General features: G+C 40.3%; 3 protein-coding genes, 1 non-coding gene and 1 pseudogene across 5 annotated transcripts in view; 2 read left to right on the top strand and 3 right to left on the bottom strand.

The window, feature by feature from the left end:
- Positions 1-1,174, bottom strand: part of LOC143876645 (NAC domain-containing protein 90-like) — a 2,952-nt gene extending 1,778 nt beyond the window's left edge. The window contains exon 1 of the mRNA XM_077378333.1: positions 979-1,174. Coding sequence (XP_077234448.1) covers positions 979-1,135 — 157 coding nt within the window. The 5' untranslated portion in view covers positions 1,136-1,174. The remainder of the gene's footprint in view (positions 1-978) is intronic.
- Positions 1,175-15,774: 14,600 nt separating this feature from the next.
- On the bottom strand, positions 15,775-22,020 carry LOC143877507 (uncharacterized). Of its 2 annotated transcripts, none has more exons than XM_077379590.1 (3): positions 21,840-22,020; positions 20,728-21,063; positions 15,775-16,404 (listed from the first exon to the last, which is right to left on the bottom strand). In XM_077379590.1, exons 1-3 carry the CDS (start codon positions 22,003-22,005, stop codon positions 16,013-16,015), a joined length of 894 nt encoding a protein of 297 aa, XP_077235705.1. In that variant the 5' UTR covers positions 22,006-22,020; the 3' UTR covers positions 15,775-16,012. The 2 variants fall into 2 exon arrangements, 1 of the variants encoding a protein (XP_077235705.1); XR_013250655.1 differs by lacking the exon at positions 15,775-16,404 and adding an exon at positions 18,868-18,882 and having other exon boundaries at positions 19,105-21,063; positions 21,840-22,005.
- Positions 22,021-43,461: 21,441 nt separating this feature from the next.
- On the top strand, positions 43,462-44,298 carry LOC143876646 (germin-like protein 9-3; annotated as a pseudogene).
- A 973-nt stretch (positions 44,299-45,271) lies between these two features.
- On the top strand, positions 45,272-45,368 carry LOC143878034 (small nucleolar RNA Z266). The gene has a single exon (XR_013250863.1). It is a non-coding gene; the product is annotated as a small nucleolar RNA Z266 (small nucleolar RNA).
- Positions 45,369-59,564: 14,196 nt separating this feature from the next.
- On the bottom strand, positions 59,565-60,515 carry LOC143876647 (protein S40-7-like). The gene has a single exon (XM_077378334.1). It carries the CDS (start codon positions 60,424-60,426, stop codon positions 59,734-59,736), a length of 693 nt encoding a protein of 230 aa, XP_077234449.1. The 5' UTR covers positions 60,427-60,515; the 3' UTR covers positions 59,565-59,733.
- Positions 60,516-60,948: the final 433 nt, after the last annotated feature.

The raw sequence follows: 60,948 nt of genomic DNA on the forward strand, positions 1-60,948 counted from the left end.
AGATTTGGAGACTATGGATTATTTGGAATTCGATGTTTTCCCCATCGTGTTATTATTGTTTATAGGGAGAGTTAGAAGAATTTGAAGTATATGTTGTACTCTCCCTATCTTTTAGATATAGTACCAAGGGATAGGGCTGGTGCTTTGTTCTTTTCTATTGTAATATCTTTTTTTTTGGTCTTAATACACCAGTAGGGGTATGGCCTAACCCCAACGTACCAACCAAAATAAAGAAGAAGGTGAAAAACTGATGTTGAAGTGGAGATGTTTGGTCTTAATAGACTTCGGGCACGTTTGGCTACCATGAATTTCTTTTAATGATAACTGGGGGTCTCCAAGTGGAGAAGCCAGTCGATCGGATTTTGAGTAGAGTTTTTTTGTTTTTTGATTTTTTGCCACTCGTCATCACTGGAGACACTAGTATCCTAAATTTTGTTTCCTTACTATTAGCCACTGCACCCGCCCAACCCCTCTCTCACCACTTGGGGGGTGCCAGTTTATCATGAAAAAAAATTCCTGGTAAGCGTGCCCTTAAAATGAAACCTGGTAATGTTTTCCTTTTGTAACATTTTAATAAACCTATTCAAGAAAAATGAAGAGAAAGGAGGAAGAGATTCTAAAATGGGTACTGCCATGGGTCGAGGGTAGGCCCTTTAAACCCGTCCCATACCAAGCTGGTCCCGCCTAGTCCCATACTAAGGCAGGCCTCCACGAAGGACCATAACATTCATATATAACCTTCTTTATTTTTTCTTTCTAGCCTTTTTTCTTTGGAGCTAAAACAAGAAATTTTAGGAGGAAGAAGAAGGATAGAAGACCCCAAAATCTCAATGATAAGAAGGAAATAGAAAAAAGAAGGTGTGAAAACTAATGTTGAAGTGTTTGAGACTTCAAATCGAACCTTAAAACGTTTTCAGCCCATAACATTTTCGAAACCCAATAAAGAAAAATGAAGAGAAAGGAGGAAGAGATTCTAACTTGGGAGTTGCCAAGGGTCGAGGTTATTATAAATGTCTACTTCAGGAATAACACGATCCAAGTCCTCTCTCGTTCTATCCAGCTTGTTGCGCAGATAGAATTCCACCAGTTCTTGTTCTGTTGGATAGAAACGAAAACCTGGTAGCAAATGGCTCATGATTTCCTCCTCCTCTTCTTCTTTGATTCTTTTGCTTGTTGGATTTTGTGGGTTTTCTCCTTTCTGTTGGGCTTCAATTTATAGGTAATGAAGGACCGAGGTGATGTGGTCATGAAGTTGCATAGAAAATTCCACGCGGATGGAAGGAAATGAAGATGTGGAAACTAATAGAGCCACAAAGAAATTAAAAGCTCACCCCTCTCTCCACGTGAAAGCAGAAAGGTCTTGGCATTTTGAGAATGACTACGTTGAAAAGTCATTGTTATGGTGCAAGGCAATTTTTAGTTTGAGGGATCATTGTGTGTGAAGGAACATTGCCATGGGTTAGAAAATTGGGGACAAAAATCAGCTGTTTACATGTGATTTTCTTTGTAAAGGAAAATCTTTTTCAAAATTTCTTGCTTTTCCATTATTTAATTACACGTGAAGAAAGTATCCTGAACCACAATTATTCAAGTTTCATCGAGAGAGACCTTCAATTTAAAATGACATCCCTTTAAATAAGCCATAACCATTTCATTTCCCTTTAATTAATTGTGGAAATAAAAAAAAATCTTAAGAAAAGAATTTCCATGAGAAATGTTATTCCTTGCAATCCAAACAGCGCCTAAACCTTAAGGTCGTAAGTTATGTTGGGGTTCCCTTCGAAAGTAAAGATCCCACATCGAAAAAACACAGCTGATGTGGATGGGCTTATATGGACTTGGGCACCTTACCTTTAACGGCTGGCTTTTGGGGGTGAGTGAATGGTACAAGAGCCGGGATGTGGTAAAGAATCGGGGCTACCGTCGAGAATCGGAAAAATCCCCAAAAATCTCTCATATCTCGTATTAGAGATTTTCACAATAAAAGTTTTGGAAAATAGTTTTCTAAAATGTGTTTGGAAATTTAAAAAGAAAACTTTTATTTTGTAAAGAAGGTGTTTTGAAGTGAAAGTGTAGAGGTAACCAAACTTTTAGTCCAACATGGGAAATTATAAAAGGTAGAGAGAGGTTAATATACTCCCTTCCACTATTGTCTCTTGCTTTCGTAGCACATGTGGGTTTTTGCAATTGGTGTACCTGCCGGACGCGCAAGTACGGCGTGGGTTGTAAGGCTCTAGTGACGCTTTTTGGTGCACTTTGCACTTCGCACGACCATAGATTAGTGATCGGTTGCAATCTGACTGTTAAGAGGGAAGACGTACTGAACCATTGAAATGCCATCTGACGAGATCTAATGGTCAGGTAAGCCCCCCCTGTAGTGATCATATGCCGTGGCACCAAGGGGTCTATAAAAGGACAAGAAACCCACCATTTGTGCACATATACGAATTTACAGTGTGGATACTCAATTTTGAGAATTCCAAACACTTCCTACTTCAATTAAAAGTCTCCCAAAAATCGTTTTCTACTTCTGTTTTGTCTAATTACCCTCTAGTTATTGTTGTTTTGCAGAAACAGTAACTAGCTGTTTCTCATAGGCTTGTTACTCGCCTTTCGGGTAGTGTCATCAAACTTTAATAAAGCAACTCCACTAGGCTTCATTGTATTTTGGAGACAAGTTCACAGATCCTCTGTGCACATCAAACATCAACTGGTAGGGTGAAGATACATCCATTTCCCACCAACAAAGTATTTTACACCAGCAAGTTCTAACCCAGAGTCCCAGCAGGTTCAATTTCTACACACCTATAAAAAGAGGACTAACATATCAGGGGCTTAAGATCTCCGATCAAGGACGGCATTTGGCCAGTCTTATGGTTGCATTTCGGGTCTAACAGATCGGATCATGTAAGCTAGGCAGAAGTGGGGCCCAACACGTGTCCTTTAGGAAGGTGTATAAAAGTGAGTTTCTTTTTAGCATTTCCTTGTTTTTCTCTCATTCTCCATGCGCGTGAAGAAAGTTTCCAACCGAATTCACGGTCTCTAGGCTTCCCACATTCTTAGATACATAGCACCAATTAGTTAGAGAAAAGTGTACCTTTGTTTTTTGGATACAAGGGTACCATGTTAGTTCACTTTTTGGGTTTTGATATTTGCAATACCATGTTTTTGTAATCGCACTAAATAATCTTGTCTTTTCTTTTTAAATTGGTGTTTGAGAGCTTTTGAGAATTGTAACTAGTGAGCAAGGTTTAAAATTTCAGTTTCGTACCGGTTTCGGACCTTGAAATTTTGGTCGAAATCTGGTACAAAAATCGAAACAAGTATTTTATTCATTATTGAATTTCGGCCGAAATTACCGAAATTTTGGTGAAATATTAAATTAATTTTAAAAAAAGATTTTTTAGGTAAAATTTTGGAAAAACCGAAATCTCGACCGAAATTCCAAAATTTCGGCTGAAATAAATGACCATTTCGGTTTTGGGTGGTTTCGGTGTCGGTCTCCACCGAAATCCAAAATTTCAGTCGAATTTAAAACTATGCTATTGAGACCAACCGTGCGATGCACAGTTTGGAAACTATTTAAGATCATGAAAAAATTAAAAATAATTAAAGAACAAAAAAGACGGGTGTAGCGATGCTATGAGTCTTACACTCATCATCTTGTAAGAACTATTGGGAAGATTTTCAAAGATTTTAGAAAGCCGGGAAAGAACAATAAATGTGGCAACTTTAATGTAAATGTTGGATTTTAGTAAGAATTATCTAGACAGCAAAAAAAAAAAAACTCCCGAAATCTAATAAAAGAAACCACATAAACACATTCTATATCTTGGGAGACCCTAAAAAGTATATTTATAGGCCCACCTTTTTCTCTAGTGAAATATGGATTGAGGCATCCATGAGTCGACTAAGTTTCACACAAAAAGGTTCAGCATTATGAGGGTGACGTTTTATTGTGATGGTACATTTCCCTGATTATAATTATGCATTAAAACTATGCACCACTGTTCATGGACCATAGAGATACTTTCTCAAACACCCGTTGTTTCGAATGCATCAGCCTTTTAATCTATCATTTTGTGAGGAACCGACAGGTCAACCCAAGTTGTGTACGCGTAATCCACCTAGGGGTGCAACATGGGTCGAGTTGACCCAACCTGAAAATTAATATCTAAAAAATTTCAAGTTTTGGTGATATCTTTCCCCTTTAGTTTTTTATATTCTAAAAAACAAAACCAAAAAATTGTAATTTTTTTTTTTAAATGTCGAGTTTTGATGCAGATCCAGTCAACCTGACAACTCAGCCCGACCCGACTCAAACACAATCTGACCTGTGATTTTTTCGGGTTGAACCCGACCTGAGTTGCACCCCTAAGTCCACCCCTGCCGAACTTCATGGAAAAAGTACTTCTCAAGAAAAATATTTTCTTAAAAAAAAATTTCCCCAAATTTTATGAAAAAGTTTGCGAAGGAAAAATATTTCTAAAAGTTTGTAGTTTGTTTACACATGAAAAAAATAACTTGAACAAACCTTTTCGATTTTTTCCTAGAAAGGCCTTCAGTTTAATATAATATCCCTTTAAATGAGAATTTAATTGGAGGGTCAAGATCATCCTATGGAGAAGATTTTCTGGGCACACCTTATCTACATCAGGGCCCAATAAAGGAATGATCTGGATCACCCAAACAATGGGGGCCAATGTATTTTTGTGCTCTACCGTATAATTTCTCCTATTAAATTTAACTATAATCATATCATTTTCCTCTAAATCCTCAAAAGAAAAAAAAATCTTCCCTCTCAAAAAAATTCAATCAGAAATGGTTTCTTTTAATCCAAATAGGCCCTTAAGGGGAAAATGGCTTATTTACATGGATAACCTTTTGACAGCTGTTTAGATAATGTAAAACACTTCTAAAACGGGTTTGTGTTTAAAAAATAAAGAGAAAGTGGAAATGAAGGACGATTTGGTCACTTCCTTGTCTTCTCGCATGCGCGTGTCACAACGGACGATTTCATCTTTTTTCTTCTGCATGGAATCTTGCTTTTCTAGCAGCCCTCTTTAATAATTAAAGACAAGCTGAGTTTGTGTAGTTATTAAGACATGGTAATGCAAATATTAGTAGCCTTTCTTTAGTATAAGGCGTTAAAGATTTCAAGCCCTGTATATTAGTACCTAGTGTAATGAAAGTTAATTTTTTACAAATATGTTATAAGGGATTTGCTAGGGACAAATGACAATCACAGAAAGGATATAAATTATAAGGGATTTGCTAGAGTCCATTGCAGGAAGGCATTCTGCGGCTGGCTCTTGCATGTGAGAGCAGCTACCTCAAATGACTAAATTAATTAGACAAAATCTGTTGAAAAGTGAGCCTATGTGGCTGCTTTCACACGCAACAGTCATCCGTGAAATGCCTTTATGGGATGATCCCTAGCAAATCCCTTACAATTTATGTTAAAAGATATAATTAATAGGGAGATGATTTTTTCACCCCAGTAGTGTAAAATTAGGAGAAGATTTCACTAATTCTTAGATGATTTACATTAAGCACAAGGAGTGTTTTTATAGAACACTCAAATGATAAACATTGCAAGAGGATAAGATAATTATGGAAAGACATTATCCTAATCTAATTCACTTGCCTAATCTAACCCAATCAACCAATATAGCCTAATCAAATCAAATCTTCTAATCTCAGAATATTTGGTCTTGATTTGATTTAATTCTCTAATATGCCCCCTCAAATGTATATAGATTGAAAATCGATATACGTTTGATTACAATAGATATCTCCAAAAGAAATAGAAAAATTTGTAAATTTTGATGCACGCTGCCACGATTTATGTCCATTTGATGTATGTCACAGATATTGCCGAAGATGATTGTCGCATGTTGTTGAAAAATGTGCCGCATAAAGATGAGCCGCGAAGAACTTCAATGAACTGGATTTGACTCAAGCCTGAATGAGTGAGTCATATTTAGGCCGACTTTGAATACCGAACCTTCTCGAAACCGGTCACTATGGACCGATGCTGGAATAGGCAAGAAAAGGGTCACTATGGACCAATGCCGGAATGGGCAAGAAATGGGTCCTTATGGACTAATGCCAGAATGGCCAAGAAATGGGTCCCAATGGACCAATGCCGGAATAGGCAACAAAGAAGAAAAAAAAAGAAGCAAAGAGATGGGCGACAAGGATAGGCCGAGCAAAATAATTATTGGCGAACATCAAGATCATAAGAAACACTGGATAGTGTAAACAGGAGAGGTGCAAATATTAATAGTTGGAGCAAAAAAACTTGTTTCGAGGAGAATGATAAGATCTGAATATAAGAGGAAACACATGAAAATCATAATGTGTGGCTGCCTTTATCAAATCTTGGGGTGGGGCTAGACTTATGGTTTAACAAGTAGAGCTATGGTTTAACAAGTAGAGCTATTAAGAGAGAGCGGAAGAAGAGGAAGACAATACTCTTTGTTGTGCTTAGGGCAGATGATCGTTATGCTCTGATACCATGTAAAATTAGGAGAAGATTTCACTAATTCTTGGATGATTTACATTAAGCACAAGGAGTGTTTTTATAGAACACTCAAATGATAAACATAGCAAGAGGATAAGATAATTGAGTTTTTATATAATGGCCGACCGGGTAAATTACAAGGGCTAGGTGGCAAACCACCTAGCCCTTGCTATTTTGACGGTCGGGCATCATATAAATTTCCTAAGATAATTATGGAAAGACATTATCCTAATCTAATTCACTTGCCTAATCTAACCCAACCAACCAATATAGCCTAATCAAATCAAATCTTCTAATCTTAGAATATTTGATCTTGATTTGATTTCATTCTCTATTATGTAGGATTATGCGCCCCCCTTTAACGTCCGACGCCAAATCATGTTTTGTGTGTGTGTGTGTGTGTGTGTGGGGGGGGGGGGGGGGGGGGGGCGAAAAAAAATGTATACTAAATCATACAAAACATGTTTGGGTATATTTGTAATTCATTGGATCGTATGCGATCCTGGAGATCTACCGGATCCTCTCGTTCCATTGGCACCCCTAGAAGGCACTTTCTACATACGGTATTTGTACTGATGGAAAAGTCTTATTGATCGGACAATTCTAACCATGCGATCGATGGACTTATACTCATTGACCATAGACCGTTGCTCTACTTAATTTTCATTCTATTGGCAACTGAAATCCTCGAAATTGTGATTACATTGGAGGGCCCCAACTATTTGCCTATATTACGTCTTGATGGGGTATCAAAACTCAAGCCTATCACAGGCCGACACCTGTCCTGAAGTAGGTGAACTCCGGCCTATCACAGGCCGACACCTGTCCTGGAGTGGGTGAACTCTAGCCTACAGCAGGCCGACACCTGTCCTGGAGTAAGTGAACTCCAACCTACAGCAGGCCGACACCTGTCCTGGAGTGGGTGAACTCCAGCCTACAGCAGGCCGACACCTGTCCTGGAGTAGGTGAACTCCAGCCTACAGCAGGCCGACACCTGTCCTGGAGTAGGTGAACTCCAGCCTATAGCAGGCCACCACCTGTCCTGGAGTAGGTGAACTCAAGCCTATCACAGGCCCACACCTGTCCTGGCATAGGTCATCCCACGTCATCAAGTTTCCCTCTATAAAAGGGGGTTCAAAGCTCAAACCAATGGGTAATGAAAAACTTCATCTCCTCCAAAAACTCTTAAACTAGCTCTGCACTCCTGCTCATATACTGACTTGAGTGTCGAAGGGCCTGTCTGGAGTAACACCCGGGTTGGTCTTCTGACCTCGTTTGCTTCTGTGCAGAACACAGTTCCTCCATTCCAAACTCGCTGAACTCGACTCCTTCACTTCGGTTCCTCTGGTCATCCAGCTCAGCTCTTACGTCACTGCCGTACCTGTTACCGATTTTCGGTCTAACACGTCCAATCTTGAAATGTAGTACAAGAATGTTGGGAGACTGAAAAACTAGCAGAAATTAATGTAGACAAAGGTTTTGCATGCATGTTATTCCTTTTAAGAAGATCAACAATGTATTTATTTTATACACAAACCATCGTGATAAAAAGATATCTCTATACCTAAGAATAAGTGCATGTGGATAGCATTAATGGCGTACGCATTGCTTAAGGACTCGAGTAGTGTTGATTTAGCCACAGTGCCACACTACTTGTATGTCATCGACATAAGGACAATGATCTGAATTCCATTCTTATTTTAAATGAAGAGTGGCGTGTTTGTCTTCGATTGAAGCAAGCTAATATTTTTCAAGCCAACTAAAAGCCATTTGAACCTTACTGGGTGCTTGTTTGAGGCCATATACGTCCTTTCTTAAAACACAAACATAGGAGAGGTGATTTGAGTTAGAAAGGACTGGAGCATTCTTAAAGAAGAAAAGACAAGGTGAGTTCATCCCATTATCAAAAGATGGTTGTGTGAATATCGGTACAGTTCCTACGCTCAAGCTTAGATAGCTTATCTGTGCTCGAGTGCAGGAAACAAGGGTTGGCCCACATTTTTTGGGTGATCCTAAACATTCATTTAAAAGGCCACATCATGGATGGGGTGTGTATCAAAACTCAGCTCCATTGGATCATCTTAGGTGTCCATTTGTGGGTAGAAAATCTACAGATATTGTTTGTCCACAAATCTGTCCATTTTTTCACCCCACAAACAGAAGTGTTAGGTTGATCCAATGGAGCTGATTTTTTGTACACATCCTATACATGATGGGGCCTTTCAATTGAATGCTTAGGATTGCCCAAAAAATGTGGACCCACCATGTTTCCTACATTGGGAAAATTGTTTGTGAGCTTGAGCATTTCTCTCTAAACTGAAGGGCACCCTTTCAAAACAAACTGTAAGGGTGCTCTCGTTGGATCCACATCACCAAAGAGCATTTATAATAGCACCGAAAATGTCAAAGCAAAAGAATAATAAATGCACTTTAATGATGTGGAACTAGGGGTGCAAGTTTGGCCCTGTCAGCCCCGACCCGCCCTGAGCCCGAACAGGGTCAGGGCTGGATTTTCTAACCCTGAGGGCGGGTCAGGGTTCATTTTTTTTAGACCCTGACTCAGGTAGGGCGGGTTTTGGGTTAATGCCTTGGGTACCATGACCCGGCCCGACCCTGAGTTTTCTATTATAGAATTGAACCATCTGTGCATGTTTCTTTTGCTAATGTTTTCTATTATCTTGGATTGATGTTTCATTAGATTATTATTATTAATTGTCTCTGTTGCCCGTCATGTTGTTGAATTCATATTGTCTTATTTTGTTCCCTTTCTCTGTTTATTGATCATTTTGTTCCATATGATAAGTGGTTGCCTTATTTTTGGCACTCTTAACAGGTAATTGCACTAGGGTCAATTAGGGCCGGGCCGGCCCAGCCCTGCCCAATCAGGGCGGGCCATGGCCAGCACAATACCCTGTAGGACGGGTATGGGTTGAGGTTTTCCGGCCCTGACTCGGGGTCAGGGCGGGTCAGGGCCGAGATAATGGAATCCAGGGTTGGGCTAGGGTTTTGAAAAACCCGACCCAACCCGACCCTGTTGCAGCCCTATGTGGAACTAATGGAGCCGCCCTGCGGCTGAATTTTGCAAGATCACCTTTCAGTTTAGCATTCCTATTATATATAGGCAACTGATATTAGCACAACCATGTTTTGATAATAGGGGTGAAGTCACCTTGTCGGTTATGCTTAAATAGCGGCGCTGTTAAAATTCCCAAAGAGATTTCGGGAGCCTTTTGACAGCTGGTTAAAGCCCATGCCACAAGTGAGTTTGTAACTAATAACAAAAAATGGTCGTGCTGATATCATTTGCTTATGTATGAATGTAGATATATGTATGTAGGGATTTGCTAGGGACCATCGCAGAGAGCATTTTGCGGATTCTGTTGCATGGGAGAGCAGCCACCTAAGAAATGCCTTCTGCGATGGACCCTAGCAAATCCCATGTTTGTATGATTACAAAAATGCACTTGTGATACCCAAAATGAATAAATTAAGGAAATTAATAGATAGCGTATACTCGAAGTATTACGTGTTCATGCTACATGATTATCGTCATCATGACATCATCTTATGGTAACAAAATTACTTTACTAATAAGGAAATGATATTCTTATTCTCTCGCTCTTAATAGTAATAGCACTCGTCTTTATTTACACTTTCCTAGTTAAATGTCAAAGGCTGTTTAATTTCTCCAAAAGCTATCAACAGTCAATTAAACAAGTGTTTAGCCCTGTTCATTTGAGATTGTGACAACCGACTGTGAGCCCAAAACCGACTATTGGACTCAAAATTAACGGAATTCAAGTATAATCTAATAATCGGTTTGGGGTTCACAATTAAGCCCAAAAATGACCTTAAATCTTTGTGTACTGACTCCTAAATCGAATGATTTGGGATTCAGAGTCATCCAAGTGTTCTCGAATTGGTCCATTCAATGGTTCTAAATCTCAAAATGTGACAAAAGAATCAATTCAAATTAAAGAAGATCCCATGATTCCCATTCAGATTGTGACAACCGATGGTGAGAGAGCCGGAACCGATTATTGGGTATGGGCTAATAATGGGTTAGTAATTTTGGGTCTAATAATCGGTTTGGGGCTCAGAATCGGCCTCAAACGAACTAGCATGGCCTTAATAAAGTGATGAGTGCCATTATGAAACCAATATTTCACTTTCCCTCTAACCTCGACGCTCACTAGTCACTCCTGCCTCTTTCGACCCATTTTGTCTTCTCTCTCTTCCTCTAAGAGTCTCTCTCACATGTCTCCCTCCTCGAAACTCTTCAGATATTTCTGCTCTTCTCTCATTTCATCATATGCCCCTTTTTACCACACGACATACGCGCATTGTCCTCTGCTGCTTAAAATGGGAAAAAAATCCATTGCAAGGACATAACCTTAATAATCTTGGTCTTTACACAAAATTGGGACATGCAATAAAAACGAGAATGACTGGATAAGCACCGCGTTGCACTTCAATTATGTTCCAGAAATCAGTCAAGGAAAACGCGTGTTTAGACTTCAAGAGAGTCCGCTAAATTTTCAGTGGAATCTCAATCGACTTTATTAGCGTCTTGGTATGATTCCAGTCAAGCTCTATAGATTGAGACACAAAATCATTCGGGCAATATATACATCACAATTTGTGCCCCTGTTCAAGTCCGAATACGCGTTTCCGTGCGCAAGAGGAAATATTTTCCATGGAATTTACTGACGCTTAACGTGTTGAAACGACTTCTAACTAAAATATATGCTTTGATGACTAATGCTTTTATAGGGACCCTAGTAGTGCCGACACTGTGTCCTACATGCTACTCCATATTGCGACGTTAAGTGCTACATAGCACATGTATCTTTGGGTCCCTACGAGTCGGTGTACAGAGTCATGGTCCTCAAAGACTTCTTCTGTAAGGTTTTTTCGTTGTACGGCATTGAACACTGCCTGATCGGGGTCCATGAAAATGTGTCTTAGGCCCTGCTGGAACCCGAAGAATTTTGTGAAAAAGTTTGGAAAGGAAAAATATTTCTAAAATTTCCTACTTTTTTTTTTTGACACGCGGAAAATATAATTAGAACCAACCCTATTCAAATTTTATTTTCGCAATTGTTTTTCTTGCAATCCAAATATGGCCTTAAGGTCTTCAATCTGTTGATTTTTGCAAACGTCATTTTTGCGAAAGAGATCTCTTAGTATCAGACCTGAACCCACTTGGTCCTCTTGTGATGACCCATTCGTATGAACACTCCTGGTAAGCAAAAAATGGGTCATGGGCGTGTTTGACTACACAAAGACTTGAAGGGAACGGCATAAGAGTGAGTGTCAAAAGAGTGAAGTAATTTTTCAAAATTCAATTTGAGGGGTAATCAATCCATCCCTTTAGTAGGATTAGATTTCAAGCAACTAAGAAGAAGAAGAAGAGGGGAATGTCACTTATCTTGTTTCGGCTCTTAATGCCTTTTGAAACAAGAGGACTTTTAAATTAACCGTCAAAATGCAAGCCCAAATACAGAGAAGCATACAATAAAGCAAACGACAGGGTCGTAGTAGAAAGTTATTCATTCCAATCATCGTAGTAGAAATTTATTAGGCCAAATCGGGATAGAACACCACAAAGGCACATGTGCAGAGAAAAATGCTCGCCAGCGTTGATACATCTATTCCTTCTAGACTTCTAGTTCTTGGGTAAAATTACAACTATGAAAAGTAAAAGACAATGTGAAAAGTAAAGAAAAATGTAGAGATAAATTGTGACATGTTTTGTATTAGTTCTGAGACCCGACCTCTTCCTTCGACACGCACATCTCCTTATGTAGATTTATATGGCAACCGTTTATCACTCCCCCTCATGTGGAGGGACACTCCTCCTCACATGGAGGGAGATTCTCTTAGGGCCCATTTGGATACCTTGTATTTTGTATTTGGATTGGAATTGAGTTTTGAGTACAAAATGAGTAGATCCGCCAGCCCATGTTGAGGGAGACAGAGAGGGAAGGGGGTTCTTCCTATTGGAGGGGAGAGGTTAAGGTGCAAAAAGGGTGAAGGAAAAAGCCAGATCTGTGGATTTCCAATTACTTATCTCCACAGCATATTTGGAAATCTAATTTTTTTTTTCACTGTCGGGAAATCCCATGATTTGATCTGGTTCCAAATCACAACGTAGAAAGGGTAATCAATCCGTCCCTTTAGTAGGATTAGATTTCAAGCAACTAAGAAGAAGAGGGGAACGTCACTCATCTTGTTTCGGCTCTTAATGCCTTTTGAAACAAGAGGACTTTTAAATTAACCGTCAAAATGCAAGCCCAAATACAGAGAAGCATACAAGAAAGCAAACGACAGGATCGTAGTAGAAAGTTATTCGGTCCAATCATCGTAGTAGAAATTTATTAGGACAAATCGGGATAGAACAACACAAAGGCACATGTGCAGAGAAAAATGCTCACCAGCGTTGATACATCTATTCCTTCTAGACTTCTAGTTCTTGGGTAAAATTACAACTATGAAAAGTAAAAGACAATGTGAAAAGTAGAGAAAAATGTAGAGATAAATTGTGACATGTTTTGTATTAGTTCTGAGACCCGACCTCTTCGTTCGACACGCACATCTCCTTATGTAGATTTATATGGCAACCGTTTATCACTCCCCCTCATGTTGAGGGACACTCCTCCTCACATGGAGGGAGATTCTCTTAGGGCCCATTTGGATACCTTATATTTTGTATTTGGATTGGAATTGAGTTTTGAGTACAAAATGAGTAGATCCGCCAGCCCATGTTGAGGGAGACAGAGAGGGAAGGGGGTTCTTCCTATTGGAGGGGAGAGGTTAAGGAGCAAAGAGGGTGAAGGAAACAGTCAGATCTGTGGATTTCCCATTACTTATTTCCACAGCATATTTGGAAATCTAATTTTTTTTTTACTGTCAGGAAATCCCATGATTTGATCTGGTTCCAAATCACAACGTAGAAAGGGTAATCAATCCGTCCCTTTAGTAGGATTAGATTTCAAGCAACTAAGAAGAAGAGGGGAACGTCACTCATCTTGTTTCGGCTCTTAATGCCTTTTGAAACAAGAGGACTTTTAAATTAACCGTCACAATGCAAGCCCAAATACAGAGAAGCATACAAGAAAGCAAACGACAGGATCGTAGTAGAAAGTTATTCGGTCCAATCATCGTAGTAGAAATTTATTAGGACAAATCGGGATAGAACAACACAAAGGCACATGTGCAGAGAAAAATGCTCACCAGCGTTGATACATCTATCCCTTCTAGACTTCTAGTTCTTGGGTAAAATTACAACTATGAAAAGTAAAAGACAATGTGAAAAGTAGAGAAAAATGTAGAGATAAATTGTGACATGTTTTGTATTAGTTCTGAGACCCGACCTCTTCGTTCGACACGCACATCTCCTTATGTAGATTTATATGGCAACCGTTTATCACTCCCCCTCATGTTGAGGGACACTCCTCCTCACATGGAGGGAGATTCTCTTAGGGCCCATTTGGATACCTTATATTTTGTATTTGGATTGGAATTGAGTTTTGAGTACAAAATGAGTAGATCCGCCAGCCCATGTTGAGGGAGACAGAGAGGGAAGGGGGTTCTTCCTATTGGAGGGGAGAGGTTAAGGAGCAAAGAGGGTGAAGGAAACAGTCAGATCTGTGGATTTCCCATTACTTATTTCCACAGCATATTTGGAAATCTAATTTTTTTTTTACTGTCAGGAAATCCCATGATTTGATCTGGTTCCAAATCACAACGTAGAAAGGGTAATCAATCCGTCCGTTTAGTAGGATTAGATTTCAAGCAACTAAGAAGAAGAGGGGAATGTCACTGATCTTGTTTCGGCTCTTAATGCCTTTTGAAACAAGAGGACTTTTAAATTAACCGTCAAAATGCAAGCCCAAATACAGAGAAGCATACAAGAAAGCAAACGACAGGATCGTAGTAGAAAGTTATTCGGTCCAATCATCGTAGTAGAAATTTATTAGGACAAATCGGGATAGAACAACACAAAGGCACATGTGCAGAGAAAAATGCTCACCAGCGTTGATACATCTATTCCTTATAGACTTCTAGTTCTTGGGTAAAATTACAACTATGAAAAGTAAAAGACACTGTGAAAACTAAAGAAAAATGCAGAGATAAATTGTGACATGTTTTGTATTAGTTCTGAGACCCGACCTCTTCGTTCGACACGCACATCTCCTTATGTAGATTTATATGGCAACCGTTTATCACTCCCCCTCATGTGGAGGGACACTCCTCCTCACATGGAGGGAGATTCTCTTAGGGCCCATTTGGATACCTTATATTTTGTATTTGGATTGGAATTGAGTTTTGAGTACAAAATGAGTAGATCCGCCAGCCCATGTTGAGGGAGACAGAGAGGGAAGGGGGTTCTTCCTATTGGAGGGGAGAGGTTAAGGAGCAAAGAGAGTGAAGGAAACAGCCAGATCTGTGGATTTTCAATTACTTATTTCCACAGCATAATTGGAAATCTAATTTTTTTTTCACTGTCAGGAAATCCCATGATTTGATCTGGTTCCAAATCACAACATACAAAGGTTTACAAATGTGAGAAATCCAAATATCAAAATCTTCTCAGCATCCAAACAGGCCCTTAATGTAATCAGATGGCTGGAAGGGAGGCCTTCTCATCAATGAAGATTCTCTTAGCTCATGGATGAAATCTTAGACCCACTGTTCATTAGTATCACATCAGTAGATAGACGAATGGAGAGACAGACTCGAGCCAGAGTCTCTAGATTGGCACTAGAGATTTTCAATTTCTTACCCCATTTGTTCTATTGTAGTTAAATAATATTTTTATCTTTTCTGTGTACTCTGCTCCCATGACCGTCTTCGTAGTGGCCTTTTCTTTCTAATAGAATTTCACCATTTCAAAAAAATAAAATAAAAAAAATCATGCCCCCTCACATGTGTCCCCTCTTTTGGGATGGCCGTACACGTGGATTTTTCTTTTTTCTTTTTTTATTATCAAGGAGTTGTTGGGTCTTGAACCCATGACTTGTGGTGAGGCAATAGCTCTCTGATACCATGTGAAATAATCAAGTTAGCTAGAGTTGGTGTTATTTAATTATACATACTTCAACAGCCATCATCATCATTTGATCCATGTGTTACAAAAATGTTGAACAACAATCCACAAGCAAGTCTTCGAATTGGATGGTTAGGATCGATTGATGAGTGATGTTTACAAGTTAATTCATGAAGCGATTGTTCAAATAGAGATCTTACCATAACCAAGAATGTACATAAGAAGAAGCATGTCTTAACACTGAAACCTTTCAAGTCACATAATACAAAAAGAACAAGAACACAGATAAGAGAACTCACACTAGGAGAATGACACAAACGACATAATTAACCAAAAAGGAAATAAAAAAGGGAAAAGAAGACAGAAAGATAAAACACAAAGGTCTATATATATGTATATAATATCTAAGAGCTTATATATAATTGCCATGAAAATCAAGGTATTCCTATTATGGGTATGAAAGGAATATAGTAGCTAGAAGGAGCCAGACCCCATTCTGGTGGAAGAGGAAGATCAATGGTCTTGGATGACTTGATCCCTGGTTCTGCACTGCCACTTTTCGAAGTTATAGAAGAAGAACAGGTAGAGAAGAAGGTGAGAGGGGTGGAGATGGTGTAGGAGTGGGAGTCATGGGCCTTGACAATGTTGGAAACTAGGGTTTTCTTAGAGGAACAGAGCTTTTGGGGTCCACCTAGGAGCATGGCAGAGCAGTTGGGAGATGGAGAAGAGGAGCTTAAAGGAAGCTTGGTTTGAAAGGAGCCTTCCTTGTCTGTTAATGCAAATGCCAACCGTTTCTCTTGGCTACATTTGACTGCCACTCTAACACCTGAAAAGAAAAACATGAACTTTTCGTTAGTGTTGTCAAACATTAGGGAAAACTAGTCAGACTTATAGAGAAGTAGGCACATGGAAGCTAGGGGTGCAAGTAGGGGTGGCAAAATTGGCCGAACCGAACCGGAACCGAGCCGAAACCGAACCCAGTAGTGCTAATGCTTTTATAGGGACCCCAGTAGTGCCGACACTGTGTCCTACATGCTACTCCATATTGCGACGTTAAGTGCTACATAGCACATGTATCTTTGGGTCCCTATGAGTCGGTGTACAGAGTCATGGTCCTCAAAGACTTCTTCTGTAAGGTTTTTTCGTTGTACGGCATTGAACACTGCCTGATCGGGGTCCATGAAAATGTGTCTTAGGCCCTGTTGGAATCCGAAGAATTTTGTGAAAAAGTTTGGAAAGGAAAAATATTTCTAAAATTTCCTACTTTTTTTTTTTGACACGCGGAAAATATAATTAGAACCAACCCTATTCAAATTTTATTTTCGCAATTGTTTTTCTTGCAATCCAAATATGGCCTTAAGGTCTTCAATCTGTTGATTTTTGCAAACGTCATTCTTGCGAATGAGATCTCTTAGTATCAGACCTGAACCCACTTGGTCCTCTTGTGATGACCCATTCGTATGAACACTCCTGGTAAGCAAAAAATGGGTCATGGGCGTGTTTGACTACACAAAGACTTGAAGGGAACGGCATAAGAGTGAGTGTCAAAAGAGTGAAGTAATTTTTCAAAATTCAATTTGAGGGGTAATCAATCCGTCCCTTTAGTAGGATTAGATTTCAAGCAACTAAGAAGAAGAAGAGGGGAATGTCACTTATCTTGTTTCGGCTCTTAATGCCTTTTGAAACAAGAGGACTTTTAAATTAACCGTCAAAATGCAAGCCCAAATACAGAGAAGCATACAAGAAAGCAAACGACAGGGTCGTAGTAGAAAGTTATTCATTCCAATCATCGTATTAGAAATTTATTAGGCCAAATCGGGATATAACAACACAAAGGCACATGTGCAGAGAAAAATGCTCACCAGCGTTGATACATCTATTCCTTCTAGACTTCTAGTTCTTGGGTAAAATTACAACTATGAAAAGTAAAAGACAATGTGAAAAGTAAAGAAAAATGTGAAGATAAATTGTGACATGTTTTGTATTAGTTATGAGACCCGACCTCTTCCTTCGACACGCACATCTCCTTATGTAGATTTATATGGCAACCGTTTATCACTCCCCCTCATGTGGAGGGATACTCCTCCTCACATGGAGGGAGATTCTCTTAGGGCCCATTTGGATACCTTATATTTTGTATTTGGATTGGAATTGAGTTTTGAGTACAAAATGAGTAGATCCGCCAGCCCATGTTGAGGGAGACAGAGAGGGAAGGGGGTTCTTCCTATTGGAGGGGAGAGGTTAAGGTGCAAAGAGGGTGAAGGAAAAAGCCAGATCTGTGGATTTCCAATTACTTATCTCCACAGCATATTTGGAAATCTAATTTTTTTTTCACTGTCGGGAAATCCCATGATTTGATCTGGTTCCAAATCACAACGTAGAAAGGGTAATCAATCCGTCCCTTTAGTAGGATTAGATTTCAAGCAACTAAGAAGAAGAGGGGAACGTCACTCATCTTGTTTCGGCTCTTAATGCCTTTTGAAACAAGAGGACTTTTAAATTAACCGTCAAAATGCAAGCCCAAATACAGAGAAGCATACAAGAAAGCAAACGACAGGGTCGTAGTAGAAAGTTATTCGGTCCAATCATCGTAGTAGAAATTTATTAGGCCAAATCGGGATAGAACAACACAAAGGCACATGTGCAGAGAAAAATGCTCGCCAGCGTTGATACATCTATTCCTTCTAGACTTCTAGTTCTTGGGTAAAATTACAACTATGAAAAGTAAAAGACAATGTGAAAAGTAAAGAAAAATGTAAAGATAAATTGTGACATGTTTTGTATTAGTTCTGAGACCCGACCCCTTCCTTCGACACGCACATCTCCTTATGTAGATTTATATGGCAACCGTTTATCACTCCCCCTCATGTGGAGGGACATTCCTCCTCACATGGAGGGAGATTCTTTTTTTTGAAAAGGGCAACAGAATATATATATATATATATATATATATATATATATATATATGTATGTAAAAACAGAACCGAGGTGGTCCTGAAGGAACAAAGATAATACAAAGATAGCAGTGCAATAATTCAAGGAGGTAGATAGTCAAAGCACTCAAACGCGGCCCGAAAGACTCCGAGATTCTCTTATGGCCCATTTGGATACCTTATATTTTGTATTTGGATTGGAATTGAGTTTTGAGTACAAAATGAGTAGATCCGCCAGCCCATGTTGAGGGAGACAGAGAGGGAAGCGGGTTCTTCCTATTGGAGGGGAGAGGTTAAGGAGCAAAGAGGGTGAAGGAAACAGCCAGATCTGTGGATTTCCAATTACTTATTTCCACAGCATATTTGGAAATCTATTTTTTTTTTTCACTGTCAGGAAATCCCATGATTTGATCTGGTTCCAAATCACAACGTAGAAAGGGTAATCAATCCGTCCGTTTAGTAGGATTAGATTTCAAGCAACTAAGAAGAAGAGGGGAACGTCACTGATCTTGTTTCGGCTCTTAATGCCTTTTGAAACAAGAGGACTTTTAAATTAACCGTCAAAATGCAAGCCCAAATACAGAGAAGCATACAAGAAAGCAAACGACAGGATCGTAGTAGAAAGTTATTCGGTCCAATCATCGTAGTAGAAATTTATTAGGACAAATCGGGATAGAACAACACAAAGGCACATGTGCAGAGAAAAATGCTCACTAGCATTGATACATCTATTCCTTCTAGACTTCTAGTTCTTGGGTAAAATTACAACTATGAAAAGTAAAAGACACTGTGAAAACTAAAGAAAAATGTACAGATAAATTGTGACATGTTTTGTATTAGTTCTGAGACCCGACCTCTTCCTTCGACACGCACATCTCCTTATGTAGATTTATATGGCAACCGTTTATCACTCCCCCTCATGTAGAGGGACACTCCTCACATGGAGGGAGATTCTCTTAGGGCCCATTTGGATACCTTATATTTTGTATTTGGATTGGAATTGAGTTTTGAGTACAAAATGAGTAGATCCGCCAGCCCATGTTGAGGGAGACAGAGAGGGAAGGGGGTTCTTCCTATTGGAGGGGAGAGGTTAAGGAGCAAAGAGAGTGAAGGAAACAGCCAGATCTGTGGATTTCCAATTAGTTATTTCCACAGCATATTTGGAAATCTAATTTTTTTTTCATTGTCATGAAATCCCATGATTTGATCTGGTTCCAAATCACAACGTACAAAGGTTTACAAATGTGAGAAATCCAAATATCAAAATCTTCTCAGCATCCAAACAGGCCCTTAATGTAATCAGATGGCTGGAAGGGAGGCCTTCTCATCAATGAAGATTCTCTTAGCTCATGGATGAAGTCTTAGACCCACTGTTCATTAGTATCACATCCGTAGATAGACGAATGGAGAGACAGACTCGAGCCAGAGTCTCTAGATTGGCACTAGAGATTTTCAATTTCTTACCCCATTTGTTCTATTGTAGTTAAATAATATTTTTATCTTTTCTGTGTACTCTGCTCCCATGACCGTCTTCGTAGTGGCCTTTTCTTTCTAATAGAATTTCACCATTTCAAAAAAAAAAAAAAAAAACCATGCCCCCTCACATGTGTCCCCTCTTTTGGGATGGCCGTACACGTGGATTTTTCTTTTTTCTTTTTTTAATATCAAGGAGTTGTTGGGTCTTGAACCCATGACTTGTGGTGAGGCAATAGCTCTCTGATACCATGTGAAATAATCCAGTTAGCTAGAGTTGGTGTTATTTAATTATATATACTTCAACAGCCATCATCATCATTTGATCCGTGTGTTACAAAAATGTTGAACAACAATCCACAAGCAAGTCTTCGAATTGGATGGTTAGGATCGATTGATGAGTGATGTTTACAAGTTAATTCATGAAGCGATTGTTCAAATAGAGATCTTACCATAACCAAGACTGTACATAAAAGAAGAAGCATGTCTTAACACTGAAACCTTTCAAGTCACATAATACAAAAAGAACAAGAACACAGATAAGAGAACTCACACTAGGAGAATGACACAAACGACTTAATTAACCAAAAAGGAAATAAAAAAGGGAAAAGAAGACAGAAAGATAAACACAAAGGTCTATATATATGTATATAATATCTAAGAGCTTATATATAATTGCCATGAAAATCAAGGTATTCCTATTATGGGTATGAAAGGAATATAGTAGCTAGAAGGAGCCAGACCCCATTCTGGTGGAAGAGGAAGATCAATGGTCTTGGATGACTTGATCCCTGGTTCTGCACTGCCACTTTTCGAAGTTATAGAAGAAGAACAGGTAGAGAAGAAGGTGAGAGGGGTGGAGATTGTGTAGGAGTGGGAGTCATGGGCCTTGACAATGTTGGAAACTAGGGTTTTCTTAGAGGAACAGAGCTTTTGGGGTCCACCTAGGAGCATGGCAGAGCAGTTGGGAGATGGAGAAGAGGAGCTTAAAGGCAGCTTGGTTTGAAAGGAGCCTTCCTTGTCTGTTAATGCAAATGCCAACCGTTTCTCTTGGCTACATTTGACTGCCACTCTAACACCTGAAAAGAAAAACATGAAGTTTTCGTTAGTGTTGTCAAACATTAGGGAAAACTAGTCAGACTTATAGAGAAGTAGGCACATGGAAGCTAGGGGTGCAAGATGGGTCGGACTCAACCTGAACCCAATGTATTCAACCAAATTTCGGCTTGGGTTAGGGTTGGGAAAAGCCAATCCGATTTGATTTAAGGTTGGGTTAGGGTTGAGGCCTTGGGCAACCTGACTTTAACTCCTTACTCTAATTTTCGGCAACCCAACTTAAACACCAACTCTAACAGGCTTAAGCTTTTAGAGTAATAGGTTGTTTTATATGGTATTAGAGCTATTGCCTCACAACATTGCAAATCCACGTGTACAGGACAAAAAAAGAGGGCCCATACATGAAGGGGAGTATTGAAGCTAATTAAATAACACCAACTCTAACAGCTTAAGCTTTTGGAGTAATTGGTTGCTCCACACGAAGGGTTGGGTCAGGGTTGTGAGATTTATTGGCGAGTTGGGTTAGGGTTGACCTTGACCCGACACTTGGGTTGGGTTGGGTTAGGGTTGAGGGAATGCTATCTTTGGTTGGGCTAGGGTTGGCCTCAACCTGACACAACCCGGCCCTAATTGCTCCCCTAGTGTGTGTGTGTGCGCGCGCGCGCGTGCGCGCGTGTGTGTGTGTGTGTGTGTGTGTGTGAGAGAGAGAGAGAGAGAGAGAGAGAGAGAGAGAGAGAGAGAGAGAGAGAGAGAGGAGGAGGAGGAGGAGGAGGAGGAGGAGGTGGTGGAGGAGAGAAACCAGCAAGGTGGTGATGAGAGCAGTCGAGGCAAGAAACAGAGCCCTTCACAAAATGGCACATGGAGATCTCCACACGTGTGAGAGCAAACGCAAAGAGAAGCACCATGATCATAGAAGGGAGCTCCATGAAGATGGAAAGAGGAAGATGGTTGTGGTAAGGAGACATGGCAAGTGAGCTTATAAATACAAAGAAATTGTCATAAATGAAGTGGTAGCAATCGTTAACCAGAGTAGCTCAAATTTCAGATAAATAATATACCCTCCACTTTTGCAAAAATTAACCAATCTCCCCAATTTATGTCAAACCTAAAAAACCAAATTAGTATTATTAAGAACCCATAAACTTATGAATCTCAAACCCTGTTGCTTGTCGTACTTGATTCGATCATACCTTTACGTATAGGACAAACTATCATGGGTTTTAAAGGTATCAATAGCAGGTATTCAATCCTCCATATCAAAATTATAAAGTGATCTTATAATTATTTTATAATATGTGAAACAACCAATTACTCCAAAAGCTTAATCTATTAGAGTTGGTGTTAATTAATCATTTATACTCCAACACTGCCCCTCACTTGTGGCCCCTCTGTTTTCGGTTGGCGGTACACTTGGCACATGTGGGCCCTCTTTTGGGCTGGCCTTACATGTGGATTTTTAATATCGAAGAGTTTTGGGGTTTTGAACCCAAGACCTCCTGACAAGCAGTTGCTCTGATACCATGTGAAACAACAAATTACTCCAAAAGCTTAAGCTATTAGAGTTGTTGTTATTCAATCACATACACTTTTACGTAATCGCACTAAGATATTTTGATAATGGCACTGCTCACTTTGTTTTACCCTTTTCTTATAGCATCTTGAGTATTGTAAATTTGTAATGGCTCCACGAGTAGAATTGTAGAAAATCATGGCGTAACTTTATTGCATCAGTTACATACTGCACAACATCGAAGATTTGCCACCGATTTTTTGCCCGGGTATGCACTTTAAAACATTGCATTAAGTGTTACAATGCAGAGAGGTGGTGAGTGAATTTGGCCTCACGGGTAGAGGAGAAAAAGCTGCTGGAAATTTAATGTTTTGATGGCCCATGTCATAAAAATGGTGAAGAGATTTTTTGAATGAGGTGAGAAATGGGGTTCCCTGCGAGTACAGAGTAGAGACTGACAGTGTTGATAGTGTATTCAAGGATCGCAAGGACGAAGGCATGTGAGATAGTTAATTGCCACAAAAAGAGGTTGAAGATAAATGCAGTTGCATTTGTACAAGGTAGCTAGAATTTTTATTCTTGGCTATTGTAGAGGTGTAATGGTAGTTACTACAGTTTTGATGGAACTGAATACACATTCAATCAACGTTAAATGATGTAAGGATGCCTCGCGTGAAGAGCCTGATTTGCACAGTACAATGGTCCTCACCCTCAAAAACATTTCTGGTAATCTGGTTCAATTGAAAGGTCATATAAATGCCTTTTCTACTTTCTACTGGCTTGAGTAATACCTTCTTTGTAGGGGTGCAACTCGGGTCGATTTTTGGGAATTCGGGTTGGGTTCGGGCTGATTCCAATTCAGTTTTTACCAAAAGCTCAACTCTACTTTGATTGCATGAAGCTGGAGCAAGTATTCTTTTGGTACTACCACAATCCACCACACTCACATCAACCACACCACCGATCTTTACTCCAAGCTGCAAGGAAAAGGACTCACTAATCTTCATTCAATTACAATCAGTCCTAATAGTGCTTATATAGAGCACTTAAGGGATAAGCAAGGAAAGAGAAAAGATTTAGGGAGAAAATCCTAATCAAACCAAGATGCCTAATCTAAGCAACTAACTAATCTATCACCCCAGGCAATTCAACCGTGAGATCTCAACGCAATCCAACAGTGAAATCTCGTTTACTCCCTTCATCTATCCCACCCCCAACCATGTAACTCTTATCACCACCATCTTTAACAATGGCCTTTAGCTCTTTACTCTTGAGTAGGGTGTCAATGGACCCAAACGGTCCCTGATGGGCTATCCTTACACGGATAGGATCCAGACACATTACCAGGATCCATGGATAGATTTTGGATCCATACCGTGGGATCCAAAATTAGTTTTGAATGGATCCCGATAACTAACTAATAAAAGTTCGTGGGACAGTCCAAGATTCAAATTTATTTTATTATTTTATGAAAATGCCCAACTGTAGACACCTCATTTTGACCGTGCCCTAAACCCTCCAAGTTTGAGAAAACCCCATCAAATGAATGAACTAGGGTCCCAAATTTCACCCCAATGTAGCTTAGGGTCCCAGCTAGGTCCCTGCAAAATTTTGTCAAAATCCGAGCGCGTTTGCCTAGCAAACGAGCCAAAGAGGTGTTCGTAGTGTAAATCAAAAAGGGGGGTGAGTTTATCCTGAGAGGGGGGCGATTTTATTCCAGAAATGATATAATTTCTTCGCACGCCTTATCAAAATCCGCGTGAACCGCGCGCTCATCAAGCTTGGAGTGCCAATATCACCACCCATTTTGTTTAGTTATAAATACGAAAATCAAAGAAAAAAAATAAAAATTTGCAGAGAGAGAGAGAGAGATCCCCAAACCTACCTTTCTCCGACGGGATCTCCGGCGAGCTCCGATCTCTCAGATCTCGTACTTTTTACAGCAGATCTTCATTTTCTAATCCAATCGGAGGCTTATTCTCAGATCTGAGAAGCAGAGAGTGAGAAAAGAAGAGTGAGAAACCGGATCTCATCTAACCCCGAGCAGATCCGATCATTTTCTCCGGCGAGGAACAATTTTTCCAGCTATTTCTTATGTAGATCCGAGGTCTGCAGAGGAGAGAAGCATCAGAGAGAGAAACGAGAAAAAAAAATCCGATCCAAACTCTTCCCTCACTTCATCTTCTCCGATTGGACCCCCATGCTGGCCGGATCTAGTTTCGATTCTCAGCTACCGCTAACATCTCCTTTCACTCCCTATTTCTTTGATCTCCCTCACTTGCAAACTGTAGACACCCCATTTTGCTCTACCTTAATCGATAAAGAAATTAGGGTTTGTTTTCCGTCGGTTTTCCAATGTCTTTCTTTCCCGCATCCGTTTGTTACATTTCTAAATATTTTTGGTCATTTCCGTCGTGTTTCGCATTTTCCCGCTAAATGTTGAGAAGGATTATTCAGAAAAATCTAAACTAGGGAGAATTTGTACCCGTTTGTGTGGGACCCGCTGGTGTGGGACCTGCTAGTGTGGGACATGCTAGTGTGGGACCCGTTTGTGTGGGACCCGCTGGTGTGGGACCTGCTAGTGTGGGACCTGCTAGTGTGGGACCCGTTTGTGTGGGACCCGCTGATGTGGGACCCGTTTGTGTGGGACCCGCTGATGTGGGACCCGCTTGTGTAGGGCCCGCTGATGTGGGACCCGCTTGTGCGGAACCCGCTGATGTGGGACTCACCATTAGCATGACTTAACTTTCTCTACCATTTCCACTAACTTCATTTTTCCCTTTAAAATAACACCATTATCTCCATTACCATTATATATTCCATTATCCCCACCACCATTCCCACCATTACCATTATATATTCCATTATCCCCACCACCATTCCCACCATTACCATTATATATTCCATTATTCCCACCACCATTCCCACCATTACCATTATATATTCCATTATCCCCACCACCATTCCCACCATTACCATTATATATTCCATTATTCCCACCACCATTCCCACCATTACCATTATATATTCCATTATTCCCACCACCATTCCCACAATTACCATTGTTTATTTCCATTATTCTCCACCACACCCACCATTCACATTATATATTCCATTATTCCCCACCACAATTCCCACCATTACCATTATATATTCCATTATTCTCCACCACACCCACCATTCTCATTGTTTATTTCCATTATTCTCCACCACACCCACCATTCTCATTGTTTATTTCCACCTCTCCACTAAGTTTTTCACTATATAAAGAGAGGTGATGAGAGGAGGAAAAAAAGAAAAACAACACATTGTTTTTGGATAGTTTTCTCTTTCTCTCCCTCAATATCTCTCACTCTCTCACTCTCATACTATCATTATCTACTTTCTCTCCTTATTTGTTTCTCCCCATCTCTCTCCCTTGTTCCATATAAAAAAAAATATAAAAGAAAATAAAACAAAGAAAAAGAGAAAGAAAGCGGAAGCGGATCAAGCGGCGGTGCGATTTTCGAATTTTTCGGCTCTCGGATTCGGCGAGGATTTCGATCACAGGTAGGTACTTAATTTTTAGATTTTTCTAGAATTATTTGGTATATTTGCATGATTTTTAGTATTTAATTGGATTTAGTTGAAAATTAAATATGTATGCTCAAAATCATGATCTCCATGAGTGTTTCGAAAATAAAATATATACTAAATGAATTCCAAAATTAATGAAATTTCGTGGGAAACTAATATGATACCAGTACATTCTACCATGAAATTTTGAGAATTTTGAGAATTTGTTTGGTATATTATTTTATGCTTTCTTTGAAATTTACCAGCTTTTGGAGGAATTGTTACTGACATCAGATCACAACTAAAATTCTTAAAATTTTTACAGTAGTCTTCAATCTCACATTTCTAGTTACTGTAAAAGTTTCAAGTGATTTGGATCTGTTTTCATATGGGATGTAGGGTTAATTCATAATCTGGTCTGAAAATTAAAAAATCTGAAACTGATAGTAAATGGTTTCCAAAATTCATGAAAATTTCTCAGTATGTTATTTTTACTTATATCTTATTAATGTAGAAATTTCATTGAATTTAGATTCATATTTCTAGTGGTTTCTGTGTTATTTGTGCAATCTGGTCAATCAATTGTTAAATCGAAATTAAATATGAGCTTAATGTAAAAATCTGTAAAACTCTTTCCGTAAGCTACATTTCATCATATCTTGCTTCTGTAGAAATTTCAACTCATTTCGAATTCGTTTGCTACAATTTCACTTGTAAAATCACTCATATGTTTAAAATTGATAAAATTCATTGAAAATCCGAAATTAATTGAAAATCATCTGAATATTTCTAAAGAACCTTAAATCTCTGTCACACATTAACTCCTTAATCCATTGAAACAGAAATCTTAGGATCATTAGAATTCCCTGGAAAAATGGTCAGTGCATCCATAATCGTATCCCAATTGCAACCGATCTTTGACAATTTGAATACTTAAGCTATAGCATGTTGTTGGCTCCGAGGTTACTGTCCACGGAAATCCTGAGATATGCCAGGCAATAAGATGTTATAACCTAAATATTAAATTGCGCAAGGAAAGAACGCACGATTCCCTTCCTTGGATGCTATTCTGGGCCGAAATTGGTGAACCCTAGAACCATTGGTAATCCTCAAGTGTCCATAAATCGAAAATCCATGAAATCTGAAATTAATTAACTTCAAGAATTTGAATTGATTTGTCTCGAGTCTTCCGGAACCATTGGATTATGGTTTCCAATCTAAGAACCATTAGAGCCCAATTTAGGAACACTAGTGTTGTGTCGTGTCCTAAGTTTTAGGGAGTCCTAGAGTTAGGAGTCCAGCCTCATCACGGACGTTTGTTATGTATAACAACCGTGCCATAGGTCTAGTCACACTAGTCACCCAATCTTTCCTTAAGACGAGCCTAGTAACCTAGGATGTAGGCAAACCTGCATTAGTCTAAGGAACAATTTGCATTTAGATAAGAATCATATAGCATCTCAGATGAAATCCTAAGATAATAAAATCCTCAACTTGAATTAAATAACTTCTCTCAAAACTGTTGAAACAGTCAATTCTGTCTAGGTCGGTGTCCTAGTTGAGTTAGGCATAAGTAGCTTGGCTTAGGTGCACCGAACTACGTCGACTCTGATCCCAGTGAGGCTTGGGTACGTAGGCAGCTTGGATGTCTGACGGCATACCACCCGCGAGTCGGCACCACAACAAATTGTGGTGTTTTGGACATTAATTTTCTTGCAAATGCTTAATCAAATCATTTAGGACTTTTCATGAAATTAGAATTCTAGGAGAACTGTCACTTAGATTGAATCCAGACAAATTAAGAAATCAAGATACACATCTAGGATTCACATTGAAATCAGATTTTAGGATGCATGTCACTTAGTTCGCATATTAACATAGAGTTGAATGAGCCATTTAAAATAAATTTAAAAGAGTTAGCTTTTGGAATTGAAGACCGATTATCGGGCAGGAATGGTGCATATGGTGGATAACTCCCCATACCTTCCATTCTTGTAACCAGGTAGCGAGTCTAGATTTCTGGTTAATTACGGGTCCTAGATCCCACATCTAGGTGGCGACTCTGTCAGTCTCTTTCGTGTGGAATTCGGATTGCCTTAGTGATCCCAAGTTCACAGGAAAGACGAATCAATAATAAAATGCACACGCCAATCGCGTGGGTACGAGAGACCAAGAGAGAGACGTGACGGCTCGCGCCACACCCCTCTCGAGGGATCATGTCCCACAGTCTGGCGACTCTGCTGGGGATCACCTAACTTCATTAAAATTTCAAAAGATAATTCATTTGAATTTAATTTAACTGGCTCATAAAAACTCTATACTTGTTAGATTAGTTTGTCTCGTTTTATTTTCTCATCATATTTTACTCGAACTTAATTTAACAAAACCTGAAGGCATCATAGATTGCGCGAACTTATTGCACACACTTACATCACTTGCATCTAAACCCTTGCATTTCACATGCACACACGTCCTATTTTAGGAACCCGGAGTGTTATCTAGCATGGTTGACTGGGATTTCATCACCTGGTGCCTCTGTGCTAGAGAAGCATTCCACCCTTAGCCTAGTACCTTTATGGTGCGTAAACGGATCTCTTGTTCACGTACTGATACGCCGGACACTGGTACAGTATATCGAACATGGATTCGCGCTAAGGGGACTCTTGGCCTTACCCCTAGATTAACCCACACATGCATGCAGTATACGAACACATGTGCACCACATGTGTGAGCCTAGTTTAGGATATCTTACCCATTTGTGTCTAGATTAGGCCGTAGTCCATCTTCCAATGGCTACGATCGGTCCTAGGTACACAAACAAAGTCATGAGTCGAGATCCTCTCTCCACTCCGCTAGATTAGGATTAGGGTTAATGCCTTCAGGTAACACTGTTAAAATGTGCGAAGACTAAAAACTTTTCCTTTGGGGTTAGGATATAAATCCCATCATTTCCAAAGATCTCATAGGATTAGTTATTCTTGATCTACCCGTTGAAAGTAATCCTATGCAATCTCACATTTTGATCATGTGTCTATCATTCGTCTCTTGTGGGATTCGATTGTGTCTTCATTGGCGGAAATTGTGTCTCAATCATTTGATCGTGCAATCTTGATGATCCAATCTTGCCTGTACCCTTGATCTCTTCCTCCTCTAGGGGCTACCTTTTTCAAGAATATTTCTGCTAAATCCTTCAGAGTTTACTCTCATAATCCTTGAACTAAGGGCATTCCCCTCATCATTTGGATTCATTCTATTGTCCCAATTACTTGCTTAAATGTGTAATATTTTTCAGTCATTGAGAAGAAACACTCCATGAATGTCAAGCTCATATACCTCGTGTTCATTATTTCCATGACAGGGCACTAAACACCATAGCTAACCCTACTATTCCTTGGGTTCGGATCTCTTCTCGATTGCAGAGGAAATCTGTCTCCCCGCCACCTTCTCTGAGGACCCCAGCATCTCCTTCTTTCCCATCCTCATCCTCCCCAATGGCAGAAAACCAGAACAGTAGTCTTCCACCCGCTGCTATTACCGATACTCTCACCTTGATTCTCCGGCAGCTTCAAGAACTCAAAGAAGAGAACCAAGTTATCAAGGCCCAGCTTTCTGAAAAGTTGGGGCCATCGTTGTCCAAAGATAAAGGGTCCATGCACCATACAGTTACTTCAGCCGCACCTGCCCAGCCAGTGTTCATTCCTATCCCTGACAAAACTGAAGAAGATTTTGAAAAAGAGCAGTACAGCGAAGATCGCAGCAGGCCTTCTCAGTCCATGGTTGATAAAGTAGTTATGGAGAAATTAGAAAGTCTTACCAGGAAGGTTCAGGACATTCAGTTTCAGGACCAGGGTGGTTTCAATCCAAGTGACCTCACACTGTTCCCAGAAATCCGCCTCCCAGCCAATTTTCAAATGCCGGACTTTGATAAATATGATGGTGTGGGTTGTCCAATCACACATTTGCAAATGTTCACCATCATGTGTCAGCCTCAAGGCTTATCTTCTGAGCAAATGGCTCAATTGTTCCCGGTTTCCCTAACCAAGGTTGCCAGGAGGTGGTTCATGGTCTTGGACAAGACTCGTTACAGGACATGGAAGGATATCGGCGAGCAGTTCATCAGGCAATTCAAATATGATGACGGGACAGAAATCACCAGAAAGGATTTGGAAAGGACAAAGCAAGACTTGAGGGAATCCTTTCTGACCTTTGTGAAAAGATGGAGGAGAATAGCAGCTCAGATGATGGAGCGCCCTTCTGAGGAAGAGCAGGTCCAAATAATCATGAAAAATATTTCCCCCCAGCTCCAGTATCACATGTCGTTGCAGTATTATCCGGACTTCAAACACTTTATCGTGGCAGGCACCCAAATAGAGGAGGCTATGGCTCAAGGTGTGTTCAACCGAAGTAACCCGAATACCAAAGAATTCAGGAAGCCTCCATCAGCTGAAATTAATAACCTTTCCCGCTCCAAGCCTCAGCCTTCAAAACCTCAGAACCCCATGGTGATGGATTATACCCAACCTGCTGTCGCACCTCGGCCACAGGCCCAGACAGAATTTACCCCTCTCCCTCTTCCACCATCTGTGATACTCAAGGAGTGTCTAGCCTCAGGTCGCATAATCCTGCCCGACATTAGGGCTCTTCCTAATCCTTTACCAGCAAATTGGCGAACAGATCAACACTGCGAATACCATAGAAATTCTGGCCATCTCACTGATAATTGCATTGCCCTAAAATTCAGAATCCAGAGGTTGCTCGACAATAAAAGCCTTGTGTTTGAGCCAAGTCCCGTTGCTACCAATAACCCATTATCAAATCATGCAGTACTGCCGCCAGCCGTTCGCAATGCTTAAATAACTGAAGGTTCAAAGGGGCACAGGTCCGGTTGCAATGAAAAGAATCAGAAGTTGAAAGTACCATTTATGAGCCAGCTTTCGCCGAGCCTCTGAAACCAGACAGTTGCAGCAGTTAAAGTTTTGTCATTTCCTATTTTATGATTGAGTCAGTCATCATGGTCAGGACAATTGTTGAGTCCGGTCTTACAGTTCAAGGTCAATGGCTAGTCCAGGCAAGTTATCTTTTGCTTTTCTTTTGATTGAGAGTTGTGAATCCTGAGTATGTTCAGGATAGGTTGTCAGATGTAAGAACTTTCTCTTTAAATAAAATTTGAGTCCCAATAATTCACTTGTGTCCGTTTCTTAAGTGTGCTTCTGATCTTAAAATAAGACTCCCTCCTCAAATGAGGACAAAATTGATGAAACTTCACTTGGGTCACAACAATTACTTGAACAAGAGGAGGAGCGCCAATCCCAGCCTTTCAAAGATGAAATTGAAGTGGTAAACACTGGCACTGAAACCTTGATCCAGTAAATACCGATTGAAAATACATTACCCTCTGAAGAGTGTGAAGAATTGGTAAACCCATTTTGAGGATAAAAAGATGGTCCGGTAAGCGTTACCATTAATGCCAGGAGAAAGACCCAGATAGAAGGTTCAAGAAAGAATGAAGTGAATATCATATGCTATGCAAGGGGCATGGAGTGGAAACAACTTTCATATTTCCAATGAATGACCTTGGTTCTCAAATTCATAACATGAAGCCATCAAATTCGAGATAAGAAGTTCAAGAGCAAGCATTGAAAAGTGATCATCAGATATCAAGAGTTACAAATCCATAGATGGAGGATGTCGAAGAACAAGTTTCGCTCTATGAAAGTCGAAGGCGCGTATTAGAATCTTGAAAGAAGAAGATCTATTATCTCTTACCTGGAAATGCCGTCAAACTCCGTAAAAAAAAATAAATAAATAAAATAAATAATCAGTACCAGAGGGACTCTAGTAAACTAGATCGACTCCCAATCTGAACATCGGAAGGCCTTCTTTGGCCGAATAAATCCCAAAATCAGAACCCAATGTCAAAACAAATACATGTTTGCAAACCCTTTGAGCCTGAATGAAATTTTCTTGAAAACCCATCAAACTAGGGGCATTCGCCCCGAACTACGCGATACCTGATCCCTACACTGGGGTACGTAGGCAGCTCGGTTAAACTGAGTTCGGTCGATTCAAAAAAGAAAAGCAATTCAATCAATCAAAAAAAAAAGAAATTCAATCCTTTCAGAAAAAAGAGGGACAAGTTCCTAAAGAAGAGAAGTCAATTATTCCAGAAAGAAAAAAAAAATCAATAAACCTTCGAACAATTTATCTTCAAACTAGGGGCATTCGCCCTGAACTACACACGACCTGATTCCTACCTTGGGACATGTAGGCAACATGTTCACAGGTTCGGTCGAAATCTTTGTTGAACCTTAAGCCATTCTTTGAAAAGCCCTATCCTACCTATAAAGTCCTTCCGGTGTTCAGAACTAATGATCTAGGTCCCGAAACAAAAAAAAATTGATGATGAAATGGAGTTTGAAGATCTGCTAGACTGAAAACCTGAAAGGGCGGTTTAGGCAAAATTTAAGATCATTCCCCTGCTAAGTTGAAAACCCGAAAGGGCGGCTTAGGCAAAAGCTAAGGGGATAGCCTGCTGAATCGAAAACCTAGAAAGGCGGTTCAGGCAAAAGTTAAGGCTAGCACGGTCCGCCAAGTTAAAAACCTTGAAGAGGTGACTTGGTCATGGTAAGAGAATCATTGTAAGAAGGCTACAGCCGGTATCAGGACTGAAGATCAACTGAAGTTCAAGCAAATTCAAATGACATCCTCAAAACTGGGGGCATTGGAGCTAAGCAATCCTATGAGTTGTAATTAAATCATTGAGGCATTACTGTTTTAAGGAAAAAGTCCAGTGTTTACCAATTGAAAAAAATATTCCTTGAAAGGATAGACTTACCAAATAAAACGTTAACTAAGTCAGAAGCATTACTGTGTCTGTCAGTGTAGTTAATCAATCGTTGTTATTCTATGTTCACTCCTTTAGAGCTCCTCAATCCTTTGAGTAGTGCCTTTTATCTAAGTTTTCTATTTAAAAAGAGTCAATCGTCATCCATATGTCCAAATGATGCAACTGTCTCGGTGAAGGAGGCCCGGCCTCGTCAGCTCCCTGCGATTGTACCTGAAAAAGTTCGAGAATCTAGTCAAACAGCTATATTTCAAAGATGATCAACCCAGAAGAATTCAGAAGTAGAAACATCAGAAAGCCCAGCTTCCGTAAAAAGATCATACCCCAGGAAGGCATCTTAAGCTTGGAAGAGCCTCAGATGCAATGATGGTCGAGCCAATTTCTCAGAAAGATGAACCGTTAAAATTCAGAATTTCCTTCCAGTTAGTTAAATACTTTCCTGGTCAAGAAATGTTTATCTAAACACCTATCAAGAGGCAAGTCCCACTTTTCCATGATTATATCCAAGAGAGCCGTTGTTCTAGATTACCAATTTCAAGTGTCTTGTTCAAGGTTTCAGTCATCCAAATCCCCAAAGACAAGACCAGCAGTCTCTTTGAGAAAAATCTTGTTGAAGTTTCATAAAAGTGTTTCTAATCCATTCTTGTTAGTAATGGTTCTTCGGTTTGCCGTTTCATCATTCGTCAAAGTCCTAGTTTCCGATATCTTTGTCAAGCACGATCTGTAACATCCCCGATTTCATTAAGTTCAAAAAATCAAAAATTCATCAAATCCAATCCTATGTCAAATTCAAGTTCATGAAAAATCTCTAAATTCTTCGTTGTTGAATTCATCAATCAAAGCTATCTTGTTTCTTTGAGCCTGTTTGTGAACGGTGCCTCTTTTCTCGAGTCCATTTCTAAATGGTCTCATCTTCTCCTTGAACCCGTTTGTGAACGGTGTCTCATTTTTCTGAGTCCATTTATGGTCTCATGTCCTCCTTGAGCCCGTTTGTGGACGGTGCCTTATTTCTGAAAAATCAAAAATTCATCAAATCCAATCCTATGTCAAATTCAAGTTCATGAAAAAACTCTAAATTCTTCATTGTTGAATTCATCAATCAAAGCTATCTTGTTTCTTTGAGCCCGTTTGTGAACGGTGCCTCGTTTCTCGAGTCCATTTGTGAATGGTCCCGTCTTCTCCTTGAACCCGTTTGTGAACGGTGTCTCATTTTTCTGAGTCCATTTGTGAATGATCTCATGTCCTCCTTGAGCCCGTTTGTGGACGGTGCCTTATTTCTAAAAAATCAAAAATTCATCAAATCCAATCCTACGTCAAATTCAAGTTTATGAAAAATCTCTAAATTCTTCGTTGTTGAAGCTATCTTGTTTCTTTGAGCCCGTTTGTGAACGGTGCCTCATTTCTCGAGTCCATTTATGAATGGTCTCATGTTCTCCTTGAGCCCGTTTGTGAACGGTGCCTCGTTTCTCGAGTCCATTTGTGAATGGTCTCGTCTTCTCCTTAAGCCCGTTTGTGAACGGTGCCTCGTTTCTCGAGTTCATTTGTGAATGGTCTCGTCTTCTCCTTGAGCCCGTTTGTGAACGGTACCTCATTTTCTGAGTCCATTTGTGAATGGTCTCTTATTCTCCTTGAGCCCGTTTGTGAACGGTACCTCATTTTCTGAGTCTATTTGTGAATGGTCTCATGTTCTCCTTGAGCACGTTTGTGAACAGTGCCTCGTTTCTCGAGTCCATTTGTGAATGGTCTCGTCCTCTCCTTAAGCCCGTTTGTGAACGGTACCTCATTTTCTGAGTCCATTTGTGAATGGTCTCATGTTCTCCTTGAGCCCGTTTGTGAACGGTGCCTCGTTTCTCGAGTCCATTTGTGAATGGTCCCGTGTTCTCTTTGAGCCCGTTTGTAAACGGTACCTCATTTTCTGAGTCCATTTGTGAATGGTCTCTTATCCTCCTTGAGCCCGCTTGTGAAAGATGTCTCATTTTCTTTTAAAAACCGCTTGAGAACGATCTTTGTTCTTTCTCTTCGGAATCCATTCGAAACTGGTATCTCATTCTCTCGTTGCCCGTTTGTGAACGGCACCGCATCAGGATTTCTTATTATGTTCTAATTCTAGGATTTCATTTAGGGTCTTGCATTAGGTAGTAAATGTTTGCGTCTAGGCTCCGTTTTGTGTAGAGTCTTTTGTCGATTAAAGCTACGCAAAATGGCTCTGTCATTTTGACTTTGGTATTCGATGACTACGTCATCTCTACCAAAGAGGGGCATCTGTAGACACCCCATTTTGCTCTACCTTAATCGATAAAGAAATTAGGGTTTGTTTTCCGTCGGTTTTCCAATGTCTTTCTTTCCCGCATCCGTTTGTTACATTTCTAAATATTTTTGGTCATTTCCGTCGTGTTTCGCATTTTCCCGCTAAATGTTGAGAAGGATTATTCAGAAAAATCTAAACTAGAGAGAATTTGTACCCGTTTGTGTGGGACCCGCTGGTGTGGGACCTGCTAGTGTGGGACCTGCTAGTGTGGGACCCGTTTGTGTGGGACCCGCTGGTGTGGGACCTGCTAGTGTGGGACCTGCTAGTGTGGGACCCGTTTGTGTGGGACCCGCTGATGTGGGACCCGTTTGTGTGGGACCCGCTGATGTGGGACCCGCTTGTGTAGGGCCCGCTGATGTGGGACCCGCTTGTGCGGAACCCGCTGATGTGGGACTCACCATTAGCATGACTTAACTTTCTCTACCATTTCCACTAACTTCATTTTTCCCTTTAAAATAACACCATTATCTCCATTACCATTATATATTCCATTATCCCCACCACCATTCCCACCATTACCATTATATATTCCATTATTCCCACCACCATTCCCACCATTACCATTATATATTCCATTATCCCCACCACCATTCCCACCATTACCATTATATATTCCATTATTCCCACCACCATTCCCACCATTACCATTATATATTCCATTATTCCCACCACCATTCCCACAATTACCATTGTTTATTTCCATTATTCTCCACCACACCCACCATTCACATTATATATTCCATTATTCCCCACCACAATTCCCACCATTACCATTATATATTCCATTATTCTCCACCACACCCACCATTCTCATTGTTTATTTCCATTATTCTCCACCACACCCACCATTCTCATTGTTTATTTCCACCTCTCCACTAAGTTTTTCACTATATAAAGAGAGGTGATGAGAGGAGGAAAAAAAGAAAAACAACACATTGTTTTTGGATAGTTTTCTCTTTCTCTCCCTCAATATCTCTCACTCTCTCACTCTCACACTATCATTATCTACTTTCTCTCCTTATTTGTTTCTCCCCATCTCTCTCCCTTGTTCCATATAAAAAAAAATATAAAAGAAAATAAAACAAAGAAAAAGAGAAAGAAAGCGGAAGCGGATCAAGCGGCGGTGCGATTTTCGAATTTTTCGGCTCTCGGATTCGGCGAGGATTTCGATCACAGGTAGGTACTTAATTTTTAGATTTTTCTAGAATTATTTGGTATATTTGCATGATTTTTAGTATTTAATTGGATTTAGTTGAAAATTAAATATGTATGCTCAAAATCATGATCTCCATGAGTGTTTCGAAAATAAAATATATACTAAATGAATTCCAAAATTAATGAAATTTCGTGGGAAACTAATATGATACCAGTACATTCTACCATGAAATTTTGAGAATTTTGAGAATTTGTTTGGTATATTATTTTATGCTTTCTTTGAAATTTACCAGCTTTTGGAGGAATTGTTACTGACATCAGATCACAACTAAAATTCTTAAAATTTTTACAGTAGTCTTCAATCTCACATTTCTAGTTACTGTAAAAGTTTCAAGTGATTTGGATCTGTTTTCATATGGGATGTAGGGTTAATTCATAATCTGGTCTGAAAATTAAAAAATCTGAAACTGATAGTAAATGGTTTCCAAAATTCATGAAAATTTCTCAGTATGTTATTTTTACTTATATCTTATTAATGTAGAAATTTCATTGAATTTAGATTCATATTTCTAGTGGTTTCTGTGTTATTTGTGCAATCTGGTCAATCAATTGTTAAATCGAAATTAAATATGAGCTTAATGTAAAAATCTGTAAAACTCTTTCCGTAAGCTACATTTCATCATATCTTGCTTCTGTAGAAATTTCAACTCATTTCGAATTCGTTTGCTACAATTTCACTTGTAAAATCACTCATATGTTTAAAATTGATAAAATTCATTGAAAATCCGAAATTAATTGAAAATCATCTGAATATTTCTAAAGAACCTTAAATCTCTGTCACACATTAACTCCTTAATCCATTGAAACAGAAATCTTAGGATCATTAGAATTCCCTGGAAAAATGGTCAGTGCATCCATAATCGTATCCCAATTGCAACCGATCTTTGACAATTTGAATACTTAAGCTATAGCATGTTGTTGGCTCCGAGGTTACTGTCCACGGAAATCCTGAGATATGCCAGGCAATAAGATGTTATAACCTAAATATTAAATTGCGCAAGGAAAGAACGCACGATTCCCTTCCTTGGATGCTATTCTGGGCCGAAATTGGTGAACCCTAGAACCATTGGTAATCCTCAAGTGTCCATAAATCGAAAATCCATGAAATCTGAAATTAATTAACTTCAAGAATTTGAATTGATTTGTCTCGAGTCTTCCGGAACCATTGGATTATGGTTTCCAATCTAAGAACCATTAGAGCCCAATTTAGGAACACTAGTGTTGTGTCGTGTCCTAAGTTTTAGGGAGTCCTAGAGTTAGGAGTCCAGCCTCATCACGGACGTTTGTTATGTATAACAACCGTGCCATAGGTCTAGTCACACTAGTCACCCAATCTTTCCTTAAGACGAGCCTAGTAACCTAGGATGTAGGCAAACCTGCATTAGTCTAAGGAACAATTTGCATTTAGATAAGAATCATATAGCATCTCAGATGAAATCCTAAGATAATAAAATCCTCAACTTGAATTAAATAACTTCTCTCAAAACTGTTGAAACAGTCAATTCTGTCTAGGTCGGTGTCCTAGTTGAGTTAGGCATAAGTAGCTTGGCTTAGGTGCACCGAACTACGTCGACTCTGATCCCAGTGAGGCTTGGGTACGTAGGCAGCTTGGATGTCTGACGGCATACCACCCGCGAGTCGGCACCACAACAAATTGTGGTGTTTTGGACATTAATTTTCTTGCAAATGCTTAATCAAATCATTTAGGACTTTTCATGAAATTAGAATTCTAGGAGAACTGTCACTTAGATTGAATCCAGACAAATTAAGAAATCAAGATACACATCTAGGATTCACATTGAAATCAGATTTTAGGATGCATGTCACTTAGTTCGCATATTAACATAGAGTTGAATGAGCCATTTAAAATAAATTTAAAAGAGTTAGCTTTTGGAATTGAAGACCGATTATCGGGCAGGAATGGTGCATATGGTGGATAACTCCCCATACCTTCCATTCTTGTAACCAGGTAGCGAGTCTAGATTTCTGGTTAATTACGGGTCCTAGATCCCACATCTAGGTGGCGACTCTGTCAGTCTCTTTCGTGTGGAATTCGGATTGCCTTAGTGATCCCAAGTTCACAGGAAAGACGAATCAATAATAAAATGCACACGCCAATCGCGTGGGTACGAGAGACCAAGAGAGAGACGTGACGGCTCGCGCCACACCCCTCTCGAGGGATCATGTCCCACACAAACCTCTGACCGAATCATCTTCTCCGGATCTGGTCAGATTCCGGCCAATTTCCGGTTAGTCATGATCTCATTTCTATCAGAAAATCAAGCATAGAGAGAGAAAAAAGGGAGAGCTGAGAAGAGAAAGGGGGAAATAAGGATTTATTGGGGCTTCTCCTCAAATTTGTCTTCTCAGGCAAGACTCCGGTCAAGCTCCGATTGAGCTCCGGCGAGCTCTGACCAGAAAACAAGTGGAAGAAGAGGTAATTTCCTTTATTTTGAGCATCCTGTTTTATATTTCTATTAGATCATATGATGTTTATTGTATACACTAATTACTCTATACATATGTAGTCAATTTTGTTTCTGTTGTCTCTTTTCCTTTTGAAAAATCTTGTTAAACTAAAAGAAGATTCAAATCTAGCTTTTATTGCCTCTGAATTGATTATTTTCTCTATAAAACTTGATCTGGTCTGTGCATTGCAAAGTTCCTTAGAATTTTGCATGTTTGTTGATTTCTGTAGATCGATTAGACTTTGTTTATGTTAATGTACATTTTTTTTTAGATTAATTTTCAACTTAAGTGTTGTTTCCAGTTAGCATCATCTCTTAATTCATGCTCAATTCTTGGATATGCCTCAGGTATTACTTTGGATATAAGATAAAATGATTACTCAGGTTATTATGTTAAGAGTTTCATTCTAAATTAAAATCACCAGTTAATTGTCGGTATACTAGCTCCTTATTGAAATTTAAAGATCAAATGCATGTCATGTTTCAGAATGTGTTTTCCATTATCTCATTCTTGTACAAGTACTATAATTTTCGTATGTTGGCTGATTGTATCTGTGTTCATCCATTTGTTGTCAAAGCTTCAAACGATTTGGTTTTAGAGTGGAAATTTGTATAATGGCAAATTTTTAGTAACATGGTGTATGTATATGTATGTGAATGTGTATATATGTGCTTTTCTCCCTTTTTTAAGAGACAAGCTATGTCTTGGTAGACCAGTTGCACTCTTTTAGGAGACATGCTTTGTCTCATTAGGTAGTTGATCTTTTTAGGAGACTATATTGGTCTCATTAGAGAGTCACCCCCAAAAGGCTTGCCCAGCTTTATGTTAGAACGTTACCCTCTTTTAGGAGACAAGCTATGTCTCGGTAGAAAAGTCATCCATCCTTTCGAGACAAGCTTTGTCTCATTAGTGAGTCATCCTTAGGGGACTTGCTCAGTCCGAGTAACACTCCCCTCTTCTTTTCAAAAGACTTGACCAGTCTTTCATATGTGTATCCCTTAGACATTAGAAAGCCATTCGTTGCAAGGGCAATGAAAGAGCTATCTAGAGCCCTTCTTAGGAGACAGGCCGTGTCTCATTTATCCTACTGGTTATCATCCATTTGGAGAGCCAGGCTTTGCTTCTTTTGTTTTACTCGTCAAATCCTTTTAGGAGACAAGCTATGTCTCATGTGGTAAAATTCAAACCCTTTTTGGAGACAGGCTTTGTCTCATTGGCCCTACTTATCCTCTCTTTTAGGAGACTTGCCTAGTTTCATTAGTACCTTTCCTTGTCTCCCCTTTCTCTAGGAAGACATGCTTTGTCTATATAGCACCCTTTCTCTTAGAACTTTTAATTTTAGAGTCAGTCCTTCTCATTGGAGTCTGTCCTTAGCTAGAGAGTCAGTCCTTCTTTCATGAGTCAGTCCTATCATCATAGGGGTTAGGATTCTGTCCAACCTCTCATCAAATCATGTGATTTTTATCCACTCTCGCAAGGTATAAGATGCTGTCTAACCCTTGCAGAGTCGTGATTCTGTTCTTTCCCCCCCGCAAAGCATAGGATGTGTCCAACCTTTGCGGGATATTCAGGAGTTTGTCCTACCCTTTTGATGATAGGATTTTGTCCCCTTGAGTCAAAAGCACTTAAAAATTCAAAAAAAATATTTAAAAACCAAAAATCTCAAAAATCAAGAGTCTTAGAGTAGTTAGGAAATTCTATTTCGAACTACGTTGGCTTGATCCCTTTCAACAGGGTACGTAGTGCAGCTTGGGATTCACATCCCAAGTCCAGCCAAACTTTCAAAAATAAACATTTCAAACATTCAAAAAAATACAAAAAATATTCAAAACCTTTTCAAAAAGATCTTTCTCCTAGAGTTAGGAGTCTGTCTTAGCTGTTTGGAGTATTTTAGAGTTAGGAGTCTGTCTTGATTTGTTGATATGGTGTGTCCAGTCGTGTGAGTGTCCCTAGAGTTAGGAGGCCTCGAGTCGATCGGTTAGACATTTAGTTGAACCGATGGCTAGACTAGGAAGCATATAGTCAGCCCATGATTTTCATTAGGTTGCACAGCCTAGTTACACATAGGATGTAGGGCCCACCTGCATTAGCTTAAGGCTAATCAACTTGCATTAGTTAGGGCATATAGAGAGTCCTAAAAACTACAATTCACTTGAACGTAAGCAATTGTGCAAAAAAGCTTTAAAAATCAGTCGAGTCTAGTGAATCGAGTCTAGGATAGCGGTTCTAGATGGTTAGGCATAGTAGTTTAGAATAGGGCATCGAACTACGTTGACTCAGATTCTTCCCGAGGCCGGGATACGTAGAGCAGCTGGGATGGACGGCCATCTTGGTCCGAGTCAGGTCGCATTAGAGTTAGGACTCATTTTGTCCAGTCATGTATAGAATTGAATTGTGTTGTGTGTTTTACTGTGTTTTCTTACTTTCATGTACAGATCCTATACCTTTAGCTGTAGCATGCATGTGTTTGCACACCAGAATTCAGACACCAATTAGGTATGACACTCATAACCTAGTTATTCTTAGGCGATACTTCTTTTATTTCTTTTTATGTGTGCTTATTTTTCATCTCCGAGACATGCATGATCAGATAGACGTCTTCTCAGAGATATTCGTTCCTACTTCATATGACTTTCGCCCAAAACTCTTCAAAATCAATAATAAATGGCATAAGAGACCAGGTGCTTCCACTTGGGCGGACGAGGTGCTCTTTAGACCTTCCGAATTCGTAACCAGGCACGAACTCTCTTTTTATAATCTCTGCTTATCCGTTGCAACAGAGCATAGTATGGGACCCTTGGCCCACTTCCTTGGATGGCGACTCTTCTTTGTTTAAGGTACGCCTCGAATCTGGGCTAGTCCCCGAATCGAGAGGTATCTCACCTTTGTATCGCCACTCATGCTGTGAGGGGCACTTCTTTCGAGAGTTTCTTGGTAGAGCTCTCCATTCACGTGGATGATCTATAGAGACTATAGTAGTGCGGGGGCACGTCCCCCGCCTCTCTCTCGGATCGGGGTCCACACCAACACTTTTTGTAACTTTAAGTATCGTTTTGGAGGTATTTAAGTAAAAGTAGGGCACATGCATTTTTTTTTTTGAACTATTCCTCTTTTCAGTATTTTTTTCATTCATCTCTCCAAGTCTCTTCTTTCTACACCCATTGACCCTAAGTCCCTAACCCACTGCGCCGTCGCCCTCTTCTAAGAATTTTAGTACACAATGTAAATTGAACCTACTAGGACCCTCAGATGGACTTTAATGGATCATGAATGAGATGTGAAGTAGGATCCGAAGAACACTCTGAATTTGATTGGAATGACAAGGGATTTGAACATGGATCGTGACAAAGACATAGGTGGATCACTGGATCTGATCCGAAGTGGGTCCATTGACACCCATATATATTGATCAGCCTCACACATATACCACTCATGATCCATCTGTCATCGACCTGATCGTAGATCTTAACTCTACGTCTATACATGCAGCCTACCCCACCGATTCCATCTAATACCACAAATGTTCAACAACATATCATGAAATGGTAAAACATGCTCAAGATGGATCTTAAACCCCTGACCTTTATGCATCCAAGCAGGGTGTCGCTCCCTGCTGCTTCACTCGCCCCATTCGATCCAAACTTATCTCATCCATGATGAGCTTCATTTGTGGGAGCATAATACATATTTATTTGTGCACGACTGAATGGGTTTGCCCAGCGGATTTTCTCAACAATCTCAGTACAAAACCGAACCATTGACTCCTTTGGAAGAGATTGGAATCAATCCAATCTCTAAGGATCTCAAATATTCCATTATCTTTCCATATTTTTATCTTTTAAAACAGATATATTCAATCATGTAACCTTGTACAAACTTGTGGTAAATGAATTTAGCAACCATGAAAGTTTTCCCATGGAATATTGGTTTATCAACTGGTGGGAAAGGGGCAAGCAAGGTAGGAGAGGGAGATGATTGAGAGGGTATGACTTGGGAGAGGATGAGATGTGGCTGAAATTTGGGAAAAGAAAAACTCTATTCAAAATAGAGTTTCATTTTTCCTTATTTTTCTACCCCATCATCTCCTCACTCATGCCCTCTTAATTCCATCCCTCTCCCACCCTCCCTTCCCCTCTGTCAACACTTGGTAGGTTACTATTCCATGAAAAAATATTCATTGTTGCCAAAATTGGAGTAAGAGTCTGTTTGTTTGGATGTAAAATGGGCGTGAAACAAATTTTACGCAATTTTTCACCGAGTCTGTTTGTTTGGACGTAAAATGGGCGTGAAACAAATTTACGCCAATTTCAAATGGGCGTGAAACAAATTTACGCCAATTTTGAAATTGGCGTAAATTTGTTTCACGCCCATTTTACGTCCAAACAAACAGACCCTGACCCAAAAAATAAGTATACAGTTTTGTCTCTCTCTAGTCAACCTTCAAGGCCGTCTACCCTAATTTTCCTCCTAAGCCCCACCGAAAAACAAGAAGCAAAAACTACTTCGTAATCTCTATTATCATAAGCCGGCCTCCGTGCATCATTTGTAATTCACGCCTTTCCCTCATACCCACTTTATAAATACCTTTACTCACTTCCGCACATTGTCACCACTCAAAACCATCTCGATCCCTCCCTCATATCTCAGACATTCTATATTACTATAACTCTATATATAACTATATTGGACTTTATCATCCATGGCCTTTAACATTTGTAACAAACATGCCTTGCTCATTCTACTAGTTACCGGGGCCACATCCCACATTGCCTATGCAAGTGATCCAGACATTATCTCAGACTTCATGTGATCCAGACATTACCTCAGACTTCATCCTCCCCTCAAACACCACCGCCGTAGACGGCGGCTTCTTCACCTTCAGGGCATGCTAACACTAGTTGGCGCAGACCCACCAACTACTTTTAAGGTGATCAAAGCGACTAAGGCTGAATTCCCGGCTCTCGAAGGGCAGAGTGTCTCTTACGCCTTACTTCTATACCCTTCGAGTTCCGTCAACCCTCCTCACACTCACCCTCGCTCGGCAAAGTTCTTGTTCCTCCTAGAGGGCTCTCTAGAGGTTGGTTTTGTGGACACCACCAATAAGCTATACACTCAAACACTTCAAGCTGGTGACATGTTTGTATTCCCTAAGGGCCTCCTACACTATCAATATAACAATGGTGCTAAGAACCCTGCTCTTGCCATTTCTGCCTTTGGTAGTGCGAGTGCCGGAACTGTATCGGTTCCTAGCACCATGTTTGCGACGGGCATTGAAGATGGCATCCTTGCCAAGTCTTTCAAGACCGACGTTGCTACTGTTCAACACATCAAGGCTGGACTAGCAACTAAGCCTTAAAATTGTTAACCAAGAAATGGCAAATTTATAGACGAATCATCAAAATGCTGGTTCAATTATGCAGTTGATGTTTAGGACACCCAATGAACGGTTCGGATCATGCTGATATCAAATGTGTGGTCTCACCCACAAGTTTATCACGCTAGCTGTAGGAGCATCTCATAAGTCATAATATTGTTCACTTGAGGATACGTTTGTCATTTTAAGGGAAAAAACAGAGCTCTCATACAGTTTTCCCAATCTAGGGTTTCCTTCACTCGACATTATCTTTAAATAGACGTTAGGATTGAAAGGGTTCACATCGCCCCCTCTTTCCTGTTTGTCTTCTTTATTTTGATCGGTTTTGGGTTTTTTCAGATGGGTTTATTGCAATTATATATAGAATCTACACTTTACATACGTAGATCTTAATCTTGGTTAGCAAGAGGGTTCAGTTTGGAACCCATTTATTTTTTGTATGCCTTTTTCCCCAATCTGTTCATATGGGTTTCCTCTCATATTTGATTTCAGTCTCTGTTTTTTTCTCATTTTTTAGTTTTGTGGTTCTCACGTTTTGGGTTTTCTTATTCGAGATTAACCTATCTTTATAAATCTTAATCTCAAGCGTAGCCCTTAAGATCGCCTTCCTTTTCCTTATGGAAGCGTTTTGAGTCATAACTACGCAATATTGATTTTGGGTTTCTTAAGAGTTTCTCTTTGAGGCCTTTCTTCCTTCCTTTCTTGTTTCTTTTGTGTGGCATCTCTACATTGACAAGTATTCTTTTGGTAAGAGTCATGAAATCAATAGCTTGTGCTGTTTTTTTCTAATGATTTTACCCTGGGATTTTCTTGCCAGTGTGGTGTGAAATGTTTCACCCACAAAGATGGAGGAGATTTGGATTTAATCTTTTCAATATTTTGATTTATTTCTTTTTCATCCTCCTCTTTGTTAATTTTCTGCAAATACAATGATCTGCTTTTCTTTTGATTTCCTTCAGTGGCAAGAATGACGAATCAATTAGATGTGTGAAAGGGGAATTTCCCTCATGAACTTAAATATTTGAGGCATACATTATTCCTGACTTGCCACTTTTGTTGTCACAATACATGTTTGTTTTTGTGCTGTGTTTAGGGTATAATCCTCCTTCCTTACAACCCATTTTTTTTCAGTTTTTAGACCTTTTTAGATCTTTTTTAGATGGACCAATCTTGTCCGTTGGATCTGCATTAATGTAGGTCCAAAATTATTTTGGATTGTGATCGAGATGTAGTCACAAGATCCGATAGTTCGTCCTAGATTGGAGTGGAGGATACCAATGTACAAAATTACACTTCACACTTTTGCTAATTTATGTCATTTATAAGGGATGTAACATTGAAAAACCCTACTAAAAAAGACTCATCATTTTATTTTTATTTTTCCATTTTTCATTTCTATATGGATTCTCTCTCTCTCTCTCTCTCTCTCTCTCTCTCTCTCTCTCTCTTGACTTCTTAAATCTTTGCTCCCCTAACTCCCTAGGCACTAATTGTGTACAACTTAAGTAAGACCTAGGACACTTGGATGGCAGAATTTTTTTTGGTTCCTGGGACTTTTGTGGAATTTTCGCAGGAAACCCACGTTTGGTTGCTAGTTATATATGTATACCCAACAATATAGTGGGCAAAAAAGAATCTCACAAACCAAAATAACCCCGCACGAAATCCAAAGTTGGAAAAAAAAACCTCAGGAACCAAACTAATCCTCAAAAGAGGAACTTTTTTCTTCCCAACAGTTCAAGCAACCAAACAAAGCAGGATTTTTATTTTATCGGGATTTTTTTTTCCCGCCATAGTCCGGTTAACCAAACATGGGACTTTTATTTTACCGGGATACTTCTAGGGAGTTTTTTTTCCCACCAATCTCCCAGGAAGTTTTTTGTTCCACGAAAGTTCCAAGAACCAAAATAATTCTGGCATCCAAACGGTAAAAGATCACTGGTAAAGATATAATGTGAACAACGAAGACATAGGAAGATCCAATCCAAAGAGGATCTGTTGACATCCAGATGATGTTATTCCAATATAGAAGGCTCATGGTAACTTCCCTATGCTAAAGAGACACGCCGCTATTTGTCTTTACTCAATCACTACGGTCAAGTCACCGGATCATATGTACATTCACCTTGAATTTTTCACCTCTTTTCGTGCAGACTGATCACACGGTACTCCTCTTTGTTAGTCTTCTCTAGCCAATTCCCCAGCAGCTTCTCAAAACGAGTATCTTCTCTAAGACCTTTCTCTTTGTACTAGTCTCTATTTCCTACATAAACCAATCCCACCTTTAATTTTTTCCATCACAATCTCTTCTTCTCTCATCAACCATGGTCTTAAGCAACTTGTTATTGCTAAACCGTCTAAGAAGTGCTATACACAAGTTAAAGTTCCTACTAAGCTCCAACATCATCAAACGGCGACCTCCTCTGGCGATTGGTTCTTCAAGAGGACGTCAACACAGTTTTAAAGAAACGCCGAGCTTGGTTATGGAGGACAACTGTGAGGTGGGTTCTTCACCGCCAATAATTCAAAGGACGGCTAGTGATGATATTGATCAGAGAGCAGAGATCTTTATAGTAAATTTCTATCGACATATTCGGATGGAACGACAAGTTTCTCTTGAGCTCGGGTACTGCAAGGAGAATAGACTTGAGAGGACTCTATCTGATTGAGGAATATGAATGCTAAAATAAAGAGAGACATGAGTCCATGGAAGAATTGGGAGGTTTCAATGTGGTTGTGCAGTATTAGATACATACATGGTTCGAGTTCTTTGTCTTGAGCCCCTAGTTTTGGTACATGATATGAATAAATATATGTGGTTGTGCAGTATAAGATACACATGTGGTTCTGTTCATTTTGCCTACTCGTGAATTTATTTCTTAGAAGACATGATAAAGTGATGTGTGGTTAGCTAGTTAGAATAAAACAGATGGTCCACATTCAAGCAATCAAAACAGTTTGGGACCCCTTTTCTTCCCCAGGCTATGACTTCTCTTTATGTAAGTTTTGTGTTGATACATGTAGTTAAGTAATATATGTAAGTAGAAAGTTTGGATTGTCTGCACGCACGTAACGTGACCGTGTATAAAATAATTTAGTATCTCATTACTCCATCATCTATCAATAGTTCAATACTATACATAACGTGAAAATTGCGCTTTCAGACACCACAGGCAATCTAAAAGTTGGGATTTGACGAAAAAAGAGCAAAACGAGAGATCAGGTTAAAAAAAGGGTATTTGGGTGTTATCCCACGTCTCTTCACATTTGGAATGTAAAACAAAATTAATTTTTTTTTTTTTGTGATTACTAAAACTTCATTGTCAAGAGCTGCAAAAATTCAATAATCTATTTGTTTTTTGGTGGAGAAGAAAAACACCTTTTGCAGTTGTTAGCAGTGATCACAGAATATTGAAACCATACTCAGCAGATTGAAGTCCCACAACCTCAATTCCTTGAAATAGAGACTCTAATTAGGCATCAAGGAGAGGGCAAAAAAATCATTGCCACTCCCAATGCACTCTTCAAGATGACTTTGTTGTGATTCTTCACCCTTAATTGGATGATTTTGCTGTGCTTCTTCATGCTGAATTCGAGCCACTTCTAGAATGTCTTATTACAATACTATCCAAGCTTTTCAAGAACACCTTGCACAAACACTAACATGATGTTTTGGTAAGAAATCAATGATCCAGGATTGCTCCCTTGTTGTCGCTAGCCAAGAACTGTTTGGCCCATGATCTGATGTTGCAAGTGTGGGATGTTGCAGTTTGAATCGGGTTAAAACACTACATTATGTTTTGGTCACGGGTTCGAGTCAAGGAAACAGCCTCTCTGCAAAGCAAGGGTAAGGCTGCATACATCTAGCTTTCTCCAGACCCCGCAGTGACGAAGCCTCGTACACTGGGCCGCCCAAAACACTACATGATGTTTTCTGGCAACAACTTTAACAGAAAGAATGAAAGCAAGATACAAAAACTCCCGCAATATCATATTATATTGGGATATGACCCAAACATAAAGACAACATGAAGACCACCTTAACATCCCAAGTGTGAAAAGCCTGCAACTTCATTTACCTCCTCCCTTCCAAATGTGATAAAGAGAAACATTCAAGGACTCTACAAATCAAACACATCATCAAGACTATGTTCTCTCTAAGCGTTTACGGGTGATTGCACGCATCCATAGGGTTTAGTCCCGCCCTAAACTGGGACTGGGATAATATAAAAAAAAGACTACTTTCTCTATCCGGATTTTTCTCCCATTCACGTATTACAAATGGACCGCGGTGAGATTTTTATTCCTTGTCGATTCTTTCCGTTCCGGTATTTTCCATACCACATCAATTAGGAATAGAGAATCTATATCAAATAAAGTACGATTGGAATACTCGTATCAATTGTTATTTTACTTGACACATTGTAGTCGGTAACGTTGGTGAATTAGGTGGGTGTGTTTAGATTGCTGGAAACAGGCACTGGATCGGCATCCTATTCTGAACCGGAGTTTGTTTAAAAAAAATTGAATGGAACCGGAGGCTGAAAAGTCCACAAGTAATGTGTGGAAAAGGACGGACGACGTATCAACACCTTTTGCATCTTTTAAAGGATGGTGTGGACCTTTGTCAAATGATCTTGTCAACCAACCTATTAACTACACTAGATGACCGATTAATTAAGCTAGACAACTGCTTGATGGAAAGATTCCTGGATGGGTCTGAAGAAGTATACAAAATGATGAAAACTTAGATAGTTGCATTGCACCCTGTCGAAGCAACCATGGCATGTTTGGAACAGATTCCATTTCGAGAGATTTGAAAAAGTGGTCCCAAGGCACCTAGGTCAACACTTATATATTAGCCAGTTATCAATTGGAATGGGCAAGATGTTGATCCTGAGACTGAACAACGGCACAATGCCCATTCGCTTCGCGGGCGGGACGGCAACGAAGTTTCACCACAATACGAGCCTTTCGATAGAGCCATTCCATCTGTGCTTTTCAACAAGTAGGGGACGTGAATCGTTGTTTCTATGTTCCAATCGGATACCAATAGCTTGGAAGCATTTGAATGACATTGGGTGGAATTAAAGGGGGAAAATGTCTAAATCTGTGCCCACCCCAAGAGGCTAAAACAGAATAGGGTTAAGGATTCCGATTCATCTAAAAGATTCAAGCATGTCTTGAGTTATAAAAATGAAGGCTTGATATCAAATTCTTACTATTCTGATTCTCAATCTTAATCACTAATCTTCCTTTCACAGAGACTAATGTTTGCTTAACCTGCATCCTGTACCGGCTTTAAAACTAAATGTTGAGCTCAGTAGTACCTGATTTATGTTTCCCTCTGCAATATACATCTCCCATTCCATCTTCCTCTGATGGTTTTATGTAACTGCTCATTATCCTCTAGGCTCTACTAAATAGCTTAAACTGCATGTCTAGATGGTGAGCATCGACAATCCATTTGGGTCTTAAATTTTTAATTAGGAGCTATTTTCTAGCATCGTGCCTATTTCAAGTCCCAGCCTACAAGTTCTCATCATTTTGTAAAAACTTGGGTACTCGATAAAAGAGTTTGGAAGAGATGTTTTACTCTGTCGCGTGTCCTAACAGAACGAAAGATCTTTAGCCTATTTAGAAGAAAATTGCTATGCAGACCGTGCAGACTGAAGAAAGTTAAATAAAGGCTGGCCACATCTACTAGAATTGATATTTACAATGCCTCTAACCAGGCACCGGGTTCCTATATTTTGAAGTTTTCTCTCCCATCCACAAGAAATGATGGTGGGAAGGAAAAACCAGAGTTTGAGGAGTAGGAAGCGGGTGTGAGAAACAAAACGCGAAGTGAAAGCGGGATGCGACATCTAAAAAAAGATGAAATTCAGGAAGCGATGAGTTCTGAGGAAATTAATGAAGAAATGGGTGGAAAACATCACCGAAAGTTAACATAAAGTATGCTCCATGGAAGCACACAAGAAGCATATAAAAAGAAATAGTATTATAGTAGATAATGGAGGGAAAATACTCATTTAGGAAAACATAATCATCTAAATAGAAAGGATACTCTTAACAAAGAGGAAGCATCAAGCATGTAGGAAGCACGCATCCCCTAAATTTGGGAAGCAGTAAGAATTCAGACCACATCATATCTTCGTCAAAACCCAAGGATGTCTATTACATATTAACTATCCCCTCTCAGACCTACGCTGCTACCCTAGTCCTGCTCCAATAATCCAAACCACATCATATCCTCGTCAAAATCCTAGAACCAGTCTCCTTCCTTTGTCAATTACAGATTAAAGATCCTTTCTCAAACCAAACCTGCCACCCTATTCTTGCTCCTCTAATTCAGACCACATCATATCCACCGTCAAACACCCTCCAATACACCCACCACCTTACCTCGTCAAAACCCTATAACCAGTCCACCTTCCTCGGTCTGCTACAGATTAAAGATCGCCTCTCAGACCAAACCTGCCATCCTATTCCTGCTTCTATAATCCAGACCACATCATATCCACCGTCAAACACCCTCCAATACACCCATCACCTTACCTCGTCAAAACCCTACAACCAGTCCCCTTCCTTGGTCTGCTACAGATTAAAGATCCCCTCTCAGACCAAACCTGTCATCCTATTCTTGCTTCTATAATCGACTGGTGCAACTCGGGTCGGGTCGGGTCGGGTTGAGGCCAACCCGAACCTGACCCGACCTGAGGAACCCTTTTTTCCAACCCGAACCCGACCCAACCCGAGTTTTTAAGCTTAGTAGAAAAAAATGATTAAAAATGTTGGGTTTCACTCGGGTGGGGTTGCCCGAGCCCTCAACCCGAACCTGGACTCAACCCGACTTGACTTTTTTTCGGGTTGAACCAGACACGAGTTGCGCCCCTGTAATCCAGACCACATCATATCCACCGTCAAACACCCCCCTATACCCCTACCACCTTACCTCGTCAAAACCCTACAACCAGTCCCCTTCCTTGCTCTGCTACAGATTAAAGATCCCCTCTCAGACCAAACCTGCCACCATATTCCTACACCTATAAGCCAGATCAGTCACTAATAAAACCAACAAAACTCACCCATCCATTAAACCCTATGACTAGAAACTTTTCTTGACCTGTTACAGTCCTGTCCAGATTAATCCCTAATAAAGCCAACAAACTCACCCATCCAATAAACCCTTTAACTACACAGACTTTTTTTGAACTGTTACTGTCCTGAACAGTTCTAAAACCTGTTGTCTAGTCTAAGAAACCCTGTGTTAATTTCAGAACAATTCCTATGCTGGTTCTTTAGTGTCTAATACTCTTGCATCAGTCCCTTCCTGAATCTGTCTAGAATTTCAGATCAGTTCCTGGCACCCCTGCAGTTTATATTACGGTCTTTCCATCCACCAAAACCTACACCCGCGGTCTACGATCTTCCAGCCCCTGAAGACTGCAGTCCATCCCTACCGTAGTCGGACACCTAAGTAACCCATTTTTTTCCAGTCCAAACAGGCCCTTCCTAACAGTTCCTCCTAATCCCCATCTGAATGCCAACCCTATCCTAACAGTCCCTCCTATTCCCCATCTAAGAGAATCATCCAGCAATGTCGCACATGCCATCTAGCCAAAGAAAGGAAGAATTTTCCTCCACAGTCATACAGATCTTCTTAACATAAGCTTGGGAAACTTACTCAGATGCTTGGTTGGTGATCACGTGACTAAGTGGGGCTACATATTATCCGTGACTGCATATGCTTACAAACAATTCAGTCAACTGATCTACAGAAAGAAGTCTATTTTGGTCACTAGAAACCAGCGATGGAAGCCTATCAACCCCATATCCTTGTCGCCAGAAGCAAGGGCCAATATCAGAGCCAAAGGATTTGCTAGACACATGTTCGCAAGAATCGCTCTTAGTAATGAAGCTTGCAAGACAGTAGTTGACTTGCATCGTCTCATCTTGTTGGTTTCTAAGAATGTGACATGATGATGTTGAGGATTCACCTAGAATGATGTCCTAAGGAATTTTTAAGAAGTTGAACTCACGTAGTGTTGTGCCATACAAGATTATGAAGATCCACTCCTAATAACTATGTTTTAGAAATTCCTGATGATATGGGAATCAGTCCAGTCTACGATGTAGATTTTACAGCTCCTAGCCTCACAATCAGCTCCATGATTGCCTTCCATTCACAAAATCCACAATATTATTGAAAATGTTCTAGACGAGCAACTCATTTCTTCTTCGAGTGGCGATTGGCAAAAGATCCTTGTAAAATGGAAAGGATGCCCATTATCATATTGCACCTGGATTACAATTGAGGAGTTTCAGGGTCTCAACCCCAATCTCTATGTTGAGTTTCACACCTTTAACTTGTCAAGGTCGTGTTATTTTCAGCCAAGGAGAGATCATAGGAATCCAAGATAGCCATTGAATGCGTACCAAAGAAGACCCAGCTCCAAAACCCCAATCCTCATTTAGCATGAGATTGTTGAAGGAGGGCCCATGTGGGATATTTGTCTTTTCTTTTATTGTAAGGGCAAGTTAGTCTCTATCATTAAGTCACTTAGATGAAGAGGGGCACAAATATGTTTTAACTCAAGTTATTAACTGACCAAGAAGGCTCACTTTGCCTTTGCAACATAAGGGGAAGTTTTCATCAATTTTAGTGTGTGACTAAGTCTAAGTAGGAGTACAAGAAGAGGCTTGACCAAGTCCTATGGATAAACCATAAGGACATGTGGCATGTTAGGATAGGTTGGTGTGTGTGTGCCAGGGGAGGGGGGGGTCCCATCTAAGAAGCACGGGTACTCTCCGGAGGTCCACGTACCCGTGTCGGGTGCGGGTGCTCTTGGGTACTCTTTGGGTGCATACCGGGTACGCACCCGGGTTTGTGTACGTATCGGGTGCGCACCCGGTTCAAATTAAATCGAAAATTACATATTTACAATATATGGGTTGCCCAAAAGGGGGTTGAATATATCAAAATATCTATAATATATATATCCCATAATTAAAAACCTAACAACTTAGAAGTAATATTAGATTTTGGTGAAGTAATATTAGATTTTGGTGATGTTATTGTTATTTGATTGTTCTCCAATTAAATTGTTTGAATTATTTAACAAAATATTTTATTTTTTATTTTTATAAATATATAATAAAATATAAAAATATATTATATTCAGCGTACCCCCAAGGTACCCGTTTCCTCTTTTTTTTAAGAAATCACGTATCCACGTACCCGTATCGGGTCGTACCCGCACCCGTGCCCGTATCCGTGCTTCATTGGGTCCCATACTAGAGTAAGAGTTGAGTCCATAATGATATGTTTGGTTGCTTGGGGTGGCTCGGAGAGTAGTGGAATATGAAGTCAAAGGGAGGTGACAAGGATTTTGATTTGCCTAGAATTGCCTCGGAAAATTGTGTAGTAGTGTTTGTTTGGTTGCGCGACGTATACTCGGAGAGTAGGAGAAAAAGTAGGGGGTGTCACTACCAATATAGGGAGAGAGGAGAGAGGAGAGAGAGAAAGAGAGAATGCATCATTCCCTAGAAAATTCAACCATAATTCTTTGCTTTTGGAATAAGAGGACAAGAAAGAGACAAGCAATTATTACATGATAGACATCCAAGGGAATCAAAGGGAGTCCAATGCATTTTGGCAACCATACGTGGAATTGCATGCCAAATTCAAAGCAAATTCCGACGGCTGCCGAGCTTTGGTGCAACCAAACGAAGATTAAAGGACTAGAAGTGGATTTTCGTGGGGTTAAAAATTGAATAAACTCCATTGCTTATTGTGGCTTGCTCTCGTGAGATGTGATGCTTCAAGCTAGGTCACCTAGAACCCTAGAGTGATTTTAGATTTATTTTCTTGCTTTCTTTCTCGATTTAATCTACGCTATTTTAAGCTCTTCGTCTTTGCATATTATTTTCTCATCCCTAAACCTAAGCCTTCAGTTCTGGTTCAAGAACACCAGTACATATCTTTCAAACTAGCCACTCACTGGCCCTGCATCCCACCCCTTTATCTGCCAACAGCCTTACCCTGGGTTTTTTTAATTCGTCAGACAGTCCTTAATCTGTCCAGATACAAGAACTGCTCTTAATACACTTTACAAATGTCGAAAGGAATGTCGACACATGATGACAAGCATGTCTACTAAAAATCCAATGTGTCTGGCTAATTATAGCTATTGGGTTGGATTCAAAGCAGGCTGGGTTTGCACTATCAATTTAAATCTAGGCAAACTTTCCTGTAATCGGGCATAAAATCCAGGCCTAAAACCAACCACGGCCAAGCCAATAACATAGCCCATTGGGCAGCCACCCCACTTTTAGCCCTTCAAACATTGTGCTAAAGACAACCTACATAACCTTCAAACGCAATGGAAGCAACACGTCTTGTTCCTCAAAGTTTGTTCGGTCAGTTCACTTAATTCACATACCAAACTGAACCATACCATTTTGGGTGGAAATAAAGGTTTGAAAGGTTCAAAAGTGATTGAGTAGAATGCCAAATCTTGGCTCATTACTAGACCTAGAAATTGATCATCTATTCCATGTTATCTTCACTAATCGTATCAAATAAGTTGTTGGATATCGTAGTATATGTGCGCACCCTCTTTATGGAGGGTATTTATGTCTTTGCATGTATCTGAGCTACATATATATAAATAAATATGTGCATGAGGGAGAACTCTCTAATTCACGATTTCTCCCCAAAACCTTCTTCTCTTCTCTCTTTTACATGTTCGATGTAGCCGTAACATGGTATCAAAGCTGTATCGCGATTGAAGATTGAAGATGATCGTAGATCGCGATTGAAGGTTCTTCAACTCACAAGCCCTAAAAATAAAAACAGTTCCTCTCTAAACCTAACCAAGTAATAACCCTAAATCTCCCTCTGCGCCCCCCCCCCCCCCCCCCCGAAAACCAGCCACCCCATGTTTGCCCCCCCTGCGCGCCCCCCCCTGAAAACTCAGCCGCCCCCTAATTGCCCCCCCCCCCCACCCCCGCGAGCGCGCCCTTAGGGAATGATTTTTGTGAAGAATGGAAGTAGGGATAGGGTTTTGGCCGTGATTCAGGAGGGCGTAGCATTGGTGGTCGTGGAAACCGTTATTGTTCCCACTGTGATATGGAGGGTCATACCATTGATTTTTGTTATGATTTACATCCAGAGTTGCGACCATCTCACGCAGCACATCATGTTTCAGGGACTCCCTCCGAGACTCCTACTGATCCTTCTAACACCTTAGTTGTCTTCCGCACTGAATACGAAGCTCTTCTACGTCTACGAGACAACGGGAAACAATCAACTGCAACTCTTGCGAAGGAAGGTAGCACCCCATCCTGCTCTCTCAGTCATTCTAGTTCATGGCTCATTGACTCTGGAGCCTCTCATCATATGACTGGTAACAGTAGCCTAGTTAGCCCCTTCCAGCCTAATTCTTCTTCGACATTGGTTACTTTGGCTAATGGGGCAAAATGCCCTATTTCTGGTACAGGGGATACATCTGTTGGTTCTCATTTATCTCTTTCATCTATTTTATGTGTACCTAGTTTCCCCTGCAATCTTCTTTTTGTTAGCCAACTTACTCGTCGTCTTAACTGTTCGGTAACATTCTTTCCCTCTTATTGCTCTTTTCAGGATCTAGCAACTGGGAGGAGGATTGGTTCAGGACATGAAGTGGATGGACTCTACTACCTTGGCGGTGATACTGCACCTACAGCACTGAGTACTTCGGTTGATTCTTTCATGTGGCATTGTTGTCTTGGTCACCCTCCAGTTGATCGTCTGCAGTATTCTTCGGTTGTGTCTGGTCCGGTTAGTCCGTTTCAGTGTGAGTCGTGTCAGTATGGAAAACACCATCGTGTTTCCTACAAGTCTCGTTCAGTGGGTCGTGTCCTACGTCCGTTTGAGCTGGTTCATTCTGACGTCTGGGGTCCATGTCGGACTCCTTCTATATTTAGAGGTCGGTATTTTATTATTTTTGTGGACGATTATTTAAGGATGACTTGGTTATATGTAATAAGAGATCGTTTTGAAGTTTTTAATATATTTCGCTCATTTATGCTCTGTTTGGTTGCCGAGTTTTTTTTGTTCCTGGGAGTTTTGTGGGAGAGTAAGTTAAATTTTGGTCCCATCCCATGTTTGGTTGCCTTTTAGCACTAGGTTTATTTTAATCCCACTCTTGTAATGATTACTTGTGGGGTGAATTTTTTAATCCCACTTTTGTAATGATTGCCTTTTCATCCCATCCCAAGATAACCCCAGGAACAAAAATAAACTCAGGAACCAAAAATAAGCTTGAGAAGAATTTTTTTCTACCCAACAATTCATGCAACCAAATAAAGGGTTTTTTTTTTCCCACCATATCTCCCAGGGTATTTTTTTCTCCCACATAACCAAACATGGGATTTTTATTTTACCGGGATACTTCTAGGACTCTTTTTTTTTCCCACCTATCTCCCAGGGTATTTTTTTTCTCCCACATAACTCCTGGGAACAAAAAAAACCTGGCAACCATACAGAGCATTAATGCTAAAATCTCTACTCAGTATTCATATTCCATTAAATGCCTACGCACAGATAATGCACGTGAGTATTTCTCTGTTTCTAATGGTTTTATGGATTTTTTATCGAGTCGTGGAATTATTCACCAGTCATCGTGCGCCCATACCTCTCAGCAAAATGGGGTTGCAGAGAGGAAAATTCGATATCTTGTGGACATAGCGAGGACTCTTCTTTTCCAAATGCATGTTCCTAAATTATATTGGGCTGAAGCCACTCTCACCGCCTGTTTTCTGGCGAACCGCCTTCCGTCATCTGTTCTCGATAATCGATCTCCTTTCTCTGTCTTGCATCCCTCTGGGAATCCATTTCCCTTAATTCCCAGAGTGTTTGGTTGCACGTGTTTTGTTCATGACCTTACCCCAAGATTAGATAAGCTGGACCGCGAGCGATTAAATGTGTTTTTCTAGGCTATTCTCGCACTCAGAAGGGCTACAGGTGTTATAGTCCTCAACTTCATCGTGCTTATGTCTCTGCTGATGTTTCATTTTTTGAGGATAAGCCCTATTTTACTAGACCTATTTCTTCTCCGGTTCCTGACCCAGAGGTTCCGTTGCCGTTGCCGTTGCCTGTCCCGTTACCTGTCTCAGTACCGATTTCGTCATCTGTAGATTCCCTTAAACCTCTGCAGGTTTATTCTCGTCGTCATCACCATCCTGCTTCTCAAGATGCCCCTTCATGTCCTCCAGCCTCATCACAGCTCACTAGCCCACCTGAAGCTTCTGAGGTAAGTAATTTTCTTGTTGAAGCTCCGATTGCCTCCCGTACGCGTTCTCATACGACTCATCATCCTATCTCTAATGTGGTTTCTTATGCTCATATTTCACCCTTGTACAATTCCTTTTTGTCATCTCTATCTTCTGTTTCTCTTTCTCCCTCTGTTGTCGAGGCTTTGGCTCATCCAGGTTGGCGATCGGCAATGGAAGCAGAGATGTGTGCTATGAAAGAGAATCACACGTGGCAGTTGGTCTCTCTTCCGCCGGGTGCTCAGGTGGTGGGCTGTAAGTGGGTCTTCACAGTGAAATATTTACCTGATGGGACGGTAGAAAGGCTGAAGGCTCGATTGGTTGCCAAAGGGTATACACAGACATATGGCATTGATTATGTTGAGACATTTTCTCCTGTGGCCAAGATTCCTTCTATCAGAGTTCTGATATCCCTTGCAGTCAACAGGTCGTGGCCTCTCCATCAGTTAGATGTCAAGAATGCATTCTTACATGGTGATCTGCAGGAAGAGGTATATATGGAGCAACCTCCTGGCTTCGTTGCTCAGGGGGAGATGCAAAATGCTGTATGTAAGTTACACAAGGCGATATATGGTCTAAAACAATCTCCTCGTGCTTGGTTTAGAAGATTTAGTGAGGCGGTGATACGATTTGGAATGAAACAATATGTTGTAGATCACTCAATCTTCAGCTCTCAGGGCAAAGATGGCAGGATTTTTCTGATTGTGTATGTTGATGATATCATAATTACAGGAAGTGACGGTGTGGGTATACAGAGGCTGAAGGAGTTCCTTCAGAAGGAATTCTGCACCAAAAACCTTGGTCGTTTGAAATACTTTATAGGGCTATCTTTATCACAAAGAAAGTATGCACTAGATATATTGGAGGAGACTGGCCTTCTGGGAGCAAAGCCAGTCGAGACTCCCATGGACTCGAATGTCAAGCTCTCACCTGATCAGGGGGAGTTACTAAAGGATCCAGGCAATTACAGACGTTTAGTTGGGAGATTGATTTATCTCACTGTCACACGTCCGGATATCGCTTATGCAGTTGGCGTGGTGAGTCAGTATATGAGTGCACCACGGACATCTCATTGGTCGGCGGTCATTCAAGTAGTGAAATATCTGAAGAAAGCTCCTGGTAGAGGACTCCTCTTTAGAAAGCATAGTCACATGAAGATTGAGGGATACTCTGATGCAGATTGGGCAGGCTCTCCTGCAGACAGGAGGTCCACAAATGGTTACTGTACTTTTGTTGGGGGTAATTTAGTGTCTTGGAAAAGCAAGAAACAGGAAGTTGTATCAAGGTCAAGTGCAGAGGCTGAGTAGAGTACAGAGCCATGGCATATACAGGTTGTGAGCTGATCTGGTTGAGGTCATTCTTGTCAGAGATTGGGTTACCTAACTCGTCGCCTGCGTCTCTCCACTGTGACAATAAGTCCGCCATTCATATCGACATGAACCCAGTCTTTCACTAGAGGACAAAAGATATAGAGGTGGATTGTCACTTTAGTCGTCATCGGATTCAAGAAGGGCAGATTTGCACTGTGTTTACAAGATCAAATGATCAAATAGCAGATATGTTTACAAAACCATTGAGTAGAGTTCGATTAAGTGATTTATATAACAAGCTAGGAATGTATGATATACATTCTCCAGCTTGAGGGGGAGTGTTGGATATCATAGTATATGTGTGCACCCTCTTTATGGAGGGTATTTATGTCTTTGCATGTATCTGAGCTACATATATATAAATAAATATGTGCATGAGGGAGAACTCTCTAATTCATGATTTCTCCCCAAAACCTTCTTCTCTTCTCTCTTTTACATGTTCGATGTAGCCGTAACATAAGTCAACCACTTTCAAGAAATTCTATCAAACATCCAGCTAATTCAAAGAAAATCTGTATCTGTCTTCAACATGTTCACATCCAGTGTTAACTAAAAGAGGAGAAAAAAAAAACACTGATTTATTTACTCAATGAGATACTCATTTAGCCCTAAGAAAATTCAACTGCATTCATAATAAAAAAAAAAGAAGCAGAGAACTCTCAGTTTCAAACAAAAGGCTAGAATAGACAAGAAAGAAAAAAAAAAAAAAAAAAAACAAGAGTCCCAATTATTCAATCTAGAAAACCTGTTCTTCGCCAAACAGCATTCCTAACTTGCCTCAAATCCCTCCCCTTAAGAGTCCTCCCAGCACCTTCCAAAACCGAAAACGTAGTCATCGGCGACCTCGCAGACCCCCTCGCAACCATCTCATGTGGCGGTAACATCTCATCATCACCATCCACGTCATCATTCTCCACCAAAACCCCCCGGCGCCCTCCGGCGATCGGAATCACCGGAACCTTCATCGGAGCAGATTGATGGAACTTTCCAAAAGGAACAGACTGTGAAGAGTACTCTTTCGGACTCTGCGGTTTCGGAATCGCCGGAATCATCCGAGATGGAGAAGAAGAAAGAGGAACGATCGAAGCCTTCCGGCGTAAGAATGGCCGGTGACCTAGGGTTCGTTTTTTGTCGTCATCGAGTGCGGCGAGGATGCCGGAATTTTCAGGAAGCCGGAATCCGACGACGGCGGTACGAGTCGGCATCGAGTTGGGAGGATGTTTTGGAGAGGTGGGAAATTCTCCGGTTGCCGGAATTTGGGGAGGTTCGGATGAGTGTTCGCCGGTCCAAAGGATGTCGTGCTCGTGGAGCTCGTATGTGGAGGATGTTTCTGAGGGTTGAGAGAATTGGATGAGGAAGCGATCTGAGGATGGGGATTTCTTGTGGCGGAAAAGTGGAGGAGAGGAGGGTGAGTTGGAATCCATGACGGAAAGTAGATTCTGTTCAAGAGAACGGGGGATTTCGTAAGGGGGTTTTTACTTTTTACACCATGAGAGGGGGAGAGAAATGAGCGTCGGGAGGGTTTATATAGGGAGGAGAAGGGTGTCTGACGTGGCAAGAAATTCGCCTGGAATTGGATGACCTGCCAAAGGTTTATGACGGAGAAAAGTACGGAATGAGGCTCTTATTTCGAGGAATTACGGATTATTGGCATGTTGTAAAACAAGAATAAAACACGAGCTAATGTTCAAAATCGGATGGTCAAAAACACCATGATACCCTTCTTACAACGACAGAGTGTTCCTTTTTCATTATTGTCTCTTAAATCCGCGTGTTTCACAAGGCTTCTTTTGGTTCGTTTGGATGTGTATTTGAACCAATAGAACCTTGGGTTCGTTTCTACCTAGGCCGTCAAAAATAACTAGAAACGGATGGATGCTTGACACGCAGGGGCGATGCCAGAAATTTTGCACAGGGGGGCAAAAATTATAGTAATTTTTTTATCT

This window comes from Tasmannia lanceolata, unplaced genomic scaffold (genome assembly GCF_043159265.1).
Source record: "Tasmannia lanceolata isolate RefF3 unplaced genomic scaffold, GAP_Taslan_0.1 ptg000005l, whole genome shotgun sequence".
Taxonomy (NCBI): Eukaryota; Viridiplantae; Streptophyta; class Magnoliopsida; order Canellales; family Winteraceae; genus Tasmannia; species Tasmannia lanceolata.

What these genes read in the sequence shown, in the direction of transcription:
- LOC143877507 (XM_077379590.1), bottom strand. Translation starts at nt 22,005, where the DNA reads ATGTCTCCTTACCACAACCATCTTCCTCTTTCCATCTTCATGGAGCTC. An exon ending in CTCTCATCACCACCTTGCTG is followed by an intron (nt 21,064 to 21,839) that starts GTTTCTCTCCTC and finishes TTTTCTTTTCAG; the next exon opens with GTGTTAGAGTGGCAGTCAAA. An exon ending in TCCTCTTCCACCAGAATGGG is followed by an intron (nt 16,405 to 20,727) that starts GTCTGGCTCCTT and finishes TTTTCTTTTCAG; the next exon opens with GTGTTAGAGTGGCAGTCAAA.
- LOC143876647 (XM_077378334.1), bottom strand. Translation starts at nt 60,426, where the DNA reads ATGGATTCCAACTCACCCTCCTCTCCTCCACTTTTCCGCCACAAGAAA.